Genomic DNA, 72,089 nt, shown 5'->3' with positions numbered 1-72,089 from the left:
TCCACCCGGTCTCTGGCCCGCTCTTGGAATCGGGTGTCCACCCGGATACAGAGGGAAATGAGGACATCCAGAGACCCGGGAGTCTCCCTTCCTGCCAATTCATCCTTGATTCGTTCGTGTAACCCCTCTCTAAAAATGGCCGTCAAGGACTCCGGATCCCACCGCAGCTCAGCGGCTAACGTACGAAACCGGATAGCATAGTCGGCCACTGTCCCCTCCCCCTGACGAATCCGGAGCAGCTCGGATGCCACGGAGGAGGGTCGTCCCGGAATATCGAACACCATCCGGAACCGGCGCTGAAATTCGTTATAATCCCCCAAAATGGGGTCATGCTGGTCGTCCAGAGGAACCACCCAGTCCCGGGCCTTCCCCGTACAAAGACCCATGACATAACCAACCTTACTCTGATCTGACGCAAAACTCTCTGGTTGCATCCGGAAGGCTAGATTGCACTGATGAAGGAACCCCCGACAACCCTCCGGGTTCCCATCGTAACGTGCTGGCTCAGGGAACCGAGGTCCCATGCGGAACCCTCCCATACGGGGAACCGCTACGGCCTCAGGGACCGCAGCGGCCTGGTTCTGTACCTGGAGCGTGGAGAGTTGGGAGCAAACATTCTGGAGAGCCCCGGACAGGGCATTAAGCTGTTCCTGTTGCTGCTGGAGCACCTTAGCCAGGTCCCGTAGATCAGGTTGCGTCGGCGAGCTCATGGCTTCCGTTTTCTGTCGCGGCCCTGATGCCACTCTGAGGTAGGTGAGCTCTTAAGTTCTCCTGAGCCTCACTAGTCCCAGGAGATTACCGCGCACCCCGACTCTTCACCCGCGGCGACCGCCGTTCACCGAGGGTTGAGCCCTCAGCTGCTGGCGGCCAGCAGGACTGCTGGAACCACGGGGTGACGGTTGGCCGGACTAGGTGATAGCCGAGGCAGGGACAGTCTAGGAAACAGTTTGTAGGCCGGCTGGCCTCCACAAAGGAGAAACACAGTCTTGGGGATCGCTAGCAGGGCGGCTAGCCTCTTCGAGGAACAAACACAGACTTGGCAGTTGGCTAGCAGGGCGGCTAGCCTCATCAAGGAACTAACACAGACTTGGCAATGGGCTAGCAGGACGGCTAGCCTCTTCAAGGAACAACCACAGGCTTGGTAGTGGCTAGCAGGACGGCTAGCCTCCTCAAGGAACAAACACAGGCTTGGTAATGAGCTAGCAGGACGGCTAGCCTCTTCAAGGAATAAACACAGACTTGGCAATTGGCTAGCAGGGCGGCTAGCTTCTTCGAGGAACAAACACAGACTTGGCAGTTGGCTAGCAGGGCGGCTAGCCTCTTCAAGGAATAAACACAGACTTGGCAATTGGCTAGCAGGGCGGCTAGCTTCTTCGAGGAACAAACACAGACTTGGCAGTTGGCTAGCAGGGCGGCTAGCCTCTTCAAGGAACAACCACAGGCTTGGTAGTGGCTAGCAGGACGGCTAGCCTCCTCAAGGAACAAACACAGGCTTGGTAATGAGCTAACAGGACGGCTAGCCTCTTCAAGGAATAAACACAGGCTTGGTAATGGCTAGCAGAACGGCTAGCCTCATCAAGGAATCAACTCCGACTTAGCAATCGTAACCGGAAGGCTTCTAACACGAAAACGGAAGCACTGGACCCTCTCCGTGCTTCAGTTTAAATTCCCCGCTCGACCTGGCCTGGGGAACAGCTGGAACCAATCCTCGCCGCCCAGGCCGGCAGCGGTTCCCGGATTGGCCCTCCTATCCGAAGGGCGGAGTTCCCTCGTGGATGCGCCAATCCGGCGCGAGTGGGCGGAGCCTCCTCTCGAGTGCTGCTGCTGTGAGGAGGGCGTCGACGCCGGCGCCGCCATCTTGGCCGGCGGATCTCCCTCTCCGAGACCGGCGCTAGTTCCCTGGAGTCGCCGGCCTCGGAGCACCTTGCGGTCGCGGCGATCTCCGCGACCGCCCTCCCTGGTCGGCCCGGAGTCCTCGGGCGCCACAGTCTCCCGCTCCGGCCCGTGGAGCCCCAGGTAAGGGCCCGGAACGGGACAACTAGACTCTGCGCTGCATCAGAATACCTAAGCTCCCATTCGGAAACACTCCTACACTCCCAGCCTGTGACATTTATAACCTTCTCCACCCCCCCCCCCTCCCCCATTGCACCCACTGGACCACCGGGGATCTAAGGTAGGCCTCGGAGGGGCTTTTCAAGACCGATGTTGGGGGACGTTCTAGAGGGGAGTTCTTAATGGTGCAATCTTGGAGGAGGGTGACAAGAAGGAAGGGCATTTTGGGGGTGCAGAAGAAAGCTTGGAAAGGTAAAAAAAAAAAGGAAAAATTATGCAGGTTCCTCCCAACCAATATTTAGCTCAGGATCTAAATAAAAGTCTTATGCACACTCTGACTGAATATCAGCTGGGACCTACATAAGCTCCAGCAGCAGGACAATTAGCCCCAGATATTCAGTGCCCATGACTGCACATGGCCTGGCACTGAATATCTGAGGCAAATGTATTTTTTTTGATGGTCAGCATTTTAAAAGATGCTAAACGCTGCTGGTTGAATATTGCCTTCATAAAATATATATATTTAAAAAAAACCAAATTATTTTTTTAATAACCCCAAAACAAAATAAAAACAAAAATATACAAAATAAGGACCAAAATATGATATATGATCAATGAAAAATGTCTAATCATCACTCTCTTACACCAAGATCTTTTCACCAGCGGACTCAGGGAACAAAAAAACTTTGTTTTTTCAGAAAACAACAAAAAAAATGTGTCTTGTCTAATAGTGAATATCAGGATAATCATTAGAAATGCCCTTCCACTCAAAAATTCATAATTTGAAAAAACGTTTCCTAGAAATATTTTATTTGACAATAACTGTTGAGCTGGGGTATACCACTGCAGTTTATCTGGGACAAAACAGAAACATAAAGCTTACCACCGTTACCATGTACTAAGTGCCACATGTTCTATAAATATAAAATTGAATGCTCAGCATTTAGCACGTGTTAACGTACCTTAGCACACGTAAGGCTTTAATAAAAGGGCCCCTTGGACTGCAAACATTCTGGGGACAGGAGAACAGTTTCTGTATTTCAATATAACTTACCTTAAACCACTGAGAAATGCGTGAGCAATGTGGAAATTCCTTTTATTTAACATTAATTCTCTCACTGACCGTGAGCCAATACAGCTTAATCAATAGTGGGAGAAAATACTCTTATAGCATACATTACAATGAAATCAATATTAACATAATTTTTCTTATTGAGAACTTGCTGTGTTCTCCTATACTTTTCATATTCCTTACTACACACACATTTAGGGGATAGAAAATAAATTTATTCATCACCTTCTCTTTTTACATCTATATTTACAGTATTTAAGTCATACAGCTCAGTGAAACGCACATGAATAGTTTTAAAACAGATTAGGAAATAAGTAGTAAATATAATTTTGAAGTACCTTAATGGTGTGAAATCTTAGGACACAGACACTTCTTTCTCGAAGACTCACAGGTCTCCAGTCAGCCAGGTTATAAACATCATAGAAAACTCCAGGGATCTGAGTATTGGATCATGAAGGAATTAATAAAGATAGAAACTCAAACTATGGAGGACTGGAGGAGTAGCCTAGTAGTTAGAGCACCAGTCTTGACATCCAGAGGTGACTGGTTCAAATCCCACTGCTGCTCCTTGTGATCTTGGGCAAGTCACTTAACCCTCCATTGCCTCAGGTACAAACTAAGATTGTGAGCCCTCCTGGGACAGAGAAATGTCCAATGTATCTCAATGTAACTCACCTTCAGCTACTACTGAAAAAATTATGAGCAAAATCCAAATAAATAAACTTCAGTCAGTGATTTACTCCTCTATTTTTGTCCACTCTTGATTGAACCTTGCATTAAAACTTGAGTATCTAATAAGGCAAACATTGTTTAATGTTCAAGCCAGTGGCATACCAAGGGGGGGTAGGGGGAGCGGTCCGCCCCAGGTGCACGCTGCCGGGGGGTGCCGCGTGCTTTCGGCTCTGCTGGTTCCCTGCTCTCTCTGCCCCGGATCAGGTTACTTCCTGCTCCGGGGCAGAGGGAGCAGGGAGCCAGCGGAGCCGACAGGCGCGCGGCTGCTCCCAGCAGCCAAGAAGGCACTCGGGGGGTGGGGTATTGATGCACCGGAGGGGGTGTATGTTTGATGCACCAAGGAGGTGTTGATGCGCCGGGGGGGGGGGTGTCGTGCTGCACCCTGGGGGGATGGACGCCGCTGCACCTGGGGGGGTGGGGTGCGCAGCGGCGATCCACCCCGGGTGGCAGCCAACCTAGGATCGCCACTGGTTCAAGAATAGACTGAATGTGCATAATACAGGCATCATTGAACATGACTGTGCATATGGTGATATTAGAGAGGTTTATGGTAAAACTGAGATGCACAACATGAGAGCATATAACAATAAAAACTGACAATGACTTCTCAGCAAACTTCATAAATGTAGTTAAAGATCCTTAGTGGTTGCCCTGTATGCCTGAGTTTCCTGATATCTATTTTGCTGTTCTTGATCATTGGCTTAGTAGGTCAACAATATAATTACAAAGATCTAAATTCCTGTTCATCTTGGGGCCAATAAGAACTGCTAATCAAATACATCTTTGCAATAAGGATATTCAATTACACTAATTGGAAAGGCCACTGAATACATCCTCTGACCACCTCAGCATTATCTAGGCAGTCTGTGGTCAGAGTTTGGGCAGAGATACAGGTTATCTAGTGAGATAAGGCAGGTAAAAGGGGGTATAGCAAAAGGCCGTGGGCCCCAGAACTACAAGGTCCAGAATTCCATGGGGGACTTGGAGAAAGGAGAGGGCCCAAAAACCCGGGAGGGATTCTCAGAAAAAGTGGGAGGGAAGATAGCCCAGGGTATAGAGAGCCATTCTCCTCAGTAACCAGCAGGGGGAGAAACAGCCAGGAGGAGGCCCAGTTCCCATGGCTGCGTAATCAATATTGGATTCCTCCCAGCTGTGAAGGAGGGCGGAGAGATTTTCTGAATGTTCTGAAGCTGGAGGAGAGGGAGAAGGAGGCAGAGTTATCTGAGAAAATGGATTACAAAGAGGCAGAGCTGGACATGCCTGCTGGATTGCCAGTTCCAGGAGAGACAGCCAGTATGGACTGGGAGAATACCCAAGGTTAATCTCTCCAGCGCAAGAGCACGTGGGTGGCCAAAGGTGTTTGTTCTGTGAAGAGGGAGGTGTGCTACCAGCCTTGCTAGTGACAGAGCTGGTGGAAGTGCTGGAGGAGAAAAGGTAGGACGTTCCAGATTCATATGACTTCTTCCTCTTCCATTGGAGAGTTTTTTTTCTTGGTCATTTTTGTGGAACTTTGCTAAAGACTGAACTGCATTTGACTGAATGCTGAACTGAACTTTGCTAAAAGGCTGGGTGAAACCAGTGGGAGAATAGAACTGAACTTCGTGGAGTGCTGAGTGGAACTGGGCTAAAGTTAAGCCTGAAGAAAGAAGGGAAAGCAGAACTTTGCCACCCAAAAGACGGGGCAGTGAGGCTAATTGGAACTGCTCCCCAAAATTGAGAGGATGTTTGTTATTTTGTTGGCAAGTGAAGTTGGCATTAAATTTTTTTTTTTTTTTGCTGTTCTAAACTGAGTCCGGCTTCAAGAGTTACTGCATAAGCGTGGAGGCGGTGGTCTGAATTCCAGAACACATTCACCAGGAAAGGGAAGCGGTATCACACCATGTAAGAGTAAATTCAAGAAAGGCCACCTAAAGGTAGGTGCCAAACATTTGGGCATTAAGCATCAATTCTATAATGGCAGTTGCACATCTACTGTTCTTTACAGAATACTAGTGTAATAAGTCAAAAATGCACCTACATTTTAGAGGCAATCAGTTACACCAGCCATATAGAGGTGTAAATGCCCACACCTGGAGTGACAAAGAATTTATGTGCATGCATCACTCAGGCTCTGCCAATTTGAATGCCCGCCTGCAAAGTAAACAACTTTGAATATTGGAACATACAGAATAGGGCATAGCTGTAAAATGGTCATTATCCATGCATGAGTCACACACTTGTGTGTATATGACTTGAATACAGACATTTATGCATGTTCTTGTGGCCCAAATCTAGGCTGCTTTTTATACAATTACTAGGAAAAAATGCCCGTTTCTGAGCGGAATGAAACGGGCGCTAGCAAGGGGTCCCCTCCCTCCGTCCCTCGAAGCTACTTGCCTTGTTCGCCCTCCCTCCGTCCGTCGAAGCTACTTGCCTTGTTCGCTGTGGGCCGTTTCCACCGTGGAGTGTCAATAGCTCCGCCCTCGACGTCATGACGTTTTGACGCGAGGGCGGTGCAGACACTCCAGGGCACACCGGATATCTCGGGCGCCTCAACTTCCGTGGAGGCTTCAGAACGTTGGGGTTGCCTTTTATATATATAGAAGATCTCCTAAATACTATATTTTGTGTTGACAGATCAGAGAATCTTTCCCTAACTATATTTTTATTTATAGTTAAAGATCTACCAGCTGATATTCAGCCAGTGGCAGACAGTATACTGTTACTGTCTACCACCAGTGCTAAACCTGGACATTCAATGCTGGGTCATTTCCAATGACCAGCATTGAATATCCAGGTTTTTTTTAACTACTAAGAACTTAACACATTAAGCTGATATTCAAGCGGTCCTATTTAACGGCAAAACTTATCCGGTCAGCCTGAATATCGGCATCTAACAGGATAAGTCATGTGACATAACCAGTTTAGTGATAGGTGCTAACAATCACTATTCAGCAGAGTTAGCCAGTTATCTCCTGCTGAATATTCGTGGTTAGTCACCAGTAGGCGATTTAACAGGTAGCTGCGTTGTCCCAAGCTATTTAATCTGTCAGGAGCCTCTCCTGCTCACTAAAATTGCTCTAGTTATCAGGTAGTATCGTGCCTCAGACCACTGTTAAGGCTGGATTCTGTAAATGGTGCAAATATACCAAGTCCACAAATTCTGCACTGAGTGCGTTTCTAGAAAGAGTACTGCTACTCCTCTTGTCTTCACCACCATGTGCCTTCTTGTCCCCTGTTTATAATTTAAACATTTCAGTTTGTAAAATTCTTGTTCTGGATGGACGTTTCCAGTGTAAGGATATCCTTACATATTTTCAAACAAGAAATCTGGACATCTTTCCTGTTCGAAAAGTGATGTGAGATGATCTTTTTTTTTTTTTTGGACCTTATGAGCTGGATTAAAAAAAAAACTTAGACATAATTTTGAAGATGCCCTTCGACATAGTTTAGGTTTAAACCAAATTGCGTTAATAAGAAAAAAAATATCACTCCTGCCATTATTTTAGATATGCTGTGATGTTCTGGACCAAGAGTTCATGCTATTAGTCTCCAATGGATAGATTAGAAAATATTAAATCAACCATACATGCTATGGTCCTGTCATGATCTCTAGCTGATTTCCCACTTAATATTTCTGAAGAAATTCCAAACTTCTCCACTCTATCTCCTTGGGTGGCAACTGGGAGCCCAAGAAAGTCTAGTGTTCAACCAAAATTGGATAAACAAGATCATCTTTCAGAATCTGAAATAAATTAATGTTAAACTTAAGGAATTTGAACATTACTTACACATTTCTTGGTAATTCAAGGCAAGTTGCATTCAGGTACAGTAGCTATTTTCCTGTTGCCAGAAGGCTTATAGCCTAGGCGAGAAGTTCAATAACAGGGCCCATTCATTTAGGTGCTACAAAGGTGTCTGCCCTGTGCCAATCGATGCATCAAAATTCAGGCAATTTATGCCTTGTCCATGATAAATGTGAGTAGACAGGCCAAATGCAAAGTGTATAATTTATAGTTTTCTAAAATTTGCATGCATCTGAGAAGACACATTTATGCCCTGCACACATGTACATCCCCTTAGCTTCTTTATAGAATAGTACGTTTATGTGATTAAGGTGCTCATTTTCAAAGCATATTGACTTACAAAGTTATGTGGTAAAGTATGTAACTTTGAGGGGTATAATTGAACGGCGCCGGCCATCTTTGGGGCCGGCGCCATAAGCGGGCGGAGCCAAGCGTATTTTTGAAATACGTTTGGCACCGGCCAAATCGCTCGCCGGGGTTACAAGAGGATCGCCGGCGGATCGCCGGGTGTATATGAGATGTCCGGCTTCGGTTTTCAGCCATAATGGAAACCGGGCCCGGCCATCTCAAACCTGGCGAAATGCAAGGCATTTGGGCATGGGAGGAGCCAGCATTTGTAGTGCACTGGCCCCCCTGACATGCCAGGACAACAACCGGGCACCCTAAGGGGCACTTAAAAAAAAAAAGCTTCCAGGTGCATAGCACCCTTACCTTGTGTGTTGAGCCCCTCAACCCCCCACTCCAAAACCAACTCACTACAACTATATACCATTACCATAGCCCTAAGAGGTGAAGGGGACACCTACTTGTGGTACAGTGGGTTTTGGGTTTTTTTTGGAGGGCTCTACATTAACCACCACAAGTGTAACAGGTGGGGGGGGGGATGGGCCTGGGTCCACCTGCCTGAAGTGCACTGCACCCATTAAAAACTGCTCCAGGGACCTGCATACTGCTTTCAAAGAGCTGGGTATGACATTTCAGGCTGGCATACAGGCTGGCAAAAAAAGTTTTAGTTTTAGTTTTTTTGGGAGGGAGGGGGTTGGTGACCACTGGGGGAGTAAGGGGCGGTGATCCCCGCTTCCCTCTGGTGGTCATCTGGGGCACTTTTTCCAAACTTGGTCCTAAAAATAAATGGACCAAGTCCGGCCGGAGAAATGCTTGTTCGAGCCAGCCTCTTTTTTCCCTTTATAAGGCGAAGTCGGCCATATCGTACCCACACCCTTGCCTCGCCCCTCATCCCGCCTTCACTACCCTACAAACACGCCCCCTTGAAGGTTGGCCGGCGCCACGACGAAACAGCAGTTGAAGCCGGCCAAAATTGGCTTCCGATAATACCGTTTTGGCCGGGATCAGGAGATTGCTGGCGATCTCCCGATTTGTGTCGGAAGATCGCTGTCGATACCTTTCGAAAATAAACCTGTTTGTAAGTCTATGTGCTTTGAAAATGAGCCTCTAAGTAGCATGTATGTTTATTACGTGACTTTTCTATTCCGTAGTAACATAATTAGAAGAATCATACCAGTATTCCGGGAATTAAATAAATAGGTAAATAATTATAAACCAATTTTAGAGATATTCTCCACATAAGTGAGTTTTTAAATTCTTTAAAAAATCAAGTAGGACTGGAGAAATGATCTAGTGGTTATATTGGTCTTGATATCCAGAGATGGATTGTTCAAGTCCCACTGCTACTCCTTGATGCAACGAATGAGCTGCATATTTTCTTATTCATCATGAATGCATAGTGCCATGGCAGTGAGGAGAAAGTATTCTGAAGTTAAAAACTCTGGCCCCCTTTTACCAAGCTGTGGCAAAAGGGGGCCTGCATTGGCGTCGGCACATGTTTTACATGCGTGCCGAGGCCCCCTTTTATCGCAGCTGGTAAAAGGGCCGGTCTATCTTTCCTTCAGGAAATGGCCGGGCAGCAAGTAAAGCACTTGCTGCGCGGTCATTTCGGGAGGTAGCCCTTACGCCACTGGGCTCCCGTGCTAACCCAGCGGTAACCGGGCAGCGCACAGCACTGGGCAGTATCTGGCGCTACAAATTTGTGTAGCACTGGAAATGATGGCACGGTACAGGCGGGAAGTACCATTGGGCTGCTGCGTTAGCCCAGCTGTACTTCCTAAATAGCGAGAGGTAAGCTTAGTAAAAGGAGCCCTCTGTGGGGTATGTTTACTAAGGTGCGTTAGCATTTCTAATGCACATTTTAAAGTTAAGGCTTTATTTACTATATTGCAGCTATATCCATTCTATGTCACTTTGTAAACCTGATATACTATGAGGGGCATAATCGAACGCGAACGCCCATCTCCATGGGTGCCTATCTCCGATGACGGATACGCAAAGTGGTGGGATAGACCGTATTTTTGAAAAAGATGGGCGTCCATTTTTTGTTTCAATAATACGGTTGGTGCCGGGCAAATGTATCAGATTTGGGTGGATTTGAGCTGGGCGGTATCGGTTTTCAGGGATAATGGAAATCGAAGGCTCCCAGCTCAAAAACGAATAAATCCAAGGCATTTGGTCATGGGAGAGGCCAGGATTCGTAGTGCACTGGCCCCTTTCACATGCCAGGACACCTACCGGGCACCCTAGGGGGCACTTGTAACAATTAAAAAAATTAAAATACCTCCCAAGTCCATAGCTCCCTTACCTTGGGTGCTGAGCCCCCCAAATCCCCCCAAATCCCACTCCTCAGAACACAACACCATTACCATAGCACTTATGGGTGAAGGGGGCACCTAGATGTGGGTTTTGGGGGCGGTTTGGAGGCCTCCCATTTACCAGCACAAGTGTAACAGGTAAGGGGGGATGGGCCTGGGTCCACCTGCTTGAAGTCCACTGCACCCACTAACAACTGCTCCAGGGACCTGCATACTGCTGGGATGGAGCTGGGTATGATATTTGAGGCTGGCAAAAAAAGTTTTTAAAGTTCTTTTTTTTTTTTGGTGGGAGGGGGTTAGTGACCAATGGGGGAGTCAGGGGAGGTCATCCCCGATTTCCTCCGGTGGTCATCTGGGCAGTTGGGGCACTTTTGGGGGGCCTTGTTCATGAAAAAAAGGGTCCAGAAAAAGTGACCCAAATTCTTGCTTCTGGCGCCCTTCTTTTTTCCATTATCGGCCGAGCGCACCCATCTCTCCTTGGCCGATAAACACACCCCAGTCCCGCCTTCACCACGCCTCTGACATGCCCCCATCAACTTTGTTCGTTCCCGCGACAGACTGGAGGCACCCAAAATCGGCTTTCGATTATATCGATTTGGGCGCCCACGGGAGAAAGGCGCCCATCTCCCGATTTGGGTCGAAATATGGGCATCTTTCTGTTTCGAAAATAAGCTGGTATGTAAGCCACATTGAACCTGATAATAAGTGGGAAAATGCGGGATATAAGCGTTATAAATAAATAAACGCTAATGCGCCTATACATTTCTATGGGCGAGTTGGCGTTTAATGCCTATAGCATACCTTAGTAAACATAGGTATATGTCAAAATGGTGCCCCTAGTGGTATTATTGCAGCCTGATGCTACTGAATAGTAAAATAACCCCAGTAAAAAGCTGCTGCAATTTTAATGTGATTCTGAGACAAGTTGCTTTAAAGCATTAGCAAAGTAATGAGATGCAAAATAAGCATTTGCATATTTTGCATCTCATTACTGTCTAATGGCTGGCAAATTATTTATTGCTATGGTATTTTAGATAAGGCAGCGTTTGAGACTTTTAAATCATGTTAAGGCCCAAATAACCCAACTGAAGGCACTAATGCTATTTGATAAATCCCCAATAAAGGTAGGACTGTGTTTTCTGCAGTCCAATTTAACCACTAAACTTAGTCAGTTAAATGCTGAATATCAGCACTTAACAGCATAAGTGTCAACTCTGCACCCGGACCGCCCCCCAAATAACCAGCTTTGACTTTAGCAGCCAGTGTTGATATTCAGTGGCACTGACAGGTTAAGTGCACTCAGTGGTGTGCTGGAGCCGGCTCACACCGGCTCGCAAGAGCCGGTTGTTAAATTTTTTACCGACTTGCGTGCCGGTTGTTCTTGAGAGCGAGCCGGCTCCCTTCTTGGTCCAGCGAATTCTTCAGGGCAGGCAGGAAATATCCCCAGTCTTTCCTGCCCACTGCCGGCGCTGACTCTCCCCCGCTGCGGATTCACTCTTTAAAAATGGCCGCCGAGAGTTCCAGCGGTGGCCTCGCGAGACTTCTGCTGAAGTCTTAGAGGCCGCCCTTGTAACTCTCGGTTGCCATTTTGAAGAGCGATCTGGCAGCAGGGGAGAGTCAGCGCCGGCAGCAGGCAGGAAGCTACTACTACTACTACTATTTAACATTTCTAGAGCGCTACCAGGGTTATGCAGCGCTGTACAAAAAATAAAGAAGGACAGTCCCTGCTCAAAGGAGCTTACAATCTAAAGGACAAAAAGTGCAATCAATCAAAAATTGGGACAGTCTAGATTTCTTAGGTAGAGGTACAATGGTTAGGTGCCGAAAGCGACATTGAAGAGGTGGGCTTTGAGTAAGGATTCGAAGATGGATAGGGAGGGGGCTTGGCGTACGGGCTCAGGAAGTATGGCCTGCCCCCAATAATCCAGTGGACAACCTGGGTAGCTGGAGGGGGGGCAGGGGAGGGAAGGGAGTCACTGGGCATGGGTGGCTGGAGGGGGGGCAGGGGGAGAGATGGGAGTTGCTAGACATGGGTGGCTGGAGGGGGGAAGGGGAGAGAGGAGAGTCGCTGGGCATGAGTGGCTGGAGGGGGGCAGGGGTAGAGGAGGATCGCTGGGCATGGGTGGCTGGCGGGGAGGGCATGGGAGAGGAGGGTCACTGGGTATGGGTGGCTGGAGGGGGTGGCAGGGGAGAGGAGGGTTGCTGGACATGGGTGGATGGAGGGTTGCTGGGCATGGGTGGATGGAGGGCAGGGGAGAGGAGGGTCGCTGGGTAGAAAAAAAAAATCATTTTTTTTTTCATTATAGTGTTTGGAATATGTCCACTTTGAGAATCAGGTGCTCAACATTAAAAGTTTATATTTATTTACTTATTTATGGAATGTTATCGCACATTAAACATGAATTAGATTGGAACCTGGGATCATTTAATTTTTTTTCCTAGAGTAATGCATCCCCCCCCCCCCCCAGGGAGGGGGGCGCAGAGGGGGACTAGGGAGAGAGCCTGTTGTTAAACATTTACCAGCACACCACTGAGTGCACTGAATATCAGCAGATAGACCCGCACAAGCGATTTAAATGGCCTTCAGCTGTTTCTGACTGGTAAAATTGCTTTGAGTATTGACTCCTTAGTAAAATGGCCTTATATGCAAGCCATTAATTTTTCTATGTATAGTTATGTGGATAGAGGACTTCTAATGATAAGTATCAATTTAGAACATTTGTTCTCAACCCAGTCCTTTACAAACAGTCAGGCAGTTGGATTTTCAGGATAACCAGAATGAGTATGCAGTGTGTATACATATGTCTCGTGCATATTAATTTTGCATATCTGACTATCTAGGTATGTGCTGAGGATCAGCTTGCAAATAATGATCAAGAAATTTATAAAAGACAGAGAGAGACTTTATTTCTTTTGCTTCTTGATCTCAAGGTCAAGAAGAAATTTAACAAATGTCACAAGAGTGTTTTAATTCTAGAACCAAGTATGATTTTATAAAAAGAATAACAAATTATTTGGCTCTTCATTATTGCTTTCTAAACCTGACTTTTCTTACAGCATTTTTTACTTCTTGATTTCTCAGACTATAAATTATTGGATTTAACATTGGAATTAAAACTGTGTACAGAAGAGAGAACAGTTTGTCTAGGCCTGGTGAGTACAATGAGGGTGGTCTCATATACATACATGTCAAAGTCACGTAGAATATAATAACTACAATGAGGTGAGAGGAACAGGTGGAGAAGGCTTTGCTTCTACTTTCTGTAGATCGGATTTTCAAGATGGATTTGATAATACAAGTATACGATACTAGGGTTAATGTACAGGGAAGAACAGTCGCAACTATCCCTTCAATTATTATTAGAATTTCAAGGATGTACAAATCACTGCAGGAGAGTTTTATCAGTACATTTGGGTCACAGAAGAAATGATTAATTTGATGAAAACTGCAGAAAGAGAACTGAGATATTGAAACCTGTATAGGAAGTGCATCCAGAGCACCAGCAATCCATGATGCAACGATGAGTGAACTACATATTTTTGTATCCATCATGAATGCATAGCGCAGTGGGTGGCAGATTGCCACATAGCGATCATAGGCCATGGCGGTGAGGAGAACAAATTCTGCAGCTTCAAAACTCATGAATAAGTAGAGCTGTGTCATGCACAGAGAAAAGGAAATGTATGTGTTTCCTGTAAAGAGGTTATCCAGTAACGTTGAGAGAGTGACTGTAGTGTTACAGATATCTAAGAAGGACAAACTGCTGAGGAAGAAGTACATAGGTTTGTGGAGATGATGATCAAAGAACATTAACATTAAAAACCCAAAATTTCCCAACACAGAGATAAAGAAGGCCAGTAAAACCATTATGGAAATGAGGACCTGCTGGTGAGAATATTCAGAGAAGCCCAAAAGAGTGAATCCTGTGGTCACTGTCTTGTTCTCCATCTTCATTGTTGACATCATCTTAATCTTTTGGTTTATTATAGAATAAAGATATAGTTGGCACAACTGAAACAAATATACACTTGAATTCTGTAGAGGTGTGAAAAGGACAAAAATGTAGGTTAGTTGTTAGCTCATTTTACCTTCTATCCAGATTTTCAGAAATCCTGACATGCCCCTGGCTATATCCCCTTTTCAAATACACATTAGAAAAATGGGAACACAGTTGCTTTTAGAATAGTGCACATGCAGATGCCCATGTAACTTCTAATCAAAGCCATTTAATAGCAATAGGGCATAGTCAAGGTGTGTTGGAGGTGATCCCAAAATGTATATCTGCATTATTACAGAATTAAGTGGATCCCCAGGGCCTAAGAAATTCCTGTAAAGCACCGATCGCTATTTTCAAGGTAGAAATCATTATATGCATCCAGCTTCTCCTACATCTGAATGCAACGTTGGAATGCATTGCCGAATGCCTTGAAAACAACACATGATCTGACAGCCTTTTGGAGGTAACTGAAAACAAACTTATTCAACGAGACTTATAATAATAAACCTTCATAAAAGTCTCATTTCACATCTGTATCAGAACTAATCAGTACTGAATACCTTAAATTGGTTACTTTAATCACACTGTTATTAATTATTCGCTATACTCTATCCAACTTTTTGCATATCTTTAATGTATTAATTATTTCTTTACTCTAATTCTCTTGATATCTCATGTATCTTAATTGAAACTATGCTCTGTTCTTCTCATACCGTTAATGATGATTTTCATGGCGGCATAATGTAAGCCACATTGAGCCTGCAAAGAGGTGGGAAAATGTGGGATACATATGCAGCAAATAAATAGTGAGCAATGCACAACAAAAATCAAGTGCAAATGAGCTGTTCACAAAAACCGGGCAGCTTAACAGTCACTAAGCTGTGCATGTACAGAACAGCCAATCACTAAGCTTGGATGCTCTGTGTATGCTCACAACAATGTGTACTACACACGGCTTTCGAACATGCATATAAGCTGTATGTATGAGGACAGTCTGTATGGCAGTAAGAGAAACTAGAAAAAAACGTAAGAGAAAGGGAACAGATCCACTTCTACTGTTCCTCAGGATTGCCAGTCCGACTACAGAAAGCAAATCACAGAACTCACTCCTGATTGGTTGCAGGAGGTCAGAGAACTCACTCCTGACTGGCTGCAGGAGATCAGGGTGGGAGGAACAACTGTCCTGCAGGAGAAGGAGAAAGAGGAGCAGGACTGGTGAAGAGAACGGGATTACTACTACTGCTACTTCTGCCCTTTTATATCTGGCTAAAGAATTTTTACTACTGGATCCTGATGTCTTTCCCTAAGTATTCAGGATAATTGTACCTGCCTTTGATCAGACCAGCAATAAAGGGTGACATGCTTTTCCTTGAAATCTGCCGAGATGGGAACATTTGAAGGAAATACAGAAGTAGGCAGCCCGTGTAAGGTTGCAACAACTGCCCCTGACCTCCTGTAAAATTTTCCTCATGAAAAGTAGGGGCTGCTTCTGTGTATCGCTGGGAAAACAGCTGTGCATCGCTCAGAATGCACGCGTGAACATAGATCAGCTCATTTAAATGAATTAGCTTGCTGTACCCATTGTCTGCTGTCACACATGTCAAAAGGTCCGTAGAGCCCCTTTGTGTATCTCCCGCTGAATAATATGCGCACTTAACTGGCTGGAACTGGTAAAAAAAAAAACAGGTTGCAGGCCTGGTAAGTTTAGTGCATTTCCCCCTAAGTTAGGCACTGGCATTTATATCTGCTTTCAGCAGGCGTAAGTCCGGCACCCGATAATTAGGTGCAGATTTGTGCCTAAGCAGGATTCTATATAGCATGCATACCCTTCATAGAGTTGCTTTCAGCGCCTATTTTTTGCACCCTATTTTCAGTGCCATTTACTGGATCCAGTCCATAGTGCCTAGCGTACTTTAATTAAGTGCCTCTAAATTGTAGATTAATTTGCATTCAATTGATTAAGAGCATATATAAGTTTTACAACACACTAATGAATCAAAAGTGCATCATTGAATGAACATCCTTCGAAGCACGATGAATGTATGGAGCTAACAGAGGGTTTGGGAATGCATTACAGGGAGAGGGATAAATGCAATTAGAAGAAGTACCCCATGCCAGAAAATAGGTGTGGATGCAATAAAAGTTAATGGCATCTCCTATGTAAAACATTCAATAGCATAGAAAGGGATTCCTTTAGATTTCAGTATAACCAACTGAGTCCCAAATCTACTTCACTTTCTTCACCCGTCACTGTTGTCACCTGTCAGCTCATTTGCCAGAATCTTTTCATTGTGAATTCTTATTCTCTGCATTATTCAACCTTAATAGGCAACGTGACATCTAGCAGTAGTATCTGCAGACTGCCATTGGAGGTCAAGAGGCACCATTGAGGAGTACTTTTACCTGCGTTGGTGGTGGGGGCCGTTTTTCCCGTGTGCCAGGGCCCTTTTTACAGCAGTGGGTAAAAAGCCTTCAGACACACATGGCCATGTGGTAAGAGAACTTTTACCACATGGCCATCTGATGGGGAGCCTCTACCACTGAGGAGGCGATAAGGGATCCCGTGCTAATCCAGCGCTAACTGGGCAGCATGTGGCGATGCCTAATTGCCACCGGGTTATCACCATGCAAGCCATTTCTAGGGTTTTTCTTTTTATCCCAGAAATGGCACCAACTTGGGGCGGGACATTGGGCTTACTGCCGCTCTGTAATAGGGTCCCTGATACAGTATTATATTCACAATAGGATCTAATGATTGTTTTATAGAGGGTGGTTCCTTGGTGAAAATCATATTCTATTGGAATCTGTAATGCCTCTGGTCTGAAGATCCTTCACACTATATATATTTTTTAATGCTATTTGAGAAAAAAATGTATTTTGCAGACATACTTGATATTTGCAAGGGTCTACTTTTTTGATACCATTTTAAACTTGGCAGCATTGGGAGCAGGAATGAGTAGGGGTTGCTTCTGTGTTAATCTCTAGGTCCAAGGGGCATTAGGGTAGGGGTTTCATTGGATAGATGGTGATCTAAGCAGAGAGCTGGGGGTGGTGGGGCATTTTTCTGGGGCAGTTGCTGTAGAAGGCTGGTAAGCTGTTGTGGGTGGGTGGGAGCCTCATGTGGGAAGGGATATTGGGATGTCTATTGAAGCATTGATTGGGATAATCTTTTTCACATAAAGATGGGGGTGAATGCTAAAATTAGAAACCCTCAAGCCCCTTAAAGATGGCCCCTTGGAACATCAGACCATTTTTTTAGTGATCCAAAATACTTCAGAAGAAAATATAATTCCAGCTCAAAACACAAGCTGCAGTATTCAGTATGTACAATATTGAGGTGCACTCTGCATTCTTTGCATCTAATTGGACACTCATTATATCCTTAGGGCCCTGTTTACTAAGGTGCACTAGCATTTTAGTGAGCACTAATTCTAGAGATACGGTATCTTTAGCATGCATTAATTTGTAGCGCGTGCTAAAAACGATAGAGTGCCTATAGCACAGCTTAGTAAGCATAGCCCTAATTGATAGCGTCATATTCTATCCCTTACCCATTATGCTCCTTTTTCATGGACTTTCAATGAAATGTTACATTTAATAAAAAATTAAATTTCCTTATAGAAATTCAAGCCTGACCTATCTCATAATTATCTCATAACTATCTCCATACTATGCAGAGATTGGGTGGCAGAGCTGGGGGGGGCGGGGCTGGTGGTTGGGAGGCGGAGCAGACTTCTACGGTCTGTGGCGTGAAAATGGCAGATACTAATCAAGGTCAGGTATACACAAAAAGTAGCACATGTGAGTTATCTTGTTCGGCAGACTGGATGGACCGTGCAGGTCTATCTCTGCCGTCATCTACTATGTTACTATTATTATTATTATTGTTACATTTGTATCCCACATTTTCCCACCTTTTGCAGGCTCAATGTGGCTTACATATAACCATTAACGGCGTTAGCCGGTTACGGTTTGAACAAATACATAGTATGAATGAATACAAAGTGATATTGTGGTATAATGAGGTATATGTATGGTAGGAAACAGTTGGGGGGAACTTAAAGAGGGAAAGAGGGACGAAGTACATAAGTAATGCCATACTGGGAAAAGACCAAGGGTCCATCGAGCCCAGCATCCTGTCCACGACAGCGGCCAATCCAGGCCAAGGGCACCTGGCAAGCTTCCCAAACGTACAAACATTCTATACATGTTATTCCTGGAATTGTGGATTTTTCCCAAGTCCGTTTAGTAGCGGTTTATGGACTTGTCCTTTAGGAAACCGTCCAACCCCTTTTTAAACTCTGCTAAGCTAACCGCCTTCACCACATTCTCCGGCAACGAATTCCAGAGCTTAATTACATGTTGGGTGAAGAGTCAGGTAATGTCTGTTACGATCTTTGGTTATATTGTGTCGCAAGTGACCGGTAATTTATTACAGTTATGAACAGATTGCTTAAACCACCCAAGTACACCAAAAACACCTCTCACACGACCTTACCTAACACCTTTCTATCTAAATCCTCTTATACCTCAGCTTATGATCAAATGTATTTAAATCATGTAACAACTTTATCATAACCATACTCTGTAAGCCACATTGAGCCTGCAAAAAGGTGGGAAAATGTGGGGTACAAATGCAATCCACATATAATAAGACACTCAAATCATGGGATACTTTTGGAGTGTGCTCAACTTTGATTAATTACCACCACCATCAATAATTTACTATTGCATTGATTTTAGATTTCAATCTGCACGTCTCAAAACAATCATGACATAATCGGGAACTGACTTACTGTGTCACCACCAAGGGAAAGGGTCTAGGTGTCATTGTTGAGTATACATTGAAACCCTCTGCTCAGTGTGCAGCAACAGCTAAGAAAGCAAATAGGATATTAGGAATTATTAGGAAAGAAATAAAAAACACAAATGAGAATATTATAATGCCTCCATAGTGGGACTGTGTCTTGAATATTGTGTGCAATTCTGGTCACCACACCTCAAAAGCGATATAGGATTAGAAAAAGTACAGAGAAGGGCAATGAAAATGATAAGGGGAATAGGACCAAAATATGATATATGATCAATGAAAAATGTCTACTCATTAGTCTCTGCCACCAAGATCTTTTCACCAGCAGACTCAGGGAACAAAAAAAATTTTCAGAAGAAAACAAAAAAAGTGTCTTGTCTAATAGTGAATATCAGGATAATCATTAGAAATGCCCTTCCACTCAAAAATACATAATTTTAAAAAAGTTTCCTAGAAATATTTTATTTGACAATAACTGTTGAGCTGGGGTATACCACTGCAGTTTATCTGGGACAAAACAGAAACACAAAGCTTACCACCGTTACCATGTACTAAGTGCCACATGTTCTATAAATATAAAATTGAATGCTCAGCATTTAGCACATGTTAACGTTCCTTAGCACACGTAAGGCTTTAATAAAAGGGCCTCTTGGACTGCAAGCATTCTGGGGACAGGAGAACAGTTTCTGTATTTCAGTATAACATCTTAAACCACTGAGAAATGCGTGAGCAATGTGGAAATTCCTTTTATTTAACATTAATTCTCTCACTGACCGTGAGCCAATACAGCTTAATCAATAGTGGGAGAAAATACTCTTATAGCATACATTACAATGAAATCAATAAAAACATAATTTTTCTTATTGAGAACTTGCTGTGTTCTCCTATACTTTTCATATTCCTTACTACACACACATTTAGGGGATAGAAAATAAATTTATTCATCACCTTCTCTTTTTACATCTATATTTACAGTATTTAAGTCATACAGCTCAGTGAAACGCACATGAATAGTTTTAAAACAGATTAGGAAATAAGTAGTAAATATAATTCTGAAGTACCTTAATGGTGTGAAATCTTAGGACACAGACACTTCTTTCTCGAAGACTCACAGGTCTCCAGTCAGCCAGGTTATAAACATCATAGAAAACTCCAGGGATCTGAGTATTGGATCATGAAGGAATTAATAAAGATAGAAACTCAAACTATGGAGGACTGGAGGAGTAGCCTAGTAGTTAGAGCATCAGTCTTGACATCCAGAGGTGACTGGTTCAAATCCCACTGCTGCTCCTTGTGATCTTGGGCAAGTCACTTAACCCTCCATTGCCTCAGGTACAAACTTAGATTGTGAGCCCTCCTGGGACAGAGAAATGTCCACTGTATCTGAATGCAACTCACCTTGAGCTACTACTGAAAAAAAGTATGAGCAAAATCCAAATAAATAAACTTCAGTCAGTGATTTACTCCTCTATTTTTGTCCACTCTTGATTGAACCTTGCATTAAACTTGAGTATCTAATAAGGCAAACATTGTGTACTGTTCAAGCATAGACTGAATGTGCATAATACAGGCATCATTGAACATGACTGTGCATATGGTGATATTAGAGAGGTTTATGGATGGGAAAAAGCTTGAAGATCAGGTAAAACTGAGATGCACAACATGAGAGCATATAACAATAAAAACTGACAATGACTTCTCAGCAAAATTCATAAATGTAGTTAAAGATCCTTAGTGGTTGCCCTGTATGCCTGAGTTTCCTGATATCTATTTTGCTGTTCTTGATCATTGGCTTAGTGGGTCAACAACATAATTACATAGATCTAAATTCCTGTTCATCTTGGGGCCAATAAGAACTGCTAACCAAATACATGCCTTCAATAAGGATATTCAATTACACTAATTGGAAAGGCCACTGAATACATCCTCTGACCACCTCAGCATTATCTAGGCAGTACTGGGGCAGTCTGTGGTCAGAGTTTGGGCAGAGCTACAGGTTATTTAGTGTGATAAGGCAGGTAAAAGGGGGTATAGCAAAAGGCCGTGGGCCCCAAAACTACAAGGTCTAGAATTCCCTGGGGGACTTGGAGAAAGGGGAGGGCCCAAAAACCCGGGAAGGATTCTCAGAAAAAGTGGGAGGGAAGATAGCCCAGGGTATAGAGAGCCATTCTCCCCGGTAACCAGCAGGGGGAGAAACAGCCAAGAGGAGGCCTAGTTCCCATGGTTGCGCAATCAATATCGGATTCCTTCCAGCTGTGAAGGAGGGAGGAGTGATTTTCTGAACATTCTGAAGCTGGAGGAGAGGGAGGAGGAGGCAGAGTTACCTGAGGAAATGGATTACAAAGAGGCAGAGCTGGACATGCCTGCTGGATTGCCAGTTCCAGGAGAGACAGCCAGCATGGTCTGGGAGAATACCCAAGGTTAATCTCTCCAGCACAAGAGCACGTGGGTGGCCACAGGTGTTTGTTCTGTGAAGAGGCTGTGCTACCAGCCTTGCTAGTGACAGAGCTGGTGGAAGTGCTGGAGGAGGAAAGGTAGGACGTTCTAGATTCATATGACTTCTTCCTCTTCCGTTGGAGAGTTTTTTTTCTTGGTCATTTTTGTGGAACTTTGCTAAAGACAGAACTGCATTTGACTGAATGCTGAACTGAACTTTGCTAAAAGGCTGGGTGAAACCAGTGGGAGAATAGAACTGAACTTGGTGGAGTGCTGAGTGGAACTGGGCTAAAGTTAAGCCTGAAGAAAGAAGGGAAAGCAGAACTTTGCCACCCTAAAGACGGGGCAGTGAGGCTAATTGGAACTGCTCCCCAAAATTGAGAGGATGTTTTATTTTCTTGGCAAGTGAAGTTGGCATTAATTTTTTTTTTTTTTTTGCTGTTCTGAACTGAGTCTGGCTTCAAGAGTTACTGCATAAGCGTGGAGGCGGTGGTCTGAATTCCTGGACACATTCACCAGGAAAGAGAAGCGGTATCAGAACAGGTAAGAGTAAATTCAAGAAAGGCCACCTAAAGGTAGGTGCCAAACATTTGGGCATTAAGCATCAATTCTATAATGGCAGTTGCACATCTACTGTTCTTTACAGAATACTAGTGTAATAAGTCAAAAATGCACCTACATTTTAGGGGCAATCAGTTACACCAGCCATATAGAGGTGTAAATGCCCACACCTGGAGTGACAAAGAATTTATGTGCATGCATCACTCAGGCTCTGCCAATTTGAATGCCCGCCTGCAAAGTAAACAACTTTGACTATTGGAACATACTTAACATACAGAATAGGGCATAGCTGTAAAATGGTCATTATCCATGCATGAGTCACACACTTGTGTGTATATGACTTGAATACAGACATTTATGTATGTTCTTGTGGCCCAAATCTAGGCTGCTTTTTATACAATTATCTCCTAAATATTATATTTTGTGTTGACAGATCAGAGAATCTTTCCCTAACTATATTGAATATCCAGGTTTTTTAACTACTAAGAACTTAACACATTAAGCTGATATTCAAGCGGTCCTATTAACGGCAAAACTTATCCGGTCAGCCTGAATATCGGCGTCTAGTTTAGTGATAGGTGCTAACAATGAATATTCAGCAGAGTTAGCCAGTTATCTCCTGCTGAATATTCGTGGTTAGTCACCAATAGGCGATTTAACAGGTAGCTGCGTTGTCCCAAGCTATTTAATCTGTCAGGAGCCTCTCCTGCTCACTAAACGTTAACAGGTAGTATCGTGCCTCAGACCACTGTTACGGCTGGATTCAATAAATGGTGCAAATATACCAAGCCCACAAATTCTGCACTGAGTGCGATTCTAGAAAGAGTACTGCTACTCCTCTTGTCTTCACCACCATGTGCCTTCTTGTCCCCTGTTTATAATTTATAATCTGGACATCTTTCCTGTTCGAAAAGTGATGTGAGGTGAAATTTTATTTTTGACCTTATGAGCTGGATTTTTTAAAAAACTTAGACATCATTTTGAAAATGCCCTTCGACATAGTTTAGGTTTTTGGTTTTTTTTTAGTTTTAAACCAAATTGCATTAAGAATAAGAAAGAAATATCACTCCTGTCATTATTTTAGATATGCTGTGATGTTCTGGACCAAGAGTTCATGCTATTAATCTCCAATGGTTAGATTAGAAAATATTAAATCAACCATACATGCTATGGTCCTGTCATGATCTCTTGCTGATCTCCCACTTAATATTTCTGAAGAAATTCCAAACTTCTCCACTCTATCTCCTTGGGTGGCAACTGGGAGCCCAAGATTGTCTAGTGTTCAACCAAAATTGGATAAACAAGATCATCTTCCAGAATCTGAAATAAATTAATGTTAAACTGAAGGAATCTGAACATTACTTGGTAATTCAAGGCAAGTTGCATTCAGGTACAGTAGCTATTTTCCTGTTGCCAGAAGGCTTATAGCCTAGGCGAGAAGTTCAATAACAGGGCCCATTCATTTAGGTGCTACAAAGGTGTCTGCCCTGTGCCAATCGATGCATCAAAATTCAGGCAATTTATGCCTTGTCCATGATAAATGTGAGTAGACTGGCCAAATGCAAAGTGTATAATTTATAGTTTTCTAAAAATTGCATGCATCTGAGAAGACACATTTATGCCCTGCACACATGTACATCCCCTTAGCTTCTTTATAGAATAGTACGTTTATGTGATTAAGGTGCTCATTTTCAAAGCATATTGACTTACAAACTTATGTGGTAAAGTATGTAACTTTGAGGGGTATAATCAAACGGCACCGGCCAAATTGATGGCCGGCCATCTTTGGGGCCGGCGCCGTAAGCAGGCGGAGCCAAGTGTATTTTTGAAATATGCTTGGCACCGGCCAAATTGCTCGCCGGGGTTACAAGAGGATCGCCGGCGGATCGCCGGGTGTATATGAGATGTCCGGCTTCGGTTTTCAGCCATAATGGAAACCGGGCCCGGCCATCTCAAACCTGGCGAAATGCAAGGCATTTGGGCATGGGAGGAGCCAGCATTTGTAGTGCACTGGCCCCCCTGACATGCCAGGACAACATGTCAGGGGGGCACTTAAAAAAAAAAAAAGCTTCCAGGTGCATAGCACCCTTACCTTGTGTGTTGAGCCCCTCAACCCCCCCTCCAAAACCAACTCACCACAACTCTATACCATTACCATAGCCCTAAGAGGTGAAGGGGACACCTACTTGTGGGTACAGTGGGTTTTGGGTTTTTTTGGAGGGCTCTACATTAACCACCACAAGTGTAACAGGTGGGGGGGGGGATGGGCCTGGGTCCACCTGCCTGAAGTGCACTGCACCCATTAAAAACTGCTCCAGGGACCTGCATACTGCTTTCAAAGAGCTTGGTATGAAATTTCAGGCTGGCATACAGGCCAGGGGCGTATCTGCGTGGGGCCACAGGGGCCTGGGCCCCCGCAGATTTCGCCCTGGCCCCCCTCCCCGCCGTCAACCCTCCCCCGCTGCTTACTTTTGCTGGCGCCGAGGTCCGACCCGCAATCTCCGTTTTTCGTCTTCCTCCGTGGCCATGCTTCCAGGAAGTAACGCTGCAGTGCTGATTCGTTGAATCCAGTTCGGCGTCTGACGTCAGACGTCGAACTGGAGTCAACGAATCAGCACTGCAGCGTTACTTCCTGGAAGCATGGCCACGGAGGAAGACGAAAAACGGAGATTGCGGGTCGGGACCTCGGCGCCAGCAAAAGTAAGCAGCGGGGGAGGGTTGACGGCGGGGAGGGGGTGGAGAGAGGCGGCGGCGGCGGGGGGGGGGGGGAGGGAGGCAAAAATGTGCCCCCCCTCTCTGGCTCTGGCCCCCCCTACCGCCGGATTCCAGATACGCCCCTGATACAGGCTGGCAAAAAAAGTTTTAGTTTTTGGTTTTTTGGGAGGGAGGGGGTTGGTGACCACTGGTGGAGTAAGGGGAGGTGATCCCCGCTTCCCTCTGGTGGTCATCTGGTCAGCTGGGGCACTTTTTCCAAACGTGGTCCTAAAAATAAATGGACCAAGTCCGGCCGGAGAAATGCTTGTTCGAGCCGGCCTCTTTTTTTCCCTTTATAAGGCGAAGTCGGCCATATCGTACCCACACCCTTGCCTCGCCCCTCATCCCGCCTTCACTACCCTACAAACACGCCCCCTTGAAGGTTGGCCGGCGCCGCGATGAAACAGCAGTTGAAGCCGGCCAAAATTGGCTTTCGATAATACCGTTTTGGCCGGGATCAGGAGATTGCTGGCGATCTCCCGATTTGTGTCGGAAGATCGCTGTTGATCCCTTTCGAAAATAAACCTGTTTGTAAGTCTATGTGCTTTGAAAATGAGCCTCTAAGTAGCATGTTTATTTATTACATGACTTTTCTATTCCATAGTAACATAATTAAAAGAATCATACCATGAGATTGAAGGGGGGCAGACTCAAGAAAAATGTCAGGAAGTATTTTTTCATGGAGAGAGTAGTGGATGCTTGGAGAACTCTTTTTATTGAAAAAAACTAAAAACAAATTACACACATGAAAAAACAACCAACCCTTCCCTCACATCCCCCATCAACATCCTACCTATACACAAGCAACCTACCTATATACAAACCCCCCTCCCCCACATGATAATACATTAAATTTATCTACCAAATACCCCAGAGTCCTCAAAACCCCTGCAAACAGTCAACTGAAAGCCCCTCATGGTGGTTTTAGCCTGACATGCTTCCACCACCTTGCGGATTTCTCCACCCCCTTCTCCACCCTTTCCCACTTTGCCGCTTCCTGCACTGCCCTCACCACATCCCAGCTGACGTTTTCCGCCGACCGGACGTCCTGGTGCAGGGAGACCCCACACCGCGCTATCCAGAGGCAGTATCGGAGTATCACTGATATCAGAAAGCGTGTCTCCGGATCCAAGCGCCCTACTTTTACAGATGGACCGTACACCCAGTCCGCATAGGTGTACCGACGGAAACTGGGGATCTGCAACAGAGAGGAAACCCGGTCAGAAACTTGGACCGAAAATGGGCATTTCTGCAGGAAATGCTCCATTGTTTCCTCGACCCCAGCACATTCCCCCCTTGGACATCCCCTGTCCTGCACTTTCCGATCTTTCAAGTTGGCTCTCACATACAGTTTACCATGAAAGGACAGCCACGCAATGTCTGTGTATTTCACAGGGATCCGGTCAGATGTAATCAACCGCAACCCCTGCTTTAACACTGGGTCTGGCGCATCCCGCAGCGCTAGGGGCGCTGAAAACATCTGTGATCGAACCCTCTCCATCCAAACCCCCCGCTGTCCTTCTTTCACCTCTGCCACTGACACCCCCCACACCCTCACCAGCTTCACCAGGGTCTTGCAATAGCCTACCCTCCCCGGGGCCCCCTTCCGCAGAGCTACTACCCTTCCCCCTTGCTGCCATAGGTCCCAGTACCTGCTCCACCATTGCAGAACACTCCGTGCCCACCCCGGGGGCTCCTGCCCAACCGCCCTGCCCAAATTAAACTGCAGGAACAGCGCACTGAAGAACAGGACCGGGTTTACCATTCCCACCCCCCCCCTCCTTCCTGGGCAGATATGTAACATTACGCTTCACTGGGTTCATCCTGTTTCCCCAGAGCAACTGGAAAAACACGCTATATAGGGCTGTATAGCGGCTTTCCGGCAACAAGCAGATGTAGCTAACAAATAAAAACAAGGGAATTAGATGAGTCTTTATCAACTGGACCCGCTCCCCCATCGACATTCTCCACCCCTTCCATCTGTCTACCCGTGCCCTGGCTTCTTGGAGACACTTATCCCAGTTGTATAACCTATAATCCCCCTGGTCAAAATAAATCCCCAGAACCCTGAGCCGCTCCCCTGGCGCTGGAAACTGACCACCCAACTCAAATTGGTGCCCTTGATCTTCCCCAACCCACAGGCTATTCGATTTTTGAAAATTGACCCTCGATGCTGTGACCTGCGAGTAATCCTGGATCAGCTCCTGCAGTCTTCCTCCCTCCCTTTGGTCCGCCACCCACACTGTGACGTCGTCTGCATATGCCACGACCCTCAGCTGACTACCTTCCCCTACCTCCACACCTTGCAGTCCCTGCGCCCCTCCCTTCTCCACCCGTCTTATAAAAGGGTCGATGGCATATGCATACAACAGCGGGCTCAGCGGACACCCCTGCCGCACCCCTGCCCCCACCGTAAACCCCTTCCCCCTCCACCCATTTACCAAAGGGAAACACCCAGCCTGCCTATACAGCAGCTGCAGCTGCTCTACCCACCCTTTCGGGAACCCATAGTGTTCTAGAATTCTCCACAGGACATCCCATTGCACTCTGTCAAATGCTTTATCCTGGTCAAGCGTCACCACCAACCGACCATTCACACCCTCCCTACTGTGTTCAACTCCCTCCCGTACCCATGCTGCTGCTTCCAGGACCCCTCTGCCCTTAACCCCGCATGCTTGGGAGGCCGCTAACAATCCCGCAGACACCTGCCTCATCCTTTGAAAAAGCATTCTTGCAAAAATCTTCCGATCGGTGTTGAGCAGCGCTATCGGCCGCCAATTGGCCAGCAGCGACGAGTCCTTCCCTTTGCTCAACAAAATCAGAGCTGCTTCTGTCAGGGACCTGGGGAGGGAACCCTCCGAACGAGCTGCCTCCCATACCTTCAACAAGATCGGCCCCAGTTGCGCCTTAAAGGCCTGATAAAACTCGGTCGGCAGCCCGTCCGGCCCCGGCGAGGTCTTCTTGTGGAGTGCCTCAATGGCTTCTTCCACCTCCTGCACAGTCCATGGTTGCAAAAGGCCCTGGAGCTGGGGTCCCCAATCCCCTATCCCTGGGGTCCCTTCCACATAGCTCTCCATCTGCTCTTTATCAATCTGCTGGGCCGAGAGGAATGCTTCAAAGTAATCCCCTACTACACCTAAAATCCCCTCCTTGGAATCCTGAAGGATCCCTCGTGTGTCACGCACTCCCTCAACCACCCTATGGTCCCTCCTCTCCCTACAACAGGCGAAGGGATCCGGGCTAACCATCTTCCCGAAATCTCGTTCATACACCAATGAGGTGTAACGATTGTACTGCACCTTTTCCAGGAGCTCTTGGAGTTCCCTTATTTCCACCTCACTCCCCCCCTGAGAAATTAATCTATCCCTCTTCTGTTTCACCGCCAGACCCAGCTTCGTCCTTTCCCTACCCTCCCTTCTCGCCTGCCTCAAAAAAACCCCCCGTGTGCGTCTTTTCACCGTGTCCCACCACCCACCAATCGATGAAAATGCTCCTTGTACTGTAACCTGGTCGTCCAAAAACCCAAGAAATTCCTCCCGCACCTGCCTGTTACCTAACCACTTTAAGTTCAGCCTCCACAACCCTCTCCCTGGCTGTGCTCCCGCTCCCCCCACCTGAAGGAGAACCATATGGTGGTCCGAAAAGTCCACATCCACAATCTTTGGGCCCCCCAGACCAACCCCTTTCCTCACCAAGAAGCGATCTATTCTGCTCTTGCACTGTCCTCTAAAGAATGTGAACCCCTCCTGCCCCTCACAAAACTCCACATGTGCGTCAACCAACCCCGCCTCCCGCATAATCCTCGCCAGTCTCACCCCATCATAGCTCACCTGCATTGACCGTCCCCCACTATCCATTTTCCTCAATATAGTGTTGAAATCCCCACCCCAGACTACCTGGCGTGAGGTGTACAGGTAGGGCCGAATTTTCCCAAAAAGGAGTACCCTTTCCCTCTTACTCTGGGGCCCGTACACGTTGACCACCCTCAACGCTCTTCCCTCCCAAATCACATCTACCACTAGACATCTCCCCACCCCCAACTCCACCACCCTCTGGATATTCACCCGGTGCGTCTTAAATAAAATTCCCACTCCCCCATACCTGTCCCCCGCCAACCCCCACACCGAGGGTCCCCACCTCCAGGCCCATCTCGCCCGCCTGATCTTTTCCAGAGACGTCAGCCGGGTTTCCTGTATAAGGAAACAATCCGCCCGGACCCGCGCAAACCTGTCATACGCCAAGCATTGCGCCTTTGGGGAGGAGATACTGGCCACATTAAGGGTAGCAAATGTTAATACAAGTCCCGCCATTCTCATGGAGAGTAACCGAGCTGCTCAACACCTCCTATACTCTGTACCCGAACCTCCTGATGTTCCCCCTTCGCACCCTGAGACAGGTCCTCTTCCGTGCGGCCATCGTCCTCCCCCACCCGATCCCCTTCCCCCTCCACCAGTCCCACCTGTACCTCCCCCTCCCCTCCCCCTTTCTTTCTTCCTTCCTTTCTTCTTCTTTGTGCTATCCAATCCCACTTCCTTACCCCTCACCCTCCCTTTCCCCCTTCCCCCAACCTCACCCCCTAACTCCTCCTCTAGGTCCTCCCTGTCCTCCAAAACCTCCTCCAATTCCACTCTGTCCCCCCACTCATAAACTTGGGCCCACGCCCCCTGCACAATCCCCTCGGCCTTCCTCTTACTCCCCTTCCCTCTCCCATCCCTTCCACCCTCCCCTCCCCCTGCCTCCTCTCTCCCCCCTCCCTCTTCCCTACTGCCCTGAACCTCCCCTCCCTTCTTCCGACTCCCTGTACTTCCCACCTGAACCTCTTCATATTTCCTTTTGCCTTCTGCTGTCCCCCCTGCCTCTGCTCCCTCCTCCATCAACTCCACCCTCGTCCCCTCCATCTGTTCGCCCTCCTCACCCTCAGCCCCCCCATCCTCCTCTCCTAACACCTGATATCTATTCCCCCCCCTCGCCCCCTGCTGCGGCACCTCCCCGCCTACCGCCCGTGTCCCCCCCTTTCTAGACTTCCTCCTCCTCTGTGGAACTCGCACCCAATCCCCCTCCTGCTCCTCCCCTGATGCTCCTTCCTGCCTCCCCTCCCCTTCTCCTACCAGCTCCTCCCTGTCCAGCACCCCCTGCCCTGCCCCCTCCTCTTCCCCTACCACCCCGCCATACCCCTTCCTCCACATGTCCCACTCATTATGGGATGCCCGAGGGCAATTCCGGAATGCATGCCCCAGCCCTCCACAGAGATTGCACCGAATCGAGGTACAATCCTCCGTGGAGTGCTGGGTGTCCCCACATCTCCCACACTTTACCACAGGGCAGGACATGCTAAAATGTCGAAATGAACCACACCTAAAGCACTGTCGTGGCTGTCCTTTGTAAAAACACAGTATCCTGTCACGGCCGATGAAAGCTGCCGAGGGGATGTGCTGAACGACATAGCCGTCCTGTTTTAATTTTACCTGGGCTCCCCAACCTCCTGCCCAAACCCTACTCGGATCCGGTAGCTTAGTAAGTGGTGACTTCAGCTCCGCATACCGCTGGAGCCAGTAAGCCAGATCTGCCCCTGAGATAGACTCATTCCGCACAAGTAGGGTAACCTGCACCAGGTCCGGCTTGCTGATCGGAATCACCCTGAAGTCCCGCCACTCCCCCTTCCCCCTTACTCCCTCATACCGTTCCCAAAAGATTTCCATCCCCCTCTGGGTCATAAAGCTTACATCATATTCGGGGATGTTGACGGGGTGTATACAAGTGTAAAAGTCCTCAGGTATGAACCCCATCCCCATCACCTGTTTCAAGACCTTTTCCCGGGACGGCATTGCTCCGTCCCCTATCCATTTAAGCTGAACCACATTGCGTCTTTTTGGTAACTGCCCACCCCCTTTCCCCATTCCCCCAAAACCCCTGCCTGTCCCTTCATACCCCGCAGGTCCTCCCCCCTCCCTCCTCCCCCCTCCCTGGACCACTGCAGCAAAGGACACAGACCCTTGCCCCCATCGCCCCCCTACCCTCGAGCTGGTGCCAGCCCTACCCTCCAACTCCGCCCCCTCCCTTGCTGCCCCTCAGCCTTACTGTCTTCCCTACTCCCCCCCACCTCCTGCCCCCCCGTACCCGTAATGATGTCATCTCCCCCCTCCCGCTGCCCCTCCCCCCTGCCTCCCCCCCTTCCTTTTACTCTGGGGCCTCCCTGCCCCTCAGGAACCATACCCCCTCTTCCCTGATGCTGCTGGCCCACCGACAGACCTCCATCCCCTGCTGCCCAGACACCTGAGTCCCCTGCATCAGGCAAATCTACACCAAAAGAACCTTCCCACTGCAAACCTTCAGCAGCCCCAGAATCCCGCAACAAACCCCCTTCAGCCTGCCCTCCCTCCGGCTGAACCAAGTCTGGTACCGCATTACCGGCAGTCCTTGCGGCCATTACTTGCTGCGGGGCTGGCGCTGCAAGAATCTCCCTGTCTGCCCCTTCTTTCTCACAGCCTTCTGGGTGCCTTGACTCCTTTCTCTCTGATGGCTCTGCTCCGGTCCCGTTGTCGAACCCGTGCAAACTCCCTTCTCCTGCGCCCCGATTGGGCAAACCTGCCCTCTCATCTGCTGTGAGTGGGCAGAGCTTCCTCGAACCCGGAAGCTCCGCGTATCGTCTCTCCGCTCCTTGCTGAAAATTAGCCTCTGTCCCCCCTAGCGCTACAGCCTTCTGGCTCGCCTCCGATGTTCCACCGGCTGTCTGTGATGTCCCTTGCAGCTGCGAACTGCCCTCTGCACACTGCAAATCAGCCGTCTCTCGATCAGGTATGACGTCCTGCCCCTTCGATCCTCGTGGGCGGACCTGCTGCGCTAGTAATGGCACTGTGCTCGTAGGTTGCCGACCTCCAGAATCCGATGCCTCCAGTGGAAAAAGGACCACCTGTGGCTGCAACCGCTTGTCCTTGCTTGCAGCCCACTGCTCCATTCCGGGTACACCGCCCTCTTTCTTCTGCATCGGCTCAACCAGAACTGCATTAGACAACAGGCTCTCCCCTGTAGCGCCTGACCCTGTGTCTAGTATCTGGAATGATTGTCTCTGAAACTCTCTCGCTTCTGTATTTTCCTCCACAGGTCTCTGTGTCTGAGAAGTCTGATCCAGACCAGCCCTGACGTCCTTGAGCTCTGCTGTCTCTGGAAGAGGACTGGGCTGGCTTGCCAGGTACTGCATATACTTTAATGTGGCTTGTGTACCGCTCCCGGTCAGTTCTGGCACCGAAGAATGCAGGGACCCAGGAACTGAACCCTCTGTCTTCTTCCCTCTCTGTTCTGCCGTGGGGTCTGATCGTTTACTTCCCTGGCCTCCAGCGAGAGAACCAGAAGCCATTCTTTCCTTGTTCACATAAATCTCGCGCAAAGGGTTCCCAGGGCCTTTTTTTAAAACCCCAAGCAGCTGTTCTTTCTTCCCAAGCATTTTTTTTAGACGTGTTTCTTCCTTTTCATATAGGTTCTTGTGTGTTGCTGGAGCTACTTTAATCATGGTTTTAGCCATCTTGATACGTTTACCCAGATCCACCACCTCTTTCTCCATGGCCTTGATTCTCCTAACCACTTTAATCAAACCACTAGCCGGGTCCTCTGGGTCCTGGATTCTCTCCCAAAAATCTTCCTCTTCCGAGGACTCGCTGTCATCACTGCCTGTCTCCTCAGATTCAGGCTGACTCTCCTGACAGGTATCCATCTCCTCCACCTTCTCTCTGCCTGGCAAACTCCCTTCTTGGGCCTTCACCAGCTCTCCCCCCCTCTCACCTTCTGGATGTTGTAGGCCAGTGAGGGGGGTACCGGACTGGCTTCCGCCCTCGGGCTGCTGTGCTCTCTGGTCTACCGGGCTCCTCTCCCTCCTCTCTGCGGCTTTAACAGAGAGGGAACCGTTCTTCCAGGCCTTCTGGTCCTGGGCCCCAGGAGGCCCCATATCTGGGGCCTTGCCTGAGGACCGCTCCCCAGGGACCTTCCTCATTTCTGGGGAAGGAGCTAGGCCTCACTCCCTTCCCCCTGGAAGCCTGCAGAGCCTCTGGCAGCACTTCCTCCTCCTTCCAAGTCTCAACAGCAACTAACTTGGAATGCCCTCCCGCGGGAGGTGGTGGAAACGAAAACAGTAACGGAATTCAAACATGTGTGGGATAAACATAAAGGAATCCTGTGCCGAAGGAATGGATCCTCAGGAGCTTAGTCAGGATCAGGAGGCGGGGCTGGTGGTTGGGAGGCGGGGATAGTGCTGGACAGACTTGTACGGTCTGTGCCAGAGCCGGGGTTGGGAGGCGGAGGTGGGGATGGTGCTGGGCAGACTTGTGCGGTCTGTGCCGGAGCCGGTGGTTGGGAGGCGGGGATAGTGCAGGGCAGACTTATACGGTCTGTGCCCTGAAGAGCACAGGTACAAATCAAAGTAGGGTATACACAAAAAGCAGCAAATATGAGTTATCTTGTTGGGCAGACTGGATGGACCGTGCAGGTCTTTTTCTGCCGTCATCTACTATGTTACTATGTAGTATTCCGGGAATTAAATAAATAGGTAAATAATTATAAACCAATTTTAGAGATATTCTCCACATAAGTGAGTCTTTAAATTCTTTAAAAAATCAAGTAGGAGTGGAGAAATGATCTAGTGGTTATATTGGTCTTGATATCCAGAGATGGATTGTTCAAGTCTCACTGCTACTCCTTGATGCAACGAATGAGCTGCATATTTTCTTATTCATCATGAATGCATAGTGCCATGGCAGTGAGGAGAAGAAAGTATTCTGAAGTTCAAAACTCTGGCCCCCTTTTACCAAGCTGCGGTAAAAGGGGGCCTGCATTGGCATCGGAGCATGTTTTACATGGTGTGCCGAGGCCCCCTTTTACCGCAGCTGGTAAAAGGGCTGGTCTCGCTTTCCTTCAGGAAATGGCCGGGCAGCAGGTAAAGCACTTGCTGCGTGGTCATTTCGGGAGGTAGCCCTTACGCCACTGGGCTCCCGTGCTAACCCAGCGGTAACCGGGCAGCGCACAGCACTGGGCAGTATCTGGCGCTACAAATTTGTGTAGCACTGGAAATGATGGCACGGTACAGGCGGGAAGTACCATTGGGCTGCTGCGTTAGCCCAGCTGTACTTCCTAAATAGCGAGAGGTAAGCTTAGTAAAAGGAGCCCTCTGTGGGGTATGTTTACTAAGGTGCGTTAGCATTTCTAATGCACATTTAAAGTTAAGGCTTTATTTACTATATTGCAGCTATATCCATTCTATGTCACTTTGTAAACCTGATATACTATGAGGGGCATAATCGAACGCGAACGCCCATCTCCATGGGTGCCTATCTCCGATGACGGATATGCAAAGGGGTGGGATAGACCGTATTTTTGAAAAAGATGGGCGTCCATTTTTTGTTTCAATAATACGGTTGGTGCCGGGCAAATGTATCAGATTTGGGCGGATTTGATCTGGGCGGTATCGGTTTTCAGCGATAATGGAAATCGAAGGCTCCCAGCTCAAAAACGAATAAATCCAAGGCATTTGGTCATGAGAGAGGCCAGGATTCGTAGTGCACTGGTCCCTTTCACATGCCAGGACACCAACCGGGCACCCTAGGGGGCACTTGTAACAATTAAAAAAATTAAAATACCTCCCAAGTCCATAGCTCCCTTACCTTGGGTGCTGAGCCCCCCAAATCCCCCCAAATCCCACTCCTCAGAACTCTACACCATTACCATAGCACTTATGGGTGAAGGGGGCACCTAGATGTGGGTTTTGGGGGCGGTTTGGAGGCCTCCCATTTACCAGCACAAGTGTAACAGGTAAGGGGGGATGGGCCTGGGTCCACCTGCCTGAAGTCCACTGCACCCACTAACAACTGCTCCAGGGACCTGCATACTGCTGGGATGGAGCTGGGTATGACATTTGAGGCTGGCAAAAAAGTTTTTAAAGTTCTTTTTTTTTTTTTTGGTGGGAGGGGGTTAGTGACCACTGGGGGAGTCAGGGGAGGTCATCCCCGATTTCCTCCGGTGGTCATCTGGGCAGTTGGGGCACTTTTGGGGGCCTTGTTCATGAAAAAAGGGTCCAGAAAAAGTGACCCAAATTCTTGCTTCTGGCGCCCTTCTTTTTTCCATTATCGGCCGAGCGCACCCATCTCTCCTTGGCCGATAAACACACCCCAGTCCCGCCTTCACCACGCCTCTGACATGCCCCCATCAACTTTGTTCGTTTCCGCGACAGACTGGAGGCACCCAAAATCGGCTTTCGATTATACCGATTTGGGCGCCCACGGGAGAAAGGCGCCCATCTCCCGATTTGGGTCGAAATATGGGCATCTTTCTGTTTCGAAAATAAGCTGGTATGTAAGCCACATTGAACCTGATAATAAGTGAGAAAATGCGGGGTATAAGCGTTATAAATAAATAAACGCTAATGCGCCTATACATTTCTATGGGCGAGTTGGCGTTTAATGCCTATAGCATACCTTAGTAAACATAGGCATATGTCAAAATGGTGCCCCTAGTGGTATTATTGCAGCCTGATGCTACTGAATAGTAAAATAACCCCAGTAAAAAGCTGCTGCAATTTTAATGTGATTCTGAGACAAGTTGCTTTAAAGCATTAGCATAGTAATGAGATGCAAAATAAGCATTTGCATATTTTGCATCTCATTACTGTCTAATGGCTGGCAAATTATTTATTGCTATGGTATTTTAGATAAGGCAGCGTTTGGGACTTTTAAATCATGTTAAGGCCCAAATAACCCAACTGAAGGCACTAATGCTATTTGATAAATCCCCAATAAAGGTAGGACTGTGTTTTCTGCAGTCCAATTTAACCACTAAACTTAGTCAGTTAAATGCTGAATATCAGCACTTAACAGCATAAGTGTCAACTCTGCACCCGGACCGCCCCCCAAATAACCAGCTTTGAGTTTAGCAGCCAGTGTTGATATTCAGTGGCAGGCACTGACAGGTTAAGTGCACTCAGTGGTGTGCTGGAGCCGGCTCACACCGGCTCGCAAGAGCCAGTTGTTAAATTTTTTACCGACTTGCGTGCCGGTTGTTCTTGAGAGCGAGCCGGCTCTCCTCCCTCCCTCTCCCCCTCCTTCCCTCCCAGCTACAGGCTCCCTTCTTAGTCCAGCGAATTCTTCAGGGCAGGCAGGAAATATCCCCAGTCTTTCCTGCCCACTGTCGGCGCTGACTCTCCCCCGCTGCGGATTCGCTCTTTAAAAATGGCCGCCGAAAGTTCCAGCGGCGGCCTCGCGAGACTTCTGCTGAAGTCTTAGAGGCCGCCCTTGTAACTCTCGGTTGCCATTTTGAAGAGCGATCTGGCAGCAGGGGAGAGTCAGCGCCGGCAGCAGGCAGGAAGCTACTACTACTACTATTTAACATTTCTAGAGCGCTACCAGGGTTATGCAGCGCTGTACAAAAAATAAAGAAGGACAGTCCCTGCTCAAAGGAGCTTACAATCTAAAGGACAAGAAGGACAAAAAGGACAAAAAGTGCAATCAATCAAAAATTGGGACAGTCTAGATTTCTTAGGTAGAGGTACAATGGTTAGGTGCCGAAAGCGACATTGGGGGGAGAATTCAAAATGGCTGCCGCACCGGATGATTGTTGAAACGCTCTGGATGTTATGAGCTGAATTTATTCTTTTTTCCTCGGTAAAATGCCTCATTCTAAACGTAAGGGAGTGTTGAGATTAGTGCCTCCACCTACCTCAACCTCCTCTCTGGCTCAAACATCGTTGGATCGTTTCCTCTCCGGTGCCTCCAGAATTACACGGGGAGAGGATCCCATTGCGGGGAGGACTGGAGAAGCAGCCCCCCTGCCGGGAGAGGAAGTCTCCCTGTCTCCACCATCTCTTTCACAGATCCCTCTCAGCCCGGCGTCGAGAGCAGCCCTGGAGGGAAACCCCATCGACTCTGACGATGTGTCGATAGAGGCTTCCAGTGAGGACCCAGGTATGCAGGCCACGACTCGGGGAGCTGGAGGAAGCATGCCTTCTGTAACACAGACCTCAGAGGTGACTCTACAAACACTAAAGGCGATGTTAGACCGGATTGCTACCATGTTGCAGAAGACTTCAGGTGATGTCCTTAATCTTAATACTAAGTTTGAAGATTTGAAAAACACCGTAGACTCTGTTAAAAATGATTTAACAACAAAAGTGCAATCTTTACAACAAGAGGTTGATACTTTAAATGCCTTTAAAAATGTTTCCACTAAGGACTCTATAGACCTTAGACGTAAGATTGAACAGATTGAGAACTTTAACAGACGCCTAAATCTCCGTCTCTTGAATTTCCCTATAATTGCGGGGGTAACTCTGTTAGATACCTTTAAGAAACACTTGATAGAAATCTTGAATTTTCCTGCTGAGACAATACCCCCATTAAATAAAATATATTATATTCCTAAAACAAGGGAAGGAGTGCAAGGCTCTGAGAAAGGTATTTCTGATATTCTGGAACAATCTTCGGACATTATAATGAACAGAGCTACATTGGTTGTATCAATGGTCTTTGAGCAGGATTACAATGCTATTCTAAGACTTTATTTTAGAAATCTGAAAGCTCAATTCTATGGCTCAAAAGTGTGGATATATCCAGATGTCACCAAGTCCACCCAACAAAAAAGGAAGTTATTTCTTGCTTTAAAACAAAAGACAATAGATATCGGTGCTTCCTTTTTTCTTGCTTACCCGTGTAAGTGTGTAGTTAAATTGGGTCAAACTAAATATATCTTCTTTTCGCCGGAACAACTTAAATCATTTGTAGAATTGAAACAAGTGAAATGAAATTGTTTTTTTTTTTTCTGGAGAAAAAGCAGCTTTTTTTTTTTTCTTAATTTGAATATAAGTTTGTAAAAACTTCTCTTACTCTTTTCCCCCCCTCATCTAAATTGGGGTCTAAGAAAGGTTATTAATCATATAGTTCCTAAAGATGATTAACCAGTCTAAGTATATAAGTATGTATATATATATGTATATGTATATACGTGTATATGCAAATCTGTCTATAAGTTATCATAATGCCTGATAAATGTGAATGATTGGATATTATTTTATTTTCCTCCTGTATTTCTGTACAAGGTAATCCTTGAAAATTGTAATTTAAAATTATAAATAAAGAAATAAAAAAAAATAAAAAAATAAAAAAAAGAAGAGGTGGACTTTGAGTAAGGATTTGAAGATAGATAGGGAGGGGGCTTGGCGTACGGGCTCAGGAAGTATGGCCTGCCCCCAAGAATCCAGTGGACAACCTGGGTAGCTGGAGGGGTGCAGGGGAGGGAAGGGAGTCGCTGGACATGGGTGGCTGGGGGGACGGGAGAGAAGGGAGTCGCTGGGCATGGGTGGCTGGAGGGGGGGCAGGGGGAGAGATGGGAGTTGCTAGACATGGGTGGCTGGAGAGGGGAAGGGGAGAGAGGAGAGTCGCTGGGCATGAGTGGCTGGAGGGGGGCAGGGGTAGAGGAGGATCGCTGGGCATGGGTGGCTGGAGGGGAGGGCAGGGGAGAGGAGGGTCACTGGGTATGGGTGGCTGGAGGGGGTGGCAGGGGAGAGGAGGGTTGCTGGGCATGGGTGGATGGAGGGCAGGAGAGAGGAGGGTTGCTGGGCATGGGTGGATGGAGGGCAGGGGAGAGGAGGGTCGCTGGGCATGGGTGGATGGAGGGCAGGGGAGAGGAGGGTCGCTGGGTAGAAAAAAAAATCATTTTTTTTTTCATTATAGTGTTTGGAATATGTCCACTTTGAGAATCAGGTGCTCAACATTAAAAGTTTATATTTATTTACTTATTTATGGAATGTTATCGCACATTAAACATGAATTAGATTGGAACCTGGGATCATTTCATTTTTTTTCCTAGAGTAATGCATCCCCCCCCCCCCCCCCAGGTTCTTTCCTTGGCTATAGCCAGCTCTGCAATTTGGGGGGGGGGGGGGGGGCGCAGAGGGGAACTAGGGAGAGAGCCTGTTGTTAAACATTTACCAGCACACCACTGAGTGCACTGAATATCAGCAGATAGACCCGCACAAGCGATTTAAATGGCCTTCAGCTGTTTCTGACTGGTAAATTTGCTTTGAGTATTGACTCCTTAGTAAAATGGCCTTATATGCAAGCTATTAATTTTTCTATGTATAGTTACGGGGATAGAGGACTTCTAATGATAAGTATCAATTTAGAACATTTGTTCTCAACCCAGTCCTTTACAAACAGTCAGGCAGTTGGATTTTCAGGATAACCAGAATGAGTATGCAGTGTGTATACATATGTCTCATGCATATTAAGTTTGCATATCTGACTATCTAGGTATGTGCTGAGGATCAGCTTGCAAATAATGATCAAGAAATTTATAAAAGACAGAGATATACTTTATTTCTTCTGCATCTTGATCTCAAGGTCAAGAAGAAATTTAATAAATGTCACAGGAGTGTTTTAATTCTAGAACCAAGCATGATTTTATAAAAAGAATAACATATTTGCCTCTTCATTATAGCTTTCTAAAACTGACTTTTCTTACAGCATTTTTTACTTCTTGATTTCTCAGACTATAAATTATTGGATTTAACATTGGAATTAAAACTGTGTACAGAAGAGAGAACAGTTTGTCTAGGCCTGGTGAGTACAATGAGGGTGGCCTCATATACATACATGTCAAAGTCACATAAAATATAATAACCACAATGAGGTGGGAGGAACAGGTGGAGAAGGCTTTGCTTCTACTTTCTGTAGATCGGATTTTCAAGATGGATTTGATGATACAAGTATACGATACTAGGGTTAATGTACAGGGAAGAACAGTCGCAACTATCCCTTCAATTATTATCAGAATTTCAAGGATGTGCAAATCACTGCAGGAGAGTTTTATCAGTACATTTGGTTCACAGAAGAAATGATTGATTTGATGAAAGCTGCAGAAAGAGAACTGAGATATTGAAACCTGTATAGGAAGTGCATCCAGAGCACCAGCAATCCATGATGCAACGATGAGTGAACTACATATTTTTGTATCCATCATGAATGCATAGCGCAGTGGGTGGCAGATTGCCACATAGCGATCATAGGCCATGGCGGTGAGGAGAACAAATTCTGCAGATTCAAAACTCATGAAAAGGAAGAGCTGTGTCATGCACAGAGAAAAGGAAATGTGTGTATTTCCTGTGAAGAGGTTGTCCAGTAACGTTGAGAGAGTGACTGTCGTGTTACAGATGTCCAAGAAGGACAAGTTGCTGAGGAAGAAGTACATAGGTTTGTGGAGATGATGATCAAAGAACATTAATATTAAAAACCCCAAATTTCCCAAGACAGAGATAAAGAAGGCCAGTAAAACCATTGTGGAAATGAGGACCTGCTGGTGAGAATATTCAGAGAAGCCCAAAAGAGTGAATCCTGTGGTCACTGTCTTATTCTCCATCTTCATTGTTGACATCATCTTAATCTTTTGGTTTATTATAGAATAAAGATATAGTTGGCACAACTGGAACAAGTATACACTTGAATTCTGTAGAGGTGTGAAAAGGACAAAAATGTAGGTTAGTTGTTAGCTCATTTTACCTTCTATCCAGATTTTCAGAAATCCTGACATGCCCCTGGCTATATCCCCTTTTCAAATACACATTAGAAAAGTGGGAACACAGTTGCTTTTAGAATAGCGCACATGCAGATGCCCATGCAACTTCTAATCAAAGCCATTTAATAGAAATAGGGCATAGTCAGGGTATGTTGGAGGTGTTTCCACATACCTATACTCTGTTCTTCTCATTCCGTTAATGACGATTGTCATGGTGGCATAATATAAGCCACATTGAGCCTGCAAAGAGGTGGGAAAATGTGGGATACAAATGCACTTATGTTTTGCTGAATTGCTGGCACATTGGGATTGGGCCATCATTTGGGCTTGCATTTTCAGAGGCTGGACCCCATGTCAGAAAATAGGTGTGTGTGGATGCAATAAAAGTTAATGGCATCTCCTATGTAAAACATTCAATAGCATAGAAAGGGATTCCTTTAGATTTCAGTGTAACCAACTGAGTCCCAAATCACCCGTCGCTGTTGTCACCTGTCAGCTCATTTTACAGAATCTTTCCATTGTGAATTCTTATTCTCTGCATTATTCAACCTTATTAGGCAGCGTGACATCTAGCAGTAGTATCTGCAGACTGCCATTGGAGGTCAAGAGGCACCACTGAGAAGTCCTTTTACCAAGCTGTGGGGAAAAGGGCCCTGCGTTGGTGGTGGGGGCCGTTTTTCCCGTGTGCCAGGGCCCTTTTTACAGCAGAGGGTAAAAAGCCTTCAGAAACACATGGCCATGTGGTAAGAGAACTTTTACCACATGGCCATCTGATGGGGAGCCTCTACCACTGAGGAGGCGATAAGGGATCCCGTGCTAATCCAGCGCTAACTGGGCAGCATGTGGCGATGCCCAATTTCCACCGGGTTATCACCATGCAAGCCATTTCTAGGGTTTTTCTTTTTATCCCGGAAATGGTACCAACTTGGGGCGGGACATTGGGCTTACTGCCGCTCTGTAAAAGGGTCCCTGATACAGTATTATATTCACAATAGGATCTAATGATTGTTTTATAGAGGGTGGTTATAGAGGACTTAGCAAGGATCTGGGGTTCCTAGCCCATTATAAACCATAAAGCTGTATTTCTCTGTTGATCACCCCCACCCCTCACCTATCCACACCCATCCTGTTAGAATATCAATGATATGTTTTGATGTCCCCATGTCTCCTACCCACCCCCATCCTCCCACCCTGTCAGACTGTCATAGTAATGCTTGAATGTTTTCACTTATATACACTGTCAGCTAGCACATTTGCTTATTTCCAATCTGAGGAAGAAGGGCAACCTTCGAAAGCTAATCAAGAAATGTATTAAGTTATGTCCAATAAAAAGGTATCATCTTATTTTCTTTTCCATGTTTTATTTTGTTTGATTTCTATTGATAACCTTTGCATCTAATTGGACACTCATTATATCCTTAGGGCCCTGTTTACTAAGGTGCGCTAGCCTTTTTAGTGAGCACTAGTTCTAGAGACATGGTGTCTTTAGCATTCGCATGCATTAATTTGTAGCACGTGCTAAAAACGATAGAGTGCCTATAGCGCGGCTTAGTAAGCATGGTCCTAATTGATAGCGTCATATTCTATCCCTTACCCATTATGCTCTTTTTTCATGGACTTTCAGTGAAATGTTACATTTAATACAAATTTAAATTTCATAATAGAAATTCAAGCTGAACTATCTCATAACTATCTCCATACTATGCGGAGATTGAGTGGCAGAGCAGGTGGTAGGGGGCGGGGCTGGTGGTTGGGAGGCGGAGCAGACTTCTACGATCTGTGCCGTGAAAATGGCAGATACTAATCAAGGTCAGGTATACACAAAAAGTAGCACATGTGAGTTATCTTGTTCGGCAGACTGGATAGACCATGCAGGTCTATCTCTGCCATCATCTACTATGTTACTGTTATTATTATTATTATTATTATTATTGTTACATTTGTATCCCACATTTTCCCACCTTTTGAAGCTCAATGTGGCTTACATATAACCATTAACGGCGCTAGCCAGTTACGGTTTGAACAAATAGATAGTATGAATGAATACAAAGTGATATTGTGGTATAATGAGGTATATGTATGGTAGGAAACAGTTGGGGGGAACTTAGAGAGGGGAAAGGGGGAAGAAGAGTCAGGTAATGTCTGTTACGATCTTTGGTTATATTGTGTCGCAAGTGACCGGTATTTTATTACAGTTATGAACAGATTTTAGCTTAGTTCTGATATCCACATATAATAAGACACTCAAATAATGGGATACTTTTGGAGTGAGTGTCACATGTATGATTATCTCACAGCTGGTGAGATGTCATATGTGTGTGCCCGATGCAAAGAGCTCCTAGCTCTTAGAGAACGTGTCCGTTCTCTTGAAGCTAGAGTAGCAGACTTGATGGAGCTGAGGGAGACAGAGAGGTACATAGAGGAGACCTACAGGGATGTTGTAGAGAAGTCCCACCTCCAGTCTGGTAGCCCTTGTGCTTCCCTGGAGGAGGGAGGTCTCCTAGAAGGAGAGCATCACCCTGGTGAAGTAGGAAGTACTCCTGTAGCCAGGACCTGCACACCAGGGGATGTACTATCCTCTCGCACCGAGGATATGTCTCCAAGTGCTGCCCGGGAGGGAAAGGTTAGGACAGCTGTTGTAGTTGGTGATTCGATCATTAGGCATATAGATAGCTGGGTGGCTGGTGGACGTGAGGATCGCCTGGTGACTTGCCTGCCTGGTGCGAAGTTGGCGGACCTCACACGTCACCTAGATAGGATTCTAGATAGTGCTGGGGAGGAGTCCGCTGTCTTGGTACATGTGGGTACCAATGATATAGGAAAATGTGGGGGAGAGGTTCTGGAAGCCAAATTTAGGCTCTTAGGTAGAAAGCTCAAATCCAGATCCTCTAGGGTAGCATTTTCTGAAATGCTACCTGTTCCACGCGCAGGGCCCAAGAGACAGACAGAGCTCCAGAGTCTCAATGCGTGGATGAGACAATGGTGCAGGGAGGAGGGTTTTAGATTTGTTAGGAGCTGGGCAACATTCTGGGGAAGGGGAGCCTATTCTGAAAGGATGGGCTCCACCTTAACCAGGGTGGGACCAGGCTGCTGGCGTTGGCATTTAAAAAGGAGATAGAGCAGCTTTTAAACTAGAAATGGGGGGAAGACCGACAGTCGCTCAAAAGCGCATGGTTCGGGAAAAGGTATCTTGCAAAGATACCTCACAAACAGGGAAGATAGGGTTTCTGGATGCACAACAGACTATAGGCCAGGTGCCCTTAAATACAACTAAAGATCAGACAAAATATGGCAAATCAATAGTGTCAGGTACTAATCATCATGCAAATAGGAACAACAAACATACTCTGAAATGTCTATATGCAAATGCTAGGAGTCTAAGAAATAAGATGGGAGAGTTGGAATATCAACAACAACAACAAACAAACATTTCTAAAGCGCTACTAGGGTTACGCAGCGCTGTACAATTCAAACATAGAAGGACAGTCCCTGCTCAAAGAGCTTACAATCTAAAAGACAAGAGAACAATCTAAAGACAAGTGAACAATCTAGAGGATGAGTGAACAGTTAATCTGATAGGGTGGATAGATTGGGGCATTTTATATTTCTCGAGCGGTTAGGCGCCGAAGGCAGCATTGAAGAGGTGAGTTTTAAGCAGAGATTTGAAGATGGGTAGGGAGGGGGCATGGCGTATGGGTAAAGGAAGATTATTCCAGGCATAGGGTGAGGCAAGGCAGAATGAGCGGAGCCTGGAGTTGGCAGTGGTGGAGAAGGGTACTGAGAGAAAGGGCTTTGTCCTGTGAGCGGAGGTTGCGGGCGGGAACATAGGGGGAGATGAGGGTGGAGAGGTAGTGAGGAGCCGCAGACTGAGTGCATTTGTAGGTAAGGAGGAGGAGCTTGAATTGTATGCGATATCTGATCGGAAGCCAATGAAGTGATTTAAGGAGAGGGGTGATATGAGTATATCGGTTTTGGCGGAATATAAGACGTACAGCAGCGTTCTGAACGGATTGAAGGGGGGATAGATGGCCGAGTGGGAGGCCGGTGAGGAGTAAATTGCAGTAATCAAGGCGAGAGGTAATGAGAGCATGGACGAGAGTTCTGGTGGTATGCTCAGAGAGGAAAGGGCGAATTTTGCTGATGTTGAAGAGGAAGAAGCGACAGGTCTTGGCAGTCTGTTGGATATGCGCAGAGAAGGAGAGGGAGGAGTCGAAGATGGCTCCGAGGTTGCGGGCAGATGGGACGGGGAGGATGAGGGTGTTATCAACAGAGATAGAGAGTGGAGGAAGAGGAGAAGTGGGTTTAGGAGGAAAGACGAGGAGCTCGGACATGTTCACCTTCAGGTGGCGGTTGGACATCCATGCCGCAATGTCGGATAAACAGGCCGAGTCTCCGCGGTGATGTCAGGTGTGGAGAGGTATAGCTGGGTGTCATCAGCATAAAGATGATACTGAAAACCATGAGACGAGATCAGCGAGCCCAGGGAAGAGGTGTAGATTGAGAAGAGAAGGGGTCCAAGGACAGATCCCTGGGGAACTCCAACAGATAGTGGGATGGGAGTGGAGGAAGATCCATGGGAGTGTACCCTGAAGGTGCGGTGGGAGAGATAAGAGGAGAACCAGGAGAGGACAGGGCCTTGGAACCCAAAAGAGGACAGCGTGGCAAGAAGTAAATCATGATTGACAGTGTCAAACGCGGCGGAAAGATCGAGGAGGATGAGGATGGAGTAGTGACCTCTGGATTTGGCCAGGAGCAGGTCATTGCAAACTTTAGAGAGTGCCGTTTCAGTTGAGTGCAGAGGGCGAAAACCGGATTGAAGTGGATCGAGGATGGCATGAGAGGAGAGAAAATCAAGGCAGCGGCTGTGAACGGCGCGCTCAAGTATTTTGGAAAGGAAGGGTAAAAGAGAGATGGGGCGGTAGTTGGAGGGGCAGGTAGGGTCAAGTGAAGGTTTTTTGAGGAGAGGTGTGACAACGGCGTGCTTGAAGGTGTCAGGGACAGATGCAGTGGAGAGAGAGAGGTTGAGGATGCGACAGATGGCGGGGGTGACAGTATGGGAGATGGTGTTGAGTAGGTTGGTGGGGATGGGATCAGAGGAACAGGTGGTGCATTTTGAGGAGGAAAGAAGGCGGGAATATATTGCACTAAATGAAAAATTGGATATAATAGTCATTACTGAGACCTGGTGGAAGGAGGATAACCAGTGGGACATTGTCATACCGGGGTACAAAGTATATCGTAGTGATAGGGTGGACCGGACTGGTGGAGGGGTAGCATTGTATATTAACGAGAGCCTTGATACAGATAGATTACAAATTCAGCAGGACACAAGTCACACCTTAGAATCATTGCGGGTTGAAATTCCATGTATAAAAGGGAAAAAAATGGTGATAGGAGTGTACTACCGTCCACCTCGCCAGGACGAGCAGGTAGACGCAGAAATGATAAAAGAAATCAGAGACGTGAACAAAATGGGCAATGTGATAATAATGGGTGACTTCAATTATCTAAATATAGACGGGGTAAATGTAACATCGGGACACGCTACAGAGGTACAATTCCTTGATTAAATCAAGGACAGCTTTATGGATCAGCTGGTGCAGGAGCCGACGAGAGAAGGAAAAATTCTAGACTTGGTCCTTAGTGGAGCACATGATCTGGTGAGGGACGTTATGGTACTGAGGCCGCTTGATAACAGTGATCATAATATGATCAGTTTTGATATCGACCTTGAAGTAACTGTACACAGAAAGTCAAATACGTTAGCGTTTAACTGTAAAAAAGGAGACTATGATAAAATGAGAACGGTAAAAAGAAAACTTAGGGGGGCAACTGAGAGAGTAAAAACTGAACAGGCGTGGACGCTGTTCAAAAATACCATCCTGGAGGCCCAGGCCATACATATTCCGCGAATTAGAAAAGAAAGACGGAAGTCCAAAAGACAGCCGACCTGGTTGAAAAGTGAGGTGAAGGAAGCTATTAGGGCTAAAAGAAACGCCTTCAGAAAATGGAAGAAGGAACCGTCTGAAAATAACAAGAAGCAGCATAAGGAGTGTCAATGCAAATGCAAGGCGCAGATAAAGAAGGCCAAGAGGGATTACGAAAAAAAGATAGCATTAGAGGCAAAAAAACATAGTAAAAATTTTTTTTGGTATATTAAAAGCAGGAAGCCGGCAAAAGAATCGGTTGGGCTGCTGGATGACCGAGGGGTAAAAGGGGCGATCAAGGAAGACAAAGACATAGCCGAGAGACTGAATGAATTCTTTGCTTCGGTCTTCACCGAGGAAGATTTGGGTGGGATACCGGTGTCGGAAATGGTATTTCAAGCGGATGAGTCGGAGAAACTTACTGACTTCACGGTAAACCTGGAGGACGTAATGGGGCAGTTCAGCAAACTGAAGAGTAGCAAATCTCCTGGACCGGATGGTATTCATCCTAGAATACTGATAGAACTGAAAATGAGCTTGCTGAGCTACTGCTAGTGATATGCAACTTATCCTTAAAATCGAGTGTGGTACCGGAAGATTGGAGGGTGGCCAATGTAACACCGATTTTTAAAAAAGGCTCCAGGGGAGATCCGGGAAATTATAGACCGGTGAGTCTGACGTCAGTGCCGGGGAAAATGGTAGAGGCTATTATTAAAAACAAAATTACAGAGCACAACCGAGGACATGGATTACTGAGACCAAGTCAGCACGACTTTTGTGTGGGGAAATCTTGCCTGATCAATTTACTTCAATTCTTTGAAGGAGTAAACAAACATGTGGACAAAGGGGAACCAGTTGATATTGTGTATCTGGATTTCCAAAAGGCGTTTGACAAGGTACCTCATGAAAGGCTACAGAGGAAATTGGAGGGTCATGGGATAGGAGGAAATGTCCTATTGTGGATTAAAAACTGGTTGAAGGATAGGAAACGGAGAGTGGGGTTAAATGGTCAGTATTCACAATGGAGAAGGGTAGTTAGTGGGGTTCCTCAGGGGTCTGTGCTAGGACCGCTGCTTTTTAATATATTTATAAATGATTTAGAGATGGGAGTAACTAGCGAGGTAATTAAATTTGCTGATGACACAAAGTTATTCAAAGTTGTTAAATCGCGACAGGATTGTGAAAAATTACAAGAGGACCTTACGAGACTGGGCGGCTAAATGGCAGATGACATTTAATGTGAGCAAGTGCAAGGTGATGCATGTGGGAAAAAAAAACCCGAATTATAGCTACGTCATGCAAGGTTCCACGTTAGGAGTTATGGACCAAGAAAGGGATCTGGGTGTCGTCGTCGATAATACACTGAAACCTTCTGCTCAGTGTGCTGCTGCAGATAGGAAAGCGAATAGAATGTTGGGTATTATTAGGAAAGGTATGGAAAACAGGTGTGAGGATGTTATAATGCCATTGTATCGCTCCATGGTGCGACCGCACCTTGAGTATTGTATTCAATTCTGGTCGCCGCATCTCAAGAAAGATATAGTAGAATTGGAAAAGGTGCAGAGAAGGGCGACTAAAATGATAGCGGGGATGGGACGACTTCCCTATGAAGAAAGATTAAGGAGGCTAGGGCGATTTAGCTTGGAGAAGAGAAGGCTGAGGGGAGACATGATAGAGGCATATAAAATAATGAGTGGAGTGGAACAGGTGGATGTGAAGCGTCTGTTCACGCTTTCCAAAAATACTAGGACTAGGGGGTATGCGATGAAACTACAGTGTAGTAAATTTAAAACAAATCGGAGAAAATTTTTCTTCACCCAACGTATAATTAAATTTTGGAATTCATTGCCGGAGAAAGTGGTGAAGGCGGTTAGCTTAGCAGAGTTTAAAAAGGGGTTGCACGGTTTCCTAAAGGACAAGTACATAAACCGCTACTAAATGGACTTGGAAAAAATCCACAATTCCAGGAATAACATGTATAGAATGTTTGTACATTTGGGAAGCTTGCCAGGTGCCCTTGGCCTGCATTGGCCGCTGTCGTGGACAGGATGCTGGGCTTGGTGGACCCTTGGTCTTTTCCCAGTATGGCATTACTTATGTACTTATGTAACTTTGATTAATTACCACCACCATCAATAATTTACTATTGCATAGATTTTAGATTTCAATCTGCACATGTCTCAAAACAATCATGACATAATCGGGAACTGACTTACTGTGTCACCACCAAGGGAAAGGATCTAGGTGTCATTGTTGAGTATATATTGAAATCCTCTGCTCAGTGTGCAGCAACAGCTAAGAAAGCAAATAGGATATTAGGATATTAGCCTAGATTTGAAGACAGACAGAGATGGAGCTTGAAGTACCGGCTCAGGAAGTCTTTTCCAGGCATAGTAAATGGAAAACAAATCAGAGAAAATATTTCTTCACTCGAGGGTGTTTTAGGTCGTGTTATCTGCAGCATGGCCCATTTTATTCCTATGGGCCTTGATGTAGATAACTCAAGCTAATATTTAGTAAAAGACCCCCCCATATGTAATTAAACTCAAATTTGTTGCCAGATAATTGTATTTATTTTATTTAATTTGCTGCATTTATATCCCACATTTTCCCATCTATTTGCAGGCTCAATGTGGCTTAAAATATAATACAACTACAATCACATTGATGGAATAGAGAATCAGAGTATATATAACAGATAAGGTGCATAGGAATATTGTGGCAATCATATTAACGGAATGTGGCAAAAGCAGCTTAGCAGGGTTTTAAAAAAAGCTTTGGATAATTTCCTAAAAGAAAAGCCATTATTAAGATGGATTCAAAATGATTTAGCTGGCTGCTGACTGTTTAAATCACTTGGTTGGTGCTAGCCACTAATATTCAGCGGCACTTAACAGGAGTGCTGAATATTGCAGTTAGTTTGGATGGCTTCCTAAAGGAAAAGTCCATAGACCATTATTAAATGGACTGGGGAAAAGCCACTATTTCTGGGATAAGCAGTATAAAATGTTTTGTACATTTTTAGGATCCTGCCAGGTATTTGTGACCTGGATTGGCCACTGTTGGAAACAGGATGCTGGGCTCGATGGACGTTTGGTGTTTCCCAGTATGGCAATACTTATGTACTTATGTAGTGCTGAACACAATGCACAGGGGTGGGGTCAGCACTTGACTGACTCAAAGTCACAACTAGTCAGAGACATTGCTCCTGTCCTGTTTGGCATAAAACTGTTACTCTGAGGAGTTTCAGAAGGTGTCCATTTGACTAGATCCACTAGACTCTGTGCTGCATCAGAATACCTAAGCTCCCATCTGGAAACACTCCTACACTCCCAGCCTGTGACATTTATAACCTTCTCCACCCCCCTCCCCCATTGCACCCACTGGACCACCGGGGATCTAAGGTAGGCCTCGGAGGGGCTTTTCAAGACCGATGTTGGGGGACGTTCTAGAGGGGAGTTCTTAATGGTGCAATCTTGGAGGAGGGTGACAAGAAGGGTGCATTTTGGGGGTGCAGAAGAAAGCTTGGAAAGGTAAAAAAAAAAAAAAGAAAAAATTATGCAGGTCCCTCCCAACCAATATTTAGCTAAGGATCTAAATAAAAGTCTTATGCACACTCTGACTGAATATCAGCTGGGACCTACATAAGCTCCAGCAGCAGGACAATTAGCCCCAGATATTCAGTGCCCATGACTGCACATGGCCTGGCACTGAATATCTGAGGCAAATGTATTTTTTTTTATGGTCAGCATTTTAAAAGATGCTAAACGCTACTGGTTGAATATTGCCTTCATAAAATATATATATTTTAAAAAAACCAAATTATTTTTTTAATAACCCCAAAACAAAATAAAAACAAAAATATACAAAATAAGGACCAAAATATGATATATGATCAATGAAAAATGTCTAATCATCACTCTCTTACACCAAGATCTTTTCACCAGCGGACTCAGGGAACAAAAAAACTTTGTTTTTTCAGAAAACAACAAAAAAAATGTGTCTTGTCTAATAGTGAATATCAGGATAATCATTAGAAATGCCCTTCCACTCAAAAATTCATAATTTGAAAAAACGTTTCCTAGAAATATTTTATTTAACAATAACTGTTGAGCTGGGGTATACCACTGCAGTTTATCTGGGACAAAACAGAAACACAAAGCTTACCACCGTTACCATGAACTAAGTGCCACATGTTCTATAAATATAAAATTGAATGCTCAGCATTTAGCACATGTTAACGTTCCTTAGCACACGTAAGGCTTTAATAAAAGGGCCCCCTGGACTGCAAGCATTCTGGGGACAGGAGAACAGTTTCTGTATTTCAATATAACTTACCTTAAACCACTGAGAAATGCGTGAGCAATGTGGAAATTCCTTTTATTTAACATTAATTCTCTCACTGACCGTGAGCCAATACAGCTTAATCAATAGTGGGAGAAAATACTCTTATAGCATACATTACTATGAAATCAATATTAACATAATTTTTCTTATTGAGAACTTGCTGTGTTCTCCTATACTTTTCATATTCCTTACTACACACATATTTTGGGGATAGAAAATAAATTTATTCATCACCTTCTCTTTTTACATCTATATTTACAGTATTTAAGTCATACAGCTCAGTGAAACGCACATGAATAGTTTTAAAACAGATTAGGAAATAAGTAGTAAATATAATTTTGAAGTACCTTAATGGTGTGAAATCTTAGGACACAGACACTTCTTTCTTGAAGACTCGCATGTCTCCAGTCAGCCAGGTTATAAACATCATAGAAAACTCCAGGGATCTGAGTATTGGATCATGAAGGAATTAATAAAGATAGAAACTCAAACTATGAAGGACTGGAGGAGTAGCAGCCTAGTAGTTGGAGCACCAGACTTGACATCCAGAGGTGACTGGTTCAAATCCCACTGCTGTTCCTTGTGATCTTGGGCAAGTCACTTAGATTTTGAGCTCTCCTGGGACACAGAAATGTCCACTGTATCTGAATGTAACTCACCTTCAGCTACTACTGAAAAAAGTATGAGCAAAATCCAAATAAATAAACTTCAGTCAGTGATTTACTCCTCTATTTTTGTCCACTCTTGATTGAACCTTGCATTAAACTTGAGTATCTAATAAGGCAAACATTGTTTATTGTTCAAGCCAGTGGCATACCAAGGGGGGGCAGGGGGAGCGGTCCGCCCCAGGTGCACGCTGCCGGGGGGTGCCGCGTGCTTTCGGCTCTGCTGGTTCCCTGCTCTCTCTGCCCCGGAACAGGTTACTTCCTGCTCCGGGGCAGAGGGAGCAGGGAGCCAGCGGAGCCGACAGGCGCGCGGCTGCTCCCAGCAGCCAAGAAGGCACTCGGGGGGGTGGGGTGTTTGATGCACCAAGGAGGTGTTGATGCGCCGGGGGGGGGGGGGGTGTCGTGCTGCACCCTGGGGGGATGGACGCCGCTGCACCTGGGTGGGGGGGTGCGCAGCGGAGATCCACCCCGGGTGGCAGCCAACCTAGGATCGCCACTGGTTCAAGCATAGACTGAATGTGCATAATACAGGCATCATTGAACATGACTGTGCATATGGCAATATTAGAGAGGTTTATGGATGGGAAAAAGCTTGAAGATCAGGTAAAACTGAGATGCACAACATGAGAGCATATAACAATAAAAACTGACAATGACTTCTCAGCAAACTTCATAAATGTAGTTAAAGATCCTTTGTGGTTGCCCTGTATGCCTGAGTTTCCTGATATCTATTTTGCTGTTCTTGATCATTGGCTTAGTGGGTCAACAACATAATTACAAAGATCTAAATTCCTGTTCATCTTGGGGCCAATAAGAACTGCTAATCAAATACATCTTTGCAATAAGGATAGTCAATAGCACTAATTGGAAAGGCCACTGAATACATCCTCTGACCACCTCAACATTATCTAAGCAGTACTGGGGCAGTCTGTGGTCAGAGTTTGGGCAGAGATACAGGTTATCTAGTGTGATAAGGCAGGTAAAAAGGGGGTATAGCAAAAGGCCGTGGGCCCCCAGAACTACAAGGTCCAGAATTCCCTGGGGGACTTGGAGAAAGGAGAGGGCCCAAAAACCCGGGAGGGTTTCTCAGAAAAAGTGGGAGGGAAGATAGCCCAGGGTATAGAGAGCCATTCTCCTCAGTAACTAGCAGGGGGAGAAACAGCCAGGAGTAGGCCCAGTTCCCATGGCTGTGTAATCAATATTGGATTCCTCCCAGCTGTGAAGGAGGGCGGAAAGATTTTCTGAATGTTCTGAAGCTGGAGGAGAGGGAGAAGGAGGCAGAGTTATCTGAGGAAATGGATTACAAAGAGGCAGAGCTGGACATGCCTGCTGGATTGCCAAATCCAGGAGAGACAGCCAGTATGGACTGGGAGAATACCCAAGGTTAATCTCTAGCAGAAGAGCACGTGGGAGGCCGCAGGTGTTTGTTCTGTGAAGAGGGAGGTGTGCTACCAGCCTTGCTAGTGGAAGTGCTGGAGGAGGAAAGGCAGGACGTTCCAGATTCATATGACTTCTTCCTCTTCCGTTGGAGAGTTTTTTTTCTTGGTCATTTTTGTGGAACTTTGCTAAAGACTGAACTGCATTTGACTGAATGCTGAACTGAACTTTGCTAAAAGGCTGGGTGAAACCAGTGGGAGAATAGAACTGAACTTGGTGGAGTGCTGAGTGGAACTGGGCTAAAGTTAAGCCTGAAGAAAGAAGGGAAAGCAGAACTTTGCCACCCAAAAGACGGGGCAGTGAGGCTAATTGGAACTGCTCCCCAAAATTGAGAGAATTTTTGTTATTTTGTTGGCAAGTGAAGTTGGCATGAAATTTTTTTTTTTTTTTTTGCTGTTCTGAACTGAGTCCGGCTTCAAGAGTTACTGCATAAGCGTGGAGGCGGTGGTCTGAATTCCTGGACACATTCACCAGGAAAGAGAAGCGGTATCACAACAGGTAAGAGTAAATTCAAGAAAGGCCACCTAAAGGTAGGTGCCAAACATTTGGGCATTAAGCATCAATTCTATAATGGCAGTTGCACATCTACTGTTCTTTACAGAATACTAGTGTAATAAGTCAAAAATGCACCTACATTTTAGGGGCAATCAGTTACACCAGCCATATAGAGGTGTAAATGCCCACACCTGGAGTGACAAAGAATTTATGTGCATGCATCACTCAGGCTCTGCCAATTTGAATGCCCGCCTGCAAAGTAAACAACTTTGAATATTGGAGCATACTTAACATACAGAATAGGGCATAGCTGTAAAATGGTCATTATCCATGCATGAGTCACACACTTGTGTGTATATGACTTGAACACAGACATTTATGTATGTTCTTGTGGCCCAAATCTAGGCTGCTTTTTATACAATTATCTCCTAAATATTATATTTTGTGTTGACAGATCAGAGAATCTTTCCCTAACTATATTTTTATTTATAGTTAAAGATCTACCAGCTGATATTCAGCCAGTGGCAGACAGTATACTGTTACTGTCTACCACCAGTGCTAAACCTGGACATTCAATGCCAGGTCATTTCCAATGACCAGCATTGAATATCCAGGTTTTTTAACTACTAAGAACTTAACACATTAAGCTGATATTCAAGCGGTCCTATTTAACGGCAAAACTTATCCGGTCAGCCTGAATATCGGCGTCTAGTTTAGTGATAGGTGCTAACAATGAATATTCAGCAGAGTTAGCCAGTTATCTCCTGCTGAATATTCGTGGTTAGTCACCAATAGGCGATTTAACAGGTAGCTGCGTTGTCCCAAGCTATTTAATCTGTCAGGAGCCTCTCCTGCTCAATAAAATTGCTCTAGTTATCAGGTAGTATCGTGCCTCAGACCACTGTTAAGGCTGGATTCAGTAAATGGTGCAAATATACCAAGTCCACAAATTCTGCACTGAGTGTGATTCTAGAAAGAGTACTGCTACTCCTCTTGTCTTCACCACCATGTGCCTTCTTGTCCCCTGTTTATAATTTAAACATTTCAGTTTGTAAAATTCTTGTTCTGGATGGACATTTCCAGTGTAAGGATATCCTTACATATTTTCAAACAAGAAATCTGGACATCTTTCCTGTTCGAAAAGTGATGTGAGATGAACTTTTTTTTTTTTTTGGACCTTATGAGCTGGATTAAAAAAAAAAACTTAGACATAATTTTGAAGATGCCCTTCGACATAGTTTAGGTTTAAACCAAATTGCGTTAATAAGAAAAAAAATATCACTCCTGTCATTATTTTAGATATGCTGTGATGTTCTGGACCAAGAGTTCATGCTATTAGTCTCCAATGGATAGATTAGAAAATATTAAATCAACCATACATGCTATGGTCCTGTCATGATCTATAGCTGATCTCCCACTTAATATTTCTGAAGAAATTCCAAACTTCTCCACTCTATCTCCTTGGGTGGCAACTGGGAGCCCAAGAAAGTCTAGTGTTCAACCAAAATTGGATAAACAAGATCATCTTCCAGAATCTGAAATAAATTAATGTTAAACTGAAGGAATCTGAGCATTACTTGGTAATTCAAGGCAAGTTGCATTCAGGTACAGTAGCTATTTTCCTGTTGCCAGAAGGCTTATAGCCTAGGCGAGAAGTTCAATAACAGGGCCCATTCATTTAGGTGCTACAAAGGTGTCTGCCCTGTGCCAATCGATGCATCAAAATTCAGGCAATTTATGCCTTGTCCATGATAAATGTGAGTAGACAGGCCAAATGCAAAGTGTATAATTTATAGTTTTCTAAAAATTGCATGCATCTGAGAAGACACATTTATGCCCTGCACACATGTACATCCCCTTAGCTTCTTTATAGAATAGTATGTTTATGTGATTAAGGTGCTCATTTTCAAAGCATATTGACTTAGTTATGTGGTAACCTATGTATCTTTGTAAGTCTATGTGCTTTGAAAATGAGCCTCTAAGTGGCATGTTTATTTGTTACATGACTTTTCTGTTCCGCAGTAACATAATTAAGAGAATCATACCAGTAATCCGGGAATTAAATAAATAGGTAAATAAATATAAACCAATTTTAGAGTGATTTTCCACATACGTGAGTCTTTAAATTCTTTAAAAAATCAAGTAGGAGTGGAGAAATGATCTAGTGGTTATATTGGTCTTGATATCCAGAGATGGATAGTTCAAGTCCCACTGCTACTCCTTGATATAATGAATGAGCTGCATGTTTTTCTTATTCATCATGAATGCATAGTGCCACGGCAGTGAGGAGAAGAAAGTATTCTGAAGTTCAAAACTCTGGCCCCCCTTTACCAAGCTGCGGCAAAAGGGGGCCTGCATTGGCATCGGAGCATGTTTTACATGGTGTGCCGAGGCCCCATTTTACCGCAGTTGGTAAAAGGGCCGGTCTCGCTTTCCTTCAGGAAATGGCCGGGCAGCAAGTAAAGCACTTGCTGCGCGGTCATTTCGGGAGGGAGCCCTTACGCCACCGAGCTCCTGTGCTAACCCAGCGTTAACCGCCGGGCAGTATCCAGCGCTACAAATTTGTGTAGCACTGGAAATGATGGCACGATACAGGGGGGAAGTACCACTGGGCTGCTGCGTTAGCCCAGCGGTACTTCCTAAATAGCGAGAGGTATGCTTAGTAAAAGGAGCCCTCTATGGGGTACGATTATTAAGGTGCGTTAGTGTTTCTAATGCACATTTAAAGTTAAGGCACGATAAACGCTAATGCGCCTATACATTTCTATGAGCATGTTGGCGTTTAATGCCTATAGCATACCTTAGTAAACATAGGCATATGTCATGCACAGAGAAAAGGAAATGTGTGTGTGTGTGAGTATTGTTTTAACAGTTGTTTTCTTGTGTTAATATTAATTGTCTTGTAATGCTTCTTCTTAATTTGTTATGTAAGCTGGGTAGAAATGTCATAACAAATAAATGAATATTAACAACCCAACATTTCAAAAGACAGAGATTAAGAAGGCCAAGAAAACCATTATGGAAATGAGGACCTCCTGGTAAGAATATTCAGAGAAGCCCAAAAGAGCAAATCCTGTGGTCACTGTCTTATTCTCCGTCTTCATTGTTGCCATCCTTTTAGTCTTTTGATTTATTATAGAATAAAGATTTAACTGGCACAACTGAAAAAAATTATACACTTGAATTCTTGAGAGGTGCTTCCGGTCCTCAAGAAGAAGGTTACCTATAGGGTTTCCCCAGCATATGTCATTCTCGCCCCAAACAGGGGCTACCTGCCAATAACATCGGTGGTCCAGGGAGTGGCTGTGGGGTCCTGTGGGGAGGGTTATCCAGGGAGTCTTTGGGCAGAAGCAACTTCCAGTTGATCTTACCCAGTCCAGCGCCACAGTCAAAATGGTGCCCCTAGTGGTATTATTTCAGCCTGATGCTACTGAACAGTAAAATAACCCCAGTAAAAAGCTGCTGTAATTTTACTGTAATTCTGAGACAAGTTACTTTAAAGCATTAGCAAAGTAATGAGATGCAAAATAAGCATTTGCATATTTTGCATCTCATTACTGTCTAACGGCTGGCAAATTATTTATTGCTATGCTATTTTAGGTTAGGCAGCGTTAGAGACTTTTAAGTCATGTTAAGGCCCAAAGAACCCAACTGAAGGCCCTAATGCTGTTTGATAAATCCCCAATAAAGGTAGGACTGTGTTTTCTGCAGTCCAATTTAACCACTAGTCAGTTAAACACTGAATATGAGCACTTAACAGCATAAGTGTCAACTCTGCCCCCCAAATAACCAGCTTTGTGTTTAGCAGCCAAGTGTTGATATTCAGTGGTACTAACAGGTTAAGTGCACTCAGTGGTGTGCTGGAGCCGGCTCTCACCAGCTCGCAAGAGCCGGTTGTTAAATTTTTTACCAACTTGCAAGCCAGTTGTTCTTGAGGGCGAGCTGGCTCTCCTTTCTCACTCCCTCCCTCCCTCTCAGCTACAGGCTCCCTCCCTTCGTTGTCCAGTGAATTCTTCGGGGCAGGCAGGAAAGATCTCCAGTCTTTCCTCCCGCTGCCGGCGATGACTCTCCTCCGCTGCCAGATCGCTCTTTAAAAATGGCCACTGAGACTTCCAGCAGCGGCCTTGCGAGACTTCTGCTGAAGTCTTGGAGGCCGCCCTTGTAAGTCTTGGCGGCCATTTTGAAGAGCGATCCGGCAGCGGGGGAGAGTCAGCGCCGGCAGCAGGCAGGAAAGACTGGGGATCCCTCCTGCCTGCCCCGAACAATCCGGTGGACAACATGGGTAGCTGGGGGGGGGGGGCAGGGGAGGGAAGGGAGTCGCTGGGCATGGGTGGCTGGCGGGGGGCAGGGGAGAGAAGGGAGACGCTGGGCATGGGTGGCTGGAGGGGGCAGGGGGAGAGATGGGAGTCGCTAGACGTGTGGCTGGAGGGGAGGCTGGTGAGAGAGGAAAGTCACTGGACATGGGTGGGTGGCTGGAGGGGAGGGCAGGAGGAAAGGAGGGTCACTAGGCATGGGTGGATGGAGGGCAGGGGAGAGGAGAGAGAAGAAATGCTGGACATGGATGGAGGGGAGGGAAGAGTGAGGAAGGAGATGAGGTGAGGGAAAAGGAAGAGAGGAGAAAAACTGCACATGGATGAAGAAAATAGGCAGATGCTGGATCCACTGGACAGTCAAGTCTGCAGAGGACCAGAAATGAAGAAGAAAGGAGGAAAGAAATAAATGAAAAGGAAGCCCTGGAAACGGAGTTAAGAGGACAGAAAGCAGCAGAATCGGATACTGGGCCAGCATGATCAGAAAAACAAAGTCACCAGACAACAAAGGTAGAAAAAATCATTTTATTTTCATTATAGTGTTTGGAATATGTCCACTTTGAGAATCAGGTGCTCAACATTAAAAGTTTATATTTATTTACTTATTTATGGAATGTTATCGCACATTAAACATGAATTAGATTGGAACCTGGGATCATTTAATTTTTTTTCCTAGAGTAATGCATCCCCCCCCCCAGGTTCTTTCCCCGGCTATAGCCAGCTCTGCAATTTGGTGGGGGGGGGGGGGGGGGGCGCAGAGGGGGACTAGGGAGAGAGCCTGTTGTTAAACATTTACCAGCACACCACTGAGTGCACTGAATATCAGCAGATAGACCCGCACAAGCGATTTAAATGGCCTTCAGCTGTTTCTGACTGGTAAAATTGCTTTGAGTATTGACTCCTTAGTAAAATGGCCTTATATGCAAGCCATTAATTTTTCTATGTATAGTTACGGGGATAGAGGACTTCTAATGATAAGTATCAATTTAGAACATTTGTTCTCAACCCAGTCCTTTACAAACAGTCAGGCAGTTGGATTTTCAGGATAACCAGAATGAGTATGCAGTGTGTATACATATGTCTCATGCATATTAATTTTGCATATCTGACTATCTAGGTATGTGCTGAGGATCAGCTTGCAAATAATGATAAAGAAATTTATAAAAGACGGAGATATACTTTATTTCTTCTGCATCTTGATCTCAAGGTCAAGAAGAAATTTAACAAATGTCACAAGAGTGTGGGGCCGGCTTGAAACTATTAAAATGATGATCTCTCCTAAAATCAACTATATCTTGAGCATGATTCCGATTCTTTTTCCCTCCACATTTTATCAACAGGTGGATAGGATGCTATCTTCCTTTCTGTGGTTTTCCAAGACCCCAAAAATTGCTTTAAAAAAGCTTAAATTCACTAGAGAGTCTGGTGGTGTTCTGTTTCCAGATTTTCTTACTTATCACAAGTCTTACATATCTCAGCAAGGATGTAGATGGTTATTCCAGCACCCTGACTATACTCCTATATGGCTACATTTAGAGGATTCTATGGTGGCCCCTTTTACTTTACCGCTTCTTCTAACTTCCAGTTCATTTCCAACAAATAAAATAGGCCAGATCTTTGTCTCCACGGTTAAATCTTTGTTAGAGCTAGACAAACTCCAAACCATTCCCTTCAATAAGTCTTTGCATATGTCACTTTGGTATAACCCGCACATTTTAATAATCAAGGCTCCATTCTTTTGGAAAGAGTGGATAGATAAGGGAGTTTTTTGCATATCAGACATAGTAAAGGCTGATATGAGTCTTGGGTCATTCTTGGAACTCACATCCAAACACCCTCTGTCTCAATCCAAATATTTCCAATGGTTACAACTTTCACATAGTGTTAAAACGTTTATTAAGTCAACATCATTGTCATTTCAACAGCCATCTTTGTACGCTAATGCACAAACATTGGTGTTGAAGGGGCACACAGCTTCTTCTGTGTATAAAATTTTTGTTAATAAAGCGTATAATCATAACTGTGTCCTCTAACAAAATTGACAACTAGACACTGGTTGTGTTCTAAGTGGAGAAACGTGGTCTTACTTCTGGTCCAGAGTTGTGAGACCTCTTTCCTCCGCAACAGTTTTGCAGTCCATGTTTTTTCTATACCATAAAACAAATTGGGTCTGTGTCCATCAGATAAGTGTTGGCACTGCTCGCAGCAGATGGGCACCCTCCTTCATATGATGTATGACTGCCAAGTGGTTCATACATTTTGGAAAGAGGTTTGGAGCATCATACAAAGGATTCTCTCTATTGATGATGACTTGACCTATTCCCTCATAATTTTTAAATCTGCTTATGCATCTTTTGACTTACCAAAGTCACAAACCAAGTTACTAGACATTCTTCTCACCATTTCTCAACGGCATATTTTGCAAAACTGGAAATCTGCACACCTTTTGAATGTACATTTTTGGTGGAGTACAGTTTTGCAACATCAGAAATTTGAGTTTGCCATGTCAGAGAAATCTCGATCAGCAATCTCTACGACAAAAATCTAGTTGCCAGTTGAGATCTATCTTCAATCTTGTTAGCTTTCCTAATGTATTAGACACCTAGATACTCTCCTTTCCTTCACCTTTTGTACCAGAATTTCTTTGTTGTCCCTTATTGTTCTTATTTGTGAAAAACTAATAAAATATTTTGAAATCTTACAAGAGTGTTTTAATTGTAGAACCAAGTATGATTTTATAAAAAGAATAACACAATTATTTGGCTCTTCATTATTGCTTTCTAAACATGACTTTTCTTAAAGCATTTTTTACTTCTTGATTTCTCAGACTATAAATTATTGGATTTAACATTGGAATTAAAACTGTGTACAGAAGAGAGAACAGTTTGTCTAGGCCTGGTGAGTACAATGAGGGTGGCCTCATATACATACATGTCAAAGTAACGTAGAATATAATAACTACAATGAGGTGAGAGGAACAGGTGGAGAAGGCTTTGCTTCTACTTTCTGTAGATCGGATTTTCAGGATGGATTTGATAATACAGGTATATGACACTAGGATTAATATACAAGGAAGGACTGCCACAAACATCCCTTCAATAAGGATCAGAAGTTGAAGACTGTACACATCACTGCAGGAGAGTTTCATCAGTACATTTGGGTCACAGAAAAAATGATTAATTTGATGAAAGCTGCAGAAAGAGAACTGAGATATTGAAACCTGTATAGGAAGTGCATCCAGAGCACCAGCAATCCATGATGCAGTGATGAGTGAACTACATATTTTTGTATCCATCATGAATGCATAGCGCAGTGGGTGGCAGATTGCCACATAGCGATCATAGGCCATGGCGGCGAGAAGAACAAATTCTGCAGCTTCAAAACTCATGAAAAAGTAGACCTGTGTCATGCACAGAGAAAAGGAAATGTATGTGTTTCCTGTGAAGAGGTTCTCCAGTAACGTTGAGAGAGTGACTGTAGTGTTACAGATATCTAAGAAGGACAAACTGCTGAGGAAGAAGTACATAGGTTTGTGGAGATGATGATCAAAGAACATTAATATTAAAAACCCCAAATTTCCCAAGACAGAGATAAAGAAGGCCAGTAAAACCATTGTGGAAATGAGGACCTGCTGGTGAGAATATTCAGAGAAGCCCAAAAGAGTGAATCCTGTGGTCACTGTCTTGTTCTCCATCTTCATTGTTGACATCATCTTAATCTTTTGGTTTATTATAGAATAAAGATATAGTTGGCACAACTGGAACAAGTATACACTTGAATTCTGTAGAGGTGTGAAAAGGACAAAAATGTAGGTTAGTTGTTAGCTCATTTTACCTTCTATCCAGATTTTCAGAAATGTTAAGCTTTGTTTCACACATTTGTTTTATTAAAATAAGGTAGTGCCCATTAAAACGTCTTTATGATAACTAATGGTCTCTTCTACTAGAGTATGCTAAAATATATATTAACTAATTTTAACATGGAAGTTTACTGCATATTAACTGCAGATTTTATGTGGCACTTTTTGAATACTTTTACATTGGCACACACCTGCTGAATCTTAACCCGTGTCCAATGTTCCCTTATGGGAACAAATCAGTATGTTCCCATATGGCTTATTATGGGAACATTGGGCACTAATGGGTTAACGCAGGAGCACTTACTATTTAATAGGCGATAAGTTGCTCCCGCATTTTCCCTTTATTAATCAGTTAGGGCTGGATTCAGTAAATGGCGCTCAAAAATCAACACCCCCCAAAAAATCAACGCTTAGGCCAAATTCTGTAGCTCTGTGCATAACGTTTTTGAACAACCTTGACACTCTCCTGGCCATATCCCCTTTTCACATACACATTAGAAAAGTGGGACACAGATACTTATAGAATAGCAAACATCCAGATGTGCATGCAACATCTAATCAAAGCCATTTAACAGCAATAATTGGTTGTTAGCGTATTTAATTGGCAGCTCTGCATGCATCTGCCTGTATGCTATTATATAAGACTCATTAAAATTCTAGTTCTTCTATTGGATCCATCAGATACACATGCTTCAACCACAAGGCTAATTTCTCTTGAGCCTGGCAAAATTGTAGGGTGGTATGAAAAAAGCACAAAAGGGCCTCAAGAACTGGAGCAATGGTACAATCTTTAATGAAAAAGACCCGACACAGGCCGTGTTTCGGCACTCAACCACGCCTGCCTCAGGGGTCTAACAAAGAAATATAAAAAATACATAATAAACATAACATATATATAAAATCATTATACATACAAGTAACATATATATTTAAATCATAAAAAGTTTGTTAAAACATATCCCAATTACAGACATATTTTTTGTTAAAAATTAAAAGGTGAGCATATAATCGTCATCAATCCGGTATAACTTTTTCTATTTTTTTTACATTCATTTTCATTAATAGTTCCTTTTCATATATAGCATATGTAATAAATCCAAGCACTTAGCTTACTATTATTTCTTCTTAGCTTCATCAAAAACCTTCATAAGAGGCACTCAAAAAGTCATTAAGGAGAGACATCACATCATGGTGCTGAGTATGTTATGAATTGAATAAGGCTCTGCACACAACTTTTATAGCATATATCTGAAAAGAGGGCATGGCCAGGGTATGTTGGAGGCGTTTCCAGAATGTAGGTGCATTATTACAGAATTAAGTGGATCAAGGCCTAAGAAATCCCTGTAAAACACTGATCGCTATTGAGCGATGCACAACAAAAATCAAATGCAAATGAGCTGCTCACAAAAGCCAGCAAAGATATCCTAACCAGTCCTGAAAATTCTAGGTATTAGGAGGAAAAAACCTCAAATTATAAAGGCACACTCCTAGTGTTGGTATCACCAACTATCGGGAGGTCCTTTAAATCATCACAAGTAAAAAAAACCTCCTTCTTTTTTGAACAAATTAGTACTTGCAAAATAACAAAAAAGAAGGAGGTTTTTTTTACCTGTGATGATTTAAAGGACCTCCCGATAGTTGGTGATACCAACACTAGGAGTGTGCCTTTATAATTTGAGGTTTTTTCCTCCTAATACCTAGAATTTTCAGGACTGGTTAGGATATCTTTGCTGGCTGTGATGTGAACTTTGATTATTAGTGATATCCTATTAAGCTCTTTATGATATTATACTGCTCACAAAAGCAACAAGCAGCTTGACCAGTCACTAAGCTGTGCATGTGCAGAGCAGCCAGTCGCTAAGCTGGGTGTGCAGTGCATGCTCAGAGCAAGGTGTACTACTCACAGCTTCGTACACGCATACAATCTGCATGCATGAAGGCCATGTGTATGGAGTGGAGGAGTGGCCTAGTGGTTAGAGCACTGGTCTTGATATCCAGAGGTGGCGGGTTCAAATCCCACTGCTGCTCCTTGTGATCTTTGGCAAGTCACTTAACCCTCCATTGCCTCAGGTACAAACTTAGATTGTGAGCCCTCCTGGGACAGAGAAATACCCAGTGTGCCTGAATGTAACTCACCTTGAGCTACTACTGAAAAAGGTGTGAGCAAAAATCTAAATAAATAAAAAAAGAGAAACTAGAAAAATGTAAGAGAAAGGGAACAGATCCACTTCTACTGTTCCTCAGGAACTGGTCAAAAAAAGCAGGTTGCAGGCCCTGTAAATTTAGTGCACCTCCCCCTAAGTTAGGTATTGGTCTTTATACCTGCTTTCAGCAGGCGTGACTCCTGCACCAAATTTTCAGTGCCATTTACTGAATCCAGTCCATAGTTCCTAATGTGCTTTAATTAAAGGCCACTAAATTGTAGATTAACTTGCATTCAATTGATTAAGAGCATACATAATTTTTATAACACACTAATGAACCAAAAGTGCGTCATTGAATGAACAGCCTTCGAAGCACCATGAATGTATGGAGCTAACAGAGGGTTTTGCCATGCATTACAGGGCGAGGGATAAATGCAATCAGAAGAAGTGCATATTTACAGAGGCTGGACCCCATGCTAGAAAATATGTGTGGATGCAATAAAAGTTAAAGGCGTCTCCTATGTAAAACATTCAGTAGCATAGCAAGGGGATTCCTTTAGATTTCAGTGTAGCCAACTGAGTCTCAAATCTACTGCACTTTCTTCACCTATCACTGCTGTCAGCTCATTTGACAGAATGTTTTTCATTGTGAATTTTTATTCTCTGCACTATTAAACTTTATTAGGCAGGGCCCTTTTTACCGAAGTGGGTAAAAAGCCCCTAGACACACATGGCCGTGCAGTAAGAGAACTCTTCCACTGTGGCCATGCGACAGGGAGCCCTTACTGTGACCCACTGAGGTAGCAATAAAGCCCCCATGCTAATTTAGCGGTTACTGCCATGCAAGCCATTTCCAGGGCTTTTCTTTTCCCCCTGGAAATGGTGCACGGTCAGGGCAAGACTACCGCTGTTGGCTATATTGGGCTGGCAGTAATCCCGGAAGAGCGAGCGGTAAGCCTGTAAAAGAACCACTGAATTAGCACTTTGAATGATTCAGTATTATATTCAAAATAGGTTCTAATGATTGTTATACAGAGGGTGGTTCCCTGGAGAAAATCATATTCTATTGGAATCTGTAATGCCTTGGGTCTGAAGATCCTTCACAATATATATTTTTAATGCTATTTGAGAAAAAATGTATTTTCCAGACATACTTGATATTTGCAAGGGTCTACTTTTTTGATACCATTTTAAACTTGGCAGGAGTGAGTATGTTAACCTCTAGGTCCAAGGGGCATTAGGGTAGGGGTTTCATTGGATAGATGGTGATCTAATCAGAGAGCTGGGGGTGGTGGGGCATTTTGCTGGGGCAGTTGCTGTAGAAGGCTGGTACGTTGTTGTGGGTGGGTGGGAGCCTCATGGGGGAAGGGATATTGGGATGTCTATTGAAGCATTGATTGGGATAGTCTTTTTCTCATAAAGATGGGGATGAGTGCTAAAATTAGAAAACCTCAAGCCCCTTAAAGATGGCCCCTTGGAACATCAGACCATTTTTTAGTGATCCAATATACTTCAGAAGAAAATATAATGCCAGCTCAAAACACAAGCTGCAATATTCAGTGTGTACAATATTGAGGTGCACTCTGCATTCTTTGCATCTAATCGGACACTCATTATATCCTTAGGGCCCTGTTTACTAAGGTGTGCTAGCATTTTTAGCGAGCGCTAATGCTAGAGACACCCATATATTCCTATGGGTGTCTCTAGCATTAGCACGCATTAACTCATAGCGCGTGCTAAAAACGATAGCATGCCTATAGCGATGCATAGTAAACAGGGCTCTAATTGATAGCCTTATAATCTATCCCTTACCCATTATGCTTCTTTTTCATGGACTTTCAGTGAAATGTTACATTTAATACAAATTTTCATTCCCTTATAGAATTACAAGCCTGAATTATCTCTAGTTACAAACAGATCAGTTATGAACAGAATTCGGCTCAGTTCTGATTGCCACATGTCCTATAAATATAAAATTGAATGCTCAGCATTTAGCATGTGTTAATGTTCCTTAGCACACGTAAGGCTTTAATAAAAGGGCCCTTTGGACTGCAAGTATTCCTGGGAAAGGAGAACAGTTTCTTTCAATATAACTTATCTTAAAACTACTGAGAAACACATGAGCAATGTTCTTTAATTTAATATTAGTTCACTGACTGTGAGCCAATACAGCTTAATCAATATAGGGAGAAAATAGACTACGTTGGGATTTCATTAGCCACCCTAGCTAGCAGTTTGGAAGTTGCTCAGAAATTTTAGCTTCAAGATCAGAGAGCGAGCATGACGGTAGCATAGTTCCCTAAACAGGGCTGTGCCAACACGGTAAGCACGGCAGGAGGGCGCTGTCCTCTGGGGGGCGCCCCACCGCACCATGCTTACCTCGCCCTCCCGCTCCCATGTCCCAACTGCCCGCCCTCTTCTCCCCCCATCAAGATCTCTTTTAAATTTACCTCTGTCCGGCAGTGAAGGCGCAGCATCAGTGAAGGAGGCGGTGCTCCCGACGTCTCTACTAGTGTTCCCTTCGCTTAGTGTTCCGCCTTCTTCAAGGAAATGATGTCAGAAGAAGGCGGGACATTGAGCGAAGGGAAGACTAGTAGAGACGGGAGCGCCGCCTCCTTCACGGACGCTGTGCCTTCGCTGCCGGACGGAGGTAAATTTAAAAGGGATCTTGGGGGGGAGAAGAGGGCAGGCAGTTGGGACATGGGAGCGGGAGGGCAGGGGAGAGAGGAGCGTGGATGGGAGGGCAGCGATCATTTTCACGGGGGGGAGGGGCGCGCACACGCCAACTGTTCATCTGTGGGGGGGCGTTGGGGGCGCCAACTAATCTTCTGCAGGGGGGCACCACAGACCCTTGGCACGGCCCTGTCCCTAAAGATCTTAGGGTTCCATTTACAAAGCTGCGGTACCTGTACTGCCACCTTGCCATGCTTCATGTTGGCACTACTGCTGGGTTACTGCAGGAGCCCTTACTCCCTCCTAAATAGGTAGCGGTAAGGACTTTCTAGGGAAATTACCAGCAGCAAGTGGTTCACTTACCACACAGCCATTTTTTAAGCCTTTTACCCACTGCGGTAAAAAGGGGGCTTTGGCGCCCAGCAAATCTATGTGCTGACACAACCGTAGGACCCCTTTCACCTTGTAAAAATTGACCTTAGTTTAAATGGCTCACTGAATATTTTCTTTTTTCCAGAACATCATATTTACTAGAAATCTAAAATAACGACAGCAGGGATTTAGTACCATCTAGATTATCATGCTGATATTTTTCTCATCATTGATTAAGTTTGTATTAAACCTAATCATGTATCTCTCTGAATCCAAAGTAATCCAAGCTAGTTCAGCTATGTTTGTCAGATGTGATCTTGTTTACAACTGACTCAGAATAGCAGATAAATAACTGGAAGGGCTTCGGGTTCTGGTGGGAAAATGGATAGAAAGAATCCCAAATTAAAACCCATGATTCACCAAAATATTTGACTATCTTGCTATCAGGGATATTAATAAGGACCATCTATTTAGGTCTCTGTTTACAAAGGCACACTAGCATTTTTGTGTGTGATAAAAATTAGCATGAGCTAACCATGTAGATGACCACAATATTCCTATGTGCTTTATAAGGTTAGCACACACTAATTTTAAGCGCATGCTGAAAACGCTTGTGTGCCTTTGTAAACAGGACCCTTAGTCTCTTTTATAATAATAGAAAATTATCCTAACATTGCACTGTGTAGCACAATAAAAATTACATTTTGAAATCATGATTTCAAACATTCTTCCCAAATCAGAGTGGAAGAGCAGAAAAAACAACTCATAAATCACAAATTCAATCTTGGTTCTTGCATTTATTATCTACATCTGTTCTGGGGTTGATGTATCTCTAAAATTAAAATGTATAAAAGTTTTGCTTTTATACACTGTTAGAAACTCGTATAGTGTGCATTATTCTGAAATCAATAAAAACAGAACTTCCCTTATTGTGAACTTGCTATGTTCTATACTTTTCATATTCCTTACTACACACACATTTTATTTGTCAATGAAAATTTGTGGGATAGAAAATAAATTTATTCATCACCTTCTCTTTTTGCATCTACATTTACTGTATTTAAGTCGTACAGCTCAGTGAAACTTACACAAATAGTTTTAAAATAGATGAGTAAATACATAGTAAATATAATTTTGAAGTACCTTAACAGTATGTAATCTTAGGACACAGCCACTTCTTTCTCGAAGACACACAGATCTCCAGTCAGCCAGGTTATAAATATTATGGAAAGCTCCAGGGATCTGGGTAATGGATCATGAAGGAATTCATACGGATAGAAACTCAAACTTCAGTCAGTGATTTGCTCTTCTATTTTATCCACTCTTGATTAAACCTTGCATTCAACTTGGGTATCTAATATGACAAACATTGTGTATTGTACAAGCATAGATTGATTGTGCAAAATACAGGCAATTGAACATGGCTGTATATGTAGTGCTATTAGAGAGGTCTATGGGTGGAAAAAGCTTGAAGATCAGGTAAAACTGAGATGCACAATATGAGAGCACATAACGGTAAAAGCTGACAATGCCTTTTCAGCAGAATTCATAAATGTAGTTAAAGATCCTTTCTGGTTGCCCTGTGTGCCTGAGTTTCCTGATATTTATTTTGCTGTTCTTGATCATTGGATTAGTGGGTCAACAGTGACACAGTTACAAAGATCTAAATTCCTGTTCACTTTTGGGGCCAATAAATACTGCTAACCAAATATGTGCTTGCAATAAGGATATTCAGTAGCACTAGCTGGAAAGGCCACTGAATATATCCTCTGTCCACCTCAACATTATCTAGGCAGTGCTGGGGCAATTTGTGGCCAGAATTTGGCAGAACCAGAGGTTATCCAAGTAAGGGTAAATTCAAGAAAGGTCACCTAAAGGTAGATGCCAAACATTTGGGCTTAAGCATCAATTCATTATAGAATACTAGTGTAATAAGTCAAAAACACACCTATGTTTTATGGACAATCAATTACATCAGCCATATAGAGGTGTAAAAGCTCACACCTGGAGTAATAAAGAATTCATGTACGTGCTTCACTCAAACTCTACCAATGTGAATGCCCGCCTGCAAAGTACACCTCTTTGAATACAGGAACATACTGAACATACTTAGGGGTCCTTTTACTAAGGTGCACTGAAAAATGGCCTGCGGTAGTGTAGGCGCGGGTTTTGGGTGCGCACAGGTCCATTTTTCAGTGTGCCTGAAAAAAAGGCCTTTTTAAAATTTTTTGTCGAAAATGGACATGTGGCAAAATCAAATTTGGCCATCATTTTCTGTCTGAGACCTTACCGCCAGCCATTGACCTAGCAGTGTTCACGCGGTAACCATACGGTAATGACATATCCGCATCAAGTGCCACTTGGTAGCTGTGTGGTAACTCCATATTGGTGCACATTGGGTGTGCGTCGACATCCATCTTGAACAACAATTTTACAAACTGAAATGTTTAAATTATTAACAGGGGAAAATAAGGCACAGGGATGTCTGTCTAGCAGCAAAGCAGCCACAAGTAGCCTCCTAGTTGATGCAGTGGACTGTAACCACAGGTTCAAAACCCACTGTAACTTTGGTTTGTTTGTTTTATATATATATATAAATGTGATCCCTTCAGGAAGAAAATATTTGAAGTTAACCGTATTATATATATATACGTATATATATATATATATATATATATAATTTTATAGTATGATCTTTTGGCCTGTCTTATTGCATATTTGTATTTCTTTGTATTTGTTTCCATGTGTTGAGTGTATGCTTATCTTTTGTTTTATGCTCGTTTGAGTTTCCTGGTTTGTGTTTTTAACTTTTTCAGTTCATCGTTGAACCATGGTGTCGAGTTATGCTTGCGTGAGGCTCTTGTTCGTAAGGGTGCAATTTCATCTATTATGCTTTTGCATCTTTTCTCCCATTCTCTGAGGTAGTATATGGAGTCTGTTTGTGTTGCCCATTTGTTATTGTATATTAGTTGCCAGAATGTTGTCGTGTCTACTTGACCTCTTGTGCTGTAGGATATGTTTTCTAGTATTCATTGTATACCCTTCTTCCGCCAATAAAGGGATAAGTTTAGTTTGTAGTGGTCGGTCCAGGGTGTCTCTGTCCATTTCAGGGTGTCTCTGTCCATTTCGTATTTGTTATTGTTAGGTTCTGGTCTGTTGAGAGTTTGTGTGAGATGAGATCAAGTGTGTGCCCTTTGACGTGGGTTGCTTGCATTTGTGGCCATTTGAGATTGCATAAACGGAGAAATTCTTTACATTCTTGTGCATTGATATAGTTCATGTCTTCTAAGTGAAGGTTGATGTCTCCTAGTACTAGTGTATTGGAGTTGGTTACACATGTGTTTGAAATGAAGTCCATGAAGTTGGTCTTGCCTTTGTTCCAATTACCTGGAGGTCTGTAAAACAAGACACAATTCAAATAATCGCGTAGGGTTTTGTTGTGGATTCTGATTGAGGTAATTTCAAGTTGAGGTGTTATGGACACGGCAGTGGTTTCGGTGGTAAAGTGGGACCAATAAATTAGTGCTACGCCTCTGCCTCTCTTCTTTTCTGGTCCAGTGTGTGATTTTGTATCCTGGGGAGCACAGGTCTAGGATTATAGGGTCCTTTTGGTCATGGATCCAAGTTTCAGTGAGGAAGAGTAGGTCAAGGTTTTCTGACATGATCCAGTCTGTTAGTATTGCTGTTTTATTTACAGAATAAAGATTTAACTGGCACAACTGAAAAAAATATATATACACTTGAATTCTCGAGAGCTGCTTCCGGTCCTCAAGGAGAAAGTTACCCGTAGGGTTTCCCCAGCATATGTCATTCCCACCCCACCCAGGGGCTACCTGCCAATACCATCAGTGGTCCAGGGAGGGCTGTGGGGTCCAGTGGGGATCATCCAGGGGTCTTCAGGCAGAAGCAACTTCCAGTTGCTCCTACCCAGTCCAGTGCCACAGTCAAATTGGTGCCCCTAGTGGTATTATTGCAGCCTGATGCCTCTGGACAATAAAATAACCCCCTCAAAAAGCTGCAGTAATTTTACTATGATTCTGAGGCAAGTAGCTTTAAGGCATTAGCAAAGTAATGAGATGTAAAATAAGCATTTGCATATTTTGCATCTCATTACTGTCTAATGGGTGGCAAATTATTTATCGCTGTGGTATTTTTGATCAGGCAGCATTAGAGATTTTTAAGTCATGTTAAGGCCCAAATAACCCAACAAGGCCCTAATGCTGCTTGATAAATCCCCAATAATGATAGGACTGTGTTTTCTGCAGTCCAATTTAACCAGTAAATGTAGCCAGTTAAATGCGGAATATCGGCACAACAGCTTAAGTATCAACTCTGCCCCAGGACTGCCCCCTAAATAGCCAGCTTTGAGTTTAGCAGCCAGTGTTTATATTCAGTGGCACTAACCAGTTAAGTGCACTGAATATCAGCGGATATTCCCGCACAAGCGATTTAAATGGCCTTGAGCCATTTCTGACTGGTGAAATCATTTTGAATATTGACCTCTTAGTTAAAGGGCCTTTTATGTAAATGTTAATTTTTCTATATTTAGTTAGGGGGGTAGAGGTGGTGGCGTAGCCATAGAGGGACCTTGGGGGCCTGGGCCCCCCAAATTGGATTTGGGCCCCAAATTTCTGGTTAATTGGCTGGCAGGGGATCCCAAGCCCTGCCAGCAGAAGCCTTCCTCTAGGGTTTTTCACCACCACGCGCGCTGCCTGTCCTGTTTTCCCACACACTCCCGCCACATACTCGTTTCAGTGAAATTGAGCATGTGCAAGGCTTCGCCAATGTTCAATTTAATTAAAACCGAGTATGCATGCCACGGGGGGAAGCAGGCCAAGTGGCGTGGCAGCAAATAGCGCTGGAGGAAGGCTTCTGCCAGCAGAGCATGGGGACCCCCGCCAGTCTAGGTATATAGGGTTGTAGCAGGGGGTGGGGAGGAAGGGCAAAATGTGTCCCTTGACTTTGGATTCAGGCCCCCACACAAAAAATTGAGGTTTGGCTATGCACCTGGATAGAAGGCTTCTATTCATAAGTATTAATCTAGAACATTGGTTCTCAACCCAGCCCTTGACAAAACACCCAGGGAGTTGAATTTTCAGGATAGCCAGAATGAATATACAGTGCATGTAAATCTGTCTCATGCATACTAATTTTGAATATCTGATTATCTGGGTATGTCCTGAGGATGAGATTGCGAACACTGTTCAGGAAACGTATAAAAGAAGACTGAGATAAACTTTATTTCATATGCATGTTGATCTCCAGCTCAAGACGAAAGAACCCAAATGTCAAAGAGTGTTTTATTTTCAGGACCAAGCATGATTTTACAATAGCATTAATAGATTATTTGGTTCTTCATTATTGTTTTCCAAATCTGACTTTTCTTAAGGCATTTTTTACTTCTTGATTTATCAGACTATAAATTAGGGGGTTTAAAGTCAGAATTATAACCGT

General features: G+C 44.7%; 3 protein-coding genes across 3 annotated transcripts; all 3 read right to left on the bottom strand.

The window, feature by feature from the left end:
* Positions 1-13,329: 13,329 nt before the first annotated feature.
* Positions 13,330-14,259, bottom strand: LOC115458203 (olfactory receptor 8D1-like). The gene has a single exon (XM_030188063.1). The coding sequence runs from the start codon at positions 14,257-14,259 to the stop codon at positions 13,330-13,332; it is 930 nt and encodes a 309-aa protein (XP_030043923.1).
* Positions 14,260-39,326: 25,067 nt separating this feature from the next.
* LOC115458202 (olfactory receptor 8D1-like) lies at positions 39,327-40,268 on the bottom strand. Its single transcript, XM_030188062.1, has one exon. It carries the CDS (start codon positions 40,266-40,268, stop codon positions 39,327-39,329), a length of 942 nt encoding a protein of 313 aa, XP_030043922.1.
* A 20,089-nt stretch (positions 40,269-60,357) lies between these two features.
* On the bottom strand, positions 60,358-61,299 carry LOC115458201 (olfactory receptor 8G1-like). The gene has a single exon (XM_030188061.1). It carries the CDS (start codon positions 61,297-61,299, stop codon positions 60,358-60,360), a length of 942 nt encoding a protein of 313 aa, XP_030043921.1.
* Between the last annotated feature and the right edge of the window lie 10,790 nt (positions 61,300-72,089).

Source organism: Microcaecilia unicolor, chromosome 14, assembly GCF_901765095.1.
Source record: "Microcaecilia unicolor chromosome 14, aMicUni1.1, whole genome shotgun sequence".
Taxonomy (NCBI): Eukaryota; Metazoa; Chordata; class Amphibia; order Gymnophiona; family Siphonopidae; genus Microcaecilia; species Microcaecilia unicolor.
The sequence above is the reverse complement of the archived record's forward strand: the minus strand, read 5'-3'. Positions and strand labels throughout refer to the sequence as shown.

Excerpts from the sequence above, each read along its gene's own strand:
- LOC115458202 (XM_030188062.1), bottom strand. The coding sequence starts at position 40,268 with ATGATGTCAACAATGAAGATGGAGAATAAGACAGTGACCACAGGATTC.
- LOC115458203 (XM_030188063.1), bottom strand. The coding sequence starts at position 14,259 with ATGAAGATGGAGAACAAGACAGTGACCACAGGATTCACTCTTTTGGGC.
- LOC115458201 (XM_030188061.1), bottom strand. The coding sequence starts at position 61,299 with ATGATGTCAACAATGAAGATGGAGAACAAGACAGTGACCACAGGATTC.